Genomic DNA, 72,089 nt, shown 5'->3' with positions numbered 1-72,089 from the left:
GATCGGCATACCGATTCCGTGTCCATCCGTTTGCTTCTTAATTCATAATAGTTCTATATAAATATATAATCAGCACCCGATTATTAATTATCCCCTCGTTTCCCATTCTGGACTACCCTTGCCGGCCAGCTAACACATGGCACGCCCGTGGGACAGTACCTTGTACGTCAAATCCCACGATCCAGCCTTCATTCGTCCTCCAAAATGTCCAGAATGCTCTGATCTAAGGGTTCCAATGGTTCTTCGGGAAGTTGTTCTGTAATTTGTTGTCGTTGTTGTTCCTCCGCCTATTGTTCCTGCGGTTGTGGCTGCTCTTCTTGTCGCACCGGCTCCGACTATGGCTGCTGCTGGTTGTCTGTTGCCTACAGCTCTGTCGGTCTGACCGGCTCTGTATCCATTTCCGGCTCAACTGGTCTTACCGGCCCTTCCTCCTTTTCCGGCTCTACCGGTCTTAGCGTCTCCTGGTTCGGTTGTCCAATGTTCACTGGTTCCTGCAGATGATCTTCCTTTAGTGGCTCCTCCTGTGTACTATTTGGTCGGCTTCCCCCAGCTTTAACCAGCGTTTGTTCTGAAGATGGCTCCTCGTCACTGATGCTAATCGCCGTAGTTTTCTTGGCCACTTCTTGTCGTCGTCGTTCCCGTTCCTACTTCTCGAAACGGAGTTGGTTGTCCAACTGGTCATCATCCAATTGTGACACCAACTGGCGTACCGCCACCCTCTGCTCATCAGCCAAGGATATGAAATCATCCGTCAGTTCCTCTTTTATTGCTTCAATGCTTTCTTTATCCAAGATGTAAACTTTGTCGCCCTCTTTCCGCCGGTTCTCCGCATCTGTCCGCAGCAACTGCAGCTCTGCTGCCTGCTTAGCCCACTTTGACCACCACTGTACTTAGCTTTCTTCCACCAATTGCTTCGATCGATTCCTCCATGCCAATACGATGTCCCGGATCGGCCCCAGACCCATCTTCGACTGTTTTCCACAACCCGTTTTTCATCCTTCAATTGTTTGATCAGGCTTGTGACAGGAACACACGCTCCTGATGAACAACGCTCGGCCACAACCGAGCTTAGAATCAAAACACAGAAAAACGGGGAATGAATGCACAACACAATGGAGAGAAGAGAACACAGGATGTTAACGTGGAAAACCCAAACTAGGGAAAAAACCACGACAGCCCACAGACTGCAAACTATCACTATGTCAGAATGTACAAATGGTAAAGCACCGAAGCAACGACCTCGAGCTTTCTATCTTCGCCACAGGCGGCGGTTACAACAGAGGCAACGACCTCTTCCTCTCTCTCACTCTCTCTGTACACAATTGCGCGCTCTAATCTTGCGCCAACAAGAATGACAACAACATAATAAAAGAGTTTGCCCTAAGTCATATTTATACTAATATGACTTTTCGGCTATTTACAAATATAGCCCCAATGGACTCTCAGAAACATATTTACGAATATGTCGCTTCATCTGGTGAGCACTCCTCACCAAGCCTACATCATTCATTCGGTGAGCACTCCTCACCTGGCCTGCATCGTCCGGCGCTTGCCGAGCACATGTCATCCGGTTCTCACCGGGTCTTCCGTTGTCGGGTACTCCACATCCGGTTCTCACCGGGTCTTCCGTAGCCGGGTCTTCCACATCCGGTTTCGGCCTCGGTGCTCATCAGTACTGTTCTTCTCACTTCCCATCCGGAGGGACATGTTTCCTAACAGCTTGCGGTTGCCACTTCTTGGCTTCTGTAGTGCATGATTTGGGTCTGATATGTCGTCTGAACTCTGTTCAAAGTCATTGTAGAGCGCTCCGTTTCTACATGGTGTTGCACTTGCAAGTCCAATCTCGCTTTCGTTGCTGCCGCCAATTGTTTCGCTACTTTGGCCCCCTTCGACTACTCTTCTAGCACTGTTGTCGTCAATCGGTTAACTTTCTCCCGGAGTTCTCTGCACTTTTCCTATTGTTGGTCACTTTCGGTAGTCAATTTCTTGTGATCGGCATCCAAATGCTTATAATCCCGGTGCAGTCGGTCGAAGTCGTCGGTTTTCTATTTGAGCTTTTGATTGATAACCCGGCGAGCGCGGTCCTCACGGTGTCGTGTGAATCTTCACACACTATGTAAAAAAATAATGAAATAATTATTATAGATTAGATTAGTAGCTTACTATAGAAAGATGGATATACTCGAGAGCTTCAAAATGTATTTTACTATATACAAAATGGAGAAATACATATCAAGTTATGTGAAAATAAAGTTTGAGAAGATACGCAAAACCGGAATCGGAACCGGCAAGCAAAACCGAAACCGGAACTGGCAAGCAAACCGAAACCGTCCGGCAAGCAAAATCGGAACCGACTGGTTAGCAAAACCGGAACCGGAACCGGCCGGTAAGCAAAATCGGAATCGGAACCGGTATGCAAACCGGAAACCGGCCGGTAAGCAAAACCGGAACCGGAACCGACAAGCAAACCGGAACTGGAATCGGCAAGCAAACCGGAACCGGAACCGACCGGCAAGCAAAATGGAACCGGCCGACGAGGGATTCGGCGATCGGGCGGAACCGGCGACCGTACGAGGTTGGACACAAATCAAACAGATAAAAGGATCATGTGGCTATTTAAAGAAAGGTAAAAGAGACTAAAGTAAAGGTCAAGTGGACGGTCGCATGCAACGAAAGAAAAAGTCATGCAACTAAAAATAGATTCAACAAAAAGAAAAGCTATGCAACTAAAAGTAGAGGCCATGCAACAAAAAGTGGAGGCATATGATCAACGAGGAACTCCATATATAATTCCATTTTTTTCCCTATACTCATATGCTCTCTCCATATTATATTGTTCTTCTTTTTCCTTCGGAGCTCTCTTATCTTATCGAAGCCAAGAACCCTAAATTTCCTTACGGAAGTCATAAACCCTAATTTCCTAATCAAAGCCATATAACTCAAAAACCCTAATTTTCGAATTGAAGCTAAAAACCCTAATATTCTAATTAAATCCATATTTCATTTCTTCTAATCTATTACTCTAATCATCTCCATTAGCAAATTTTTGTAATCCCAATCTTGGGATTAATTGTAATCTTTCTTTCCCTTTATTAATGAAATTTGTGAATCTTTATCATTTCGTATTAATTGTTTAATATAATCATACGAATCTGATATCTTCCAGTCGGAGGCCCCGGGGTCCTGCCTCAAAGTTCACGTATCCTCGTCGTATTTTCGCGACAACGGTCTTTTTGTTGCCAGAGCTCTTCTTTGAGGCGCTCAATCTCCACTTCTGCCATCCTCCAGAGTTTCTCTTTTTCTTGCAGGAGTTTAGTGTGGCGAGCTCCTGTGTTGACGATTTATGAGTATCCGGGTCTGCCGCTGTCACCGGGGTTTGATCGTTATGTAGAGTTACCGGGGCCACCGGTTCCAATTGCTGTGGTCCTTCTATGACCAACTTGGCCATTTCTGTTCTGGCCTTCTCTATTTCTTCTTCCATGCACCGGATTCTTGATCGGGCCATCTCTAATTCCTCGGTTGTGGCTAGCAACTGGGCTTCCTGCGCTTTCTCTTCCGCTTCTAACTGGCAGACAACACCAGTCACTTGTTCTACTACCCATCGGAGCCATCGACTGCTTGTGCTGTGTGGTCATGGGATAGTGTTTTCACTGGTCATGAGCCTACTATTGACGGTTATGTCACATGGCCTCTCCGGTTCTGGCTATTGCAGTTGCGGCGGTGATGCCGGCAATTCAATGACCGGTTCCTAATTCACCGGTACTGCCATGTCTTGGAGCGCAGGTTCCGCGATGTCCTGCCGCCGCACTTGCTCCGTCCCTGATTCTGGTTGAGCCAGTTCTGCCGCCTTCCTAGGTTGTGGCTCCTCAAGGAGGGGTTCCTTTTTACTGTCCTCCGCTAGCCTTGACGTCCCCCCTTCGTGGCCTTTTTCACTTGTTTGGCGACGTCGTAGCAGTGTCTTGGTCGGCTTGTCGTCCTGTTGTTCTTCTTCCAAGGTCTTGTTGTTGATTAACTCCACCAAGGGGTCCTGCCCCTGCATTTTCTCCGGTTGTCGTTCCTTCACCTGGGTAGCCAGGAGTTGCTGCCGTTTGGAAGCTGCTTTGGGGGTCGATTCTGTCAGTCTTCCCCTCTTTCTTTGTTTCGTGGGCTCTACCAGTGGTGCTAACAAAGTGAGTCATTGCGCCACTGTTGTCCACATCTTTTTGCCATCTTTTATGAAGATGATGGCAGCACTCAGGCCGTTGGCAATCATCACCGGCCAATCCACCTGTACTCCCTCATAGATGGCTATGATCAAACCGGCTCTATTCCTAGGCATCGCCGGTGGTCGGGGGTATACATGGCCATACTCGTGGAGTACCCGAGCAATTTCCCGAAATAGAAGGTCTTCACCGCCTTGCGTGCGGTACGCCTTGCTGCCCAGGGAGTATTCCCAAAATACCTCGTCAGCAGATCCTGCGAAGGGTTGTCGATCGAGTTGATCCCCCCTTCCGGTAGGCCGGTATGGCTTGGATGGCTTCCTCGGTGATGACCTCTGTGTCGATGTCTTTAACGACATTTTCCGCATCTTCGTCTGGCGGTACTTCGACTATTCACAAGAATCCCTCTAGACCGTGTTGCTTCAGCCATTTCTTAGCCGCTTCTGAGAGTACCATGCATTCCATGTCGTCTTCGGAGTCGATAGGTTGTGGTAAGATGGGTGCGCCTACGTGCTCTCGGTTGATCACCCATAATCGCATGTGGACACCGAGATCTCTGTGTTTGCGAAATGAAAGGGACTTTGCGCGGCGAAGGTTTTCTTTCTCCATGCGTGGCACCTTTTCTTGATTCCCGCGCATGCACGTCCTGTACTAATATAGCAGTCAGTTGACACATGGTGCGCCTGTTTTTAAAGGCTTTAATTAGCCACCCACCACACCTTTTCAAAGTGTCTGTTCGCTCCTCGTCTCTGCATGATGACTTCTTTTTTTCTTTTCTTTTTTTAAATTGAGTTTTAGTTAGCCGGAAGCACTGAGTTTGTATCCCGGTTTTTCCCCATCTTCACGTTTGCCGGCCACCTGTTTGTCGTTATCCGGTAACGCCGGCTCTGCCTAACTGTCGGGTACTTCTTTCCTGCTTCCCACTGTTGTATCAGCCTCCGTTTGCTCGAACAGATTTTGTGCCATAGGTCCACAATATGGTTTTAGTCGAAACCCATTGACCCATTTGCCCATTAGTATCCCGGTTTTTCCCCATCTTCACGTTTGCCGGCCACCTGTTTGTCGTTATCCGGTAACGCCGGCTCTGCCTGATTGTCGGGTACTTCTTTCCTGCTTCCCACTGTTGTATCAGCCTCCGTCTGCTCGAACAGATTTTGTGGCATAGGTCCACAATATGGTTTTAGTCGAAACCCATTGACCCATTTGCCCATTATCTCACCGGCAAGCGTTCCAAGCTGGGATGACCCATTGAATTCCCGCGTTATCCAATATGGTCCGGTCCACCGGAACCGTAGCTTTCTCGGCATTTAACCCATCCGGGTCTGGAACACCAATACCGACTTGCCGATCCTGAACATCTTTTCATTGCCCTTCCGGTGTCGGTCGACAAACGCCTTCCTTCGTCATTGCTCCAGTTCCAACTGCATGAGACTTGCTATCCGATGCTCCTCGAGTTCGCATAATGCGGCTAACCGGATTTTTTCCAATTCCTTTTCACTTAGTCATTCTCTAACCTATATCCGCAAACTCGGAACCTAAAATTCGATTGTCATTACTGCTTCAAGCCCAAATGCTAACCGGAATGGTGTTGACCGGATACTTGTTTTGTATGCCGTCCGGTATGCCCATAGTGCACTCTACAGCTTGGTGTCCCAATCAGTTCGGTTTTCATTGACGATCTTTCGGAAGATGTTTTGGAGCGTTTTGTTTGTGGATTTGGCCAGTCCATTGGCCTGTGGATAATAAGGGGTACTACGCTTGTGTACCACGGCATAGAATGTTGTTAAGCTCTCCACTACTTGACCGAGAAAATGTCGGCCTTGGTCGCTAATTAACTCGATCGGGCATCCATACCGGCACCAGACGTACTCATATAAGAACTTTGTCGTTGATGCCGTAGTGTTGTCCCACAAAGCCTTGGCTTCTACCCACTTGGTGCAATAATCGGTGGCGACTATAACATATCTGTTGCCGGTTCTCATTGCGGGAGGTTTAAACGGCCCAACAAAATCCAACCCCCATTTCTGAAAGGGTTCTAAGGGTAGCACCGGCTGGTGAGGCATCCTTGCCTGTTCTGTTGGTTGGCCCATCTGCTGACACAAATCACAGACTTTCACGTACCGAACCGAGTCCTTTAGTGTCGTCGGCCACCATAGCCCACTGTGCCATATTTTTCTTGCCGTAGCCTCCCCAGCATAGTGCCCTCCGGCAACGCCACAGTGCGCTTCTCATAAGATTGTGTCCTTTTCGTCGCTTCGCACAACTCCATATGCCATCCGCGCCGTTGTGGTACAGGGTGTCCTGTAGGAGACAAAAATGTCAGCTTTGCACCGCTAACCACTTTCGCTCATCCCGATTCATCTCCTCTGGTGGGAGTCTCGTGCTTAGGAATAATGCATGTTGGTTAGCCATTTGTCTTCGTCGACTACCGTGCTATCGGCTGTCGTTTCTGTTGTTACTTTAAACAACTCGGCATCCGGAAACTCATCTGGGACTCCATCACCGGTCTCGCCAGAATCTAACCGACTCAGGTAATCAGCAACCGCATGCTGTATTCCCGGCCGGTGATATATTTCGAACTCAAACTCTTGTAGCAACAATGTCCACCGAGCCAGCTTGTTGGTGAGTGATGCCTTTGAGACCAAATGACTAGCGCTAAGTGGTCGACATGAAATGAGAATTTCTTTCCAAATAAATAGTGCCGGAACTTGGTAACACTATAAATCATCCCTAAGGCTTCTCGTTCCGTTGTTGAATAATTTCGTTCTACTTGGGATAGTTTCCGACTAGCATAATAGACCGGTCAGTACCATTTTGGTTCCGTCAATTGCATTTTTAGTGCGTTGTCGATTGCTATGTCGAACGCATCAATGAACACGTGGAATTCTTTTGACCAGTCCGGTGGTTGTACTACCGGTGCTTGTGATAGTAGTACTTTCAATGCTCGGTAAGCCTCATCCTCCGTATTTGTCCATTGGAACGGTGTTCGGTGAACCGCGGCATGCAATGGTCTAGCAAGATCGGCCAAATACCGGAGCATCCGGCTATGCCACCGGATTTGCCCTAGAAACCGACTCAAACCTTTGGTCGTGGATTGCGCCGGTGCTTCTAAGATTGCTTTCACCTTATCGGGGTCTACCGCGATCCCGTCCTTGCTAACAAGATGGCCTAGCAATGCACCACTTGTTACTCCGAACACACACTTTGCTGGATTCAGGCTTAGCCGATAACTCTTGCATTTCTCGAGACATAGCCGGAGGTGTTAGAGATGTTCTCCTTCTCGGCTATACACGGCGAAGTCATCCAGGAATACCTGCATGAATGTCGGAATGAACTCGCCAAATATTTCCATGATTATTCGTTGGAAGGTCGTTGGCGTAGTCTTGAGCCCGAACATCATTACCACTGCGACAAAGACTCCCCATTCGGTGACGAAGGCCATCTTGTCTTGGTCGTTGGGGTGCGTCCTGATTTGATTGTAGCCGCTAAAACCGTCTAGGAAGCTATACACTTCATGACCGGCTACCGCGTCCAGCACTCCATCCGTAAACGGCAGGGGAAAAACGTCGGTTACTATCGCTGCATTGAGTTTCCGGTAATCAATGCACACCCGGATCTTACCGTTCTTTTTCGGCACAACGACTATGGGACTTAACCATGTAGCTTTTTTCACTGGTCAGATAAAACCGACCCGTAGCAACTTGTCAATTTCCTCTTTGACCTTTGCCGCATAGTTAGGGTTCATCTGGTAACACCGTTGTGCTACCGGTTTGGCATCCTTGCTGAGATGTATTTGGTGTTGGTACAACTGAGGATCCAGCCCCCACATGTCTTCATATGACCAAGCGAATACGTCCTGGAATTCCTTTAATAAAGTGATCATCGTCGTCTTGTTGTCCGGTGACATTTCCTTAGCAATATGAACCGGTCTGGCGTCGTCCTCGGTCCCTAAGTTCACTTCCTCTAATTGGGATGCTTTCACGCATTGGGATACCGCCATCTCCCTCTCCAGAGCTTCTTGGGCTTGCTGTAATTCTCTGATAGCTTCCTGATCTGGTTCCTCGACGGCATCATCCGATTGCATTCTATATGGTGACACTACTTCCGCCACATCGATTTCAAATAGGGGTACAATTTTTGGGTTTTCTTCTAAGTATTGGTCGACCTCTTCATCCGCAAGCCCCTCGAGCATGTTGACACCTTCTGCATATAGCGGTGTCAGCTCCTTGCCGATACTCACTCGAGGGTGGGTAGGTACCCTTACTTTAGTCTTTCCACGTCGGAAGGTAATCATGTTTTTTCGCCAGTTTTGTTTTATATGCACCGTATTTAGCCATGGACGGCCTAGCAACAACGAGTAAGCCCCTTGCGCATTGAGCTGCAGAACCACCGCCAAAATGCGGAATGCGTGACCTCTGATAGTTACGTCTAGATCCCATATCAAACCGGTAGGTCTTACCGAACTTGTATCCTCCATCTGGAGCCAAAACAAGCAAGGCTCCCATTCTTGTATTCCTAGGGTATTACAAGTCCGTAGACTGATCACATTCACGCCATCCTCCGTCCACAATCGTCCCTGGTAGTTCTCGTCCTTTGACGATGGCGGTGATTGCCAAACTATTCGTGTCTACCATTGTTGGCCCTTCTTCCGGATTCGAGAAGAACGCAGGAGCCGGCAACGGAATTGATGTGGTCATTCCTGATTTCAACCATTCCGTAAACCAGGGCACTAACTGTAATAACTAACCCAATGGCAGCGTAATCTGACATTCTTGTAACGCTTGCCATGTTGGGTTTTCCGGCTGAATCGTGTCGGTGGCCCCTTCCGGTTTCTCCTTTTGTTGTTCAAGCTCAACCACATTTTGCTCATTTGCCTTCTTCACCCACTCGATGGCTTGCTTTCGGATTGCCTCCTGTGTTTCCCACTCCGTTTTTCCTTTTGCCCTAGTGGTGACTTGTTGTATGTCGGCGACTTCTGCTACCACCATATTTACATCAGGTCTTTTCTCGTAGCTTTTAACTAGACATTGATTACTGTAATGTCCTTGTTGTCGGCAATAGTAGCAGTACGCTTTCCGGGTGTTACTAGATTCGGCGTTCGCTCCGGTACCCGGTTGAGGTCCTATTGGTGGTCGGTTGGGTGCTTGGCCTTGGTCTGGTTGGGTACTTGGCGTGCCCTTGTCTGGCTGCCACTGGTGGTCCTCCTTTCTAGCGTTCCATTTTTTGTTGAAGCGTTTTTTGTTCCGGTAACCCTGTCGGGGCCGGTTGTCATAATTGCCTTGATCCTCCCTCCATTGGTTGTAACCCGGGGAGTGATCCCGATTGTATCGCTCATATCGTTCACCATTGTAATCCCAGTAGCTATCCTGCCGGTCTCGGTCAAGAGCATCCTTTCTGTCGTTGTTCCGGATATCTTGCATCAGCCGGTAACGCTCATCTCGCCGCCAACGTTCTTCTTCCTCCTCCCGGTTGCTCCGGGGTTCGAGTTGCCTTACTAGTGCCGCTTGCCGGTTCAGCAAGTTATATTCGCATCGGTCCATTGTGTGCGTCCTGGAATGACATAACATGCAATGTGTCCACATGGTACATTCTATTGCCAAGTGCCCGACATTAAGACAAGTCGTACATTGTATCGCTTGCTGAAAACGTAACTCGTCCTCTATCGATAATGTACACAGGAGTGCCCCCATTGTTAGCCACGAGCTTGTTTTCTCCATCTCCCTGACCCTTTCTATGACTTGGTCGATCGTGCTGGTGTGGAAATCAATCACTACGCACACCATATGCAGGGGTTCCCAGAGTGCTGCAAGGAATATTGCTTTAGCCTTTGCCTCCGGTGGTCCCGATTGATTTGACTGTACATTTGCTGGAATCGGATTACGAATTGTTGAATGGTTTCTATAGGTTCCTGCCGTATGGTGTAGAATAGGCCGACCATCTCCCGTTGATCTACCTCCTTGTTGAAGAACTGTAAAAATCTGGTTTTTAAGTCTTCAAATGTCGTGATGGTGCCGGGAGTGTGCGTCAAGCGCCATCGCGTTGCTAGTCCTTCCAAGGTCATGCCGAACTCTGCCATCTTCGAGCGTTCTGCTTTGGCGGCGGTCAAGCATTGCGACACGTGGTTTGTTTCCCATGTTTGCAGAAATGCATAGACATGAGCTTCTACGTTCGAATCATCCCGATACTTGGGATATTGGAACGGCATGTCGTCGTCCGATGTTGGAGGTCTCCCCTCCACGTCTTTCGGTGTCGGAGGTCTTTCCTCCTCTTCTTTCGGTGTCAGAGGTTTTTCTCCTCTTCTTTCGGTGTCTTACGTGGCGGTGTCAAAAGTTGGTCCGCCACTTGCCGGTCTGGGGCTTCCAGTTCCATTAACTCTAGTTCTAGTGTCGGCAAGATATCCGACTGCTCGTCCTCTGGTCCGTCTGGGGTATCGTGGCCGCTACAGTAATTTGAATGGGGCTGCATTCACCGTCTGAATCTAATTTGAAGGCCGAGAATGGTTCTGAATCGCCTCCCGTTGTCGCTAGTGCCTGCAGAATGGATTCCGCGTCCTGGACACTGCTCATGTAGCTTCCTTCGTCCGGTAGGGAATTCTGTTGCCCGCGGAGTGACTCTACGGCCACTCGCCGGATTAGTTTCGAAAATGAACGATCCGCACAGATCTCTTCTGCCACCTGTTAGAAAGCCTCTCGCTTTCGCAATCGTTCGGCAAGTCTTTTTGCTCGCTTTGTAACTAGATCGTTTGTTGGTCTAGTCATCCATGCCTACCGTTGTTCGTTGTGTTTATGTAGGAACCGTGGTCGCCAAAAACTGTGTTATCGCTAGGGCCAGACAATGGCCTAACATAGGGTGTCCCCTTGAGACACTTCACCAAAGGGTGTTGAGGTGAGATAGAGTTAGACCGACTATTAATGGAACCCTAATTGGTTACTGGCGGCAATATCGTTAGTCACAATACACGCGTAGGATAAATTACACTTAGCACAGAACAGTAATTAACAATGATTAAGATATAGAACAACAACACTCTATTAATTATCCACTCCTAATTACAATCTAACCGGGCCCTTTTTATAGGTCTCCGATTTTAGGTACAAACCGGTGCCAACTGGCAACTGGCAACCGGCTACGAACCGGTCCGGATCCGAATCGGCATACCAATTCCGTGTCCGTCCGTTCGCTTCTCAATTCATAATAATTCTATGTAAATATATAATCAGCTCCCGGTTATTAATTATCTCCTCATTTCCCATTCTGGACTACCCTTGTTGGCCGGCTAACAATGTCCTCCTTTGAAGCTACTGAGATGGTTGGTTGCGACTCGGGTTGTGTGTTCTGTTCGGCCAAAAAATTGGGCTCGTGTTCCTTATCTGGCCTCGTTGCTGGTGGTGTGGGGGCTTCCTCTTCTTGGTTTGGTGCCGGCTTCATTTTGTCTTCGTCGATCTTGTCGGGCACGGTTTCTTGGAAAGCCCGTTCCATTTCAATCAGTAACAATAGTTGGTCATCGTTGAATTCTTCAATGAGGTTTCCAATTTCCGTGGTGTGCGTTTTTGCTAAGGCTTGGAAGTCCTCGGTGAGGTCTTCTCGAACCATTGGGATGTTGTTTTCATCCATTTTGTAGAAGACCCGCCTTCTTTCTTCCTATTCTCGGCGTCAGCCCGTGATACCTGGAGTTCGACCAATTTAGTCGACCATTCCTTCCAGCCATTAGCGAGCGTCTCTTCGACCTTTTGGTTGAGCTTTTGTCGTTGTTTGTCGTACTTCGCTTAGAGCGTGGTCGCCTCTCACTTAGCTTCTTCCACCTGCAGCTTTAGTTTCGCCATGATCAATTCACACGATGTGTTGAGGGCGGCAACCCGTGCTTCCGCCTCCTGCGTGAAATGGTCGAAACGTTTGAGGAGGCGGTCCGTGTGTTCAACTGATTCCTTCCTACACTCCTTGTGATGTCATTCAAGTTCCAAAGTCGCATTTATTTTATGTTCGTGAAGGGAGTCTGCCAGTTGGCCTCGCTCCTGCTCGGTTCAGTCCAATTTTTCCAGGAACTGATTGGAGCGTTCCTGCAATTCCATGATCTCCTTGTTGAGAGAGGCAATTTGTGTGGCAAAGATGTCCGATATGGACTTAAGAGATGCTGCAGCGTTGTTTTTGGCCTCCTGGAGCTAGGTCATGCGATCGTGGAGCAATTTCTGTAGTTCGGCTTCCCTCTTTTCGACCTACTCCTTTATTTCCTCAGCCTCCTGTTTGGCTTGCTCATGGCATTCTTTAGCCTTGTCCGCAATTTTCTTCTTCATAGTTGCGGATGGTCGTGCTGATATATTCCTCGGTTTGAGTGGATACCGTCATTTGATCGCGAGGGCGGGTTGGGTTGGTTTGAGTGGCTATATCGACCAATTCGACGTAATTTGCTAATTCTATTTGAGTCGATGCTTCCTGTAGGTTGGAAGTGGGAGGAGGCAGAGTGAGCATTGCGGTCTGACCCATTGCTCGGAGTTGTTGCTCGAGTTCAGTCTTCTGGGTCTCGGAGGCCTTCCACAAGTCAGTGGCAATATTTGCTTGTTGTCGTGCTAATTTACAGTTGGCAGCCATGTCTTTTGCCACGCGTGTTGTCCTATCCAGTTCACGATATGTTTCTACAAGTTACATGTTAAGCTCAGGAAGCTCAATGTGGGTGTGTCGTTTCTTCGTGGCTCTTTTACGCCCCACCTTCTGTAATTTGTGCTCAGCATCTGAAACCAGCTCGTTATCCAATGCCCTTTCGATCAATTGTTGCTCGGCGTGTTCTTGGGCCATGCAGGCTACGGCGGCGACTTGGAGACGAGCTAAGAATTCAATGAGTTCGTACGCCGTGTCGTGCTGCAAAATGGCACCGAAATCGTATGCCTCCCCGGGAAGACCCCTGAAGGTTAGCACTTCATTTTCAAACAATCGTGATTGTTGGCCCTAATCAATTGGTCTGTTGAGGGACAACGTGGTGTCCGGATTTGTTCGGGACGACAACCAGTTGCCTATCTTTAGCCGTGCATTCCCTTGTTTGTTCGTTGTTGCGACGGTTGATTTGGTGGCGTTTCGCGGCTGGGCTCTTTGGAGTGGTAAATTCCTCGCGACTTCTTTTCATTTGGGTCCTGATGATCAAAAAGTCTCTGGATCAAGTTTCGGACTTTCTGTCTGTTTGGTCAGTCGTGGGCTAGGGGTAGATCGGGGCGAAGTCACTTTGGGCCGGGGGTGATGGGCCTATCGTAATGTAATCCATGTCTTCTGTGGTTTTCACGGCCTGTGTTAAAATGACGGTTGGGTTTGGTGCGTTCGCGGATTGTAATGTTATCCATGTCTTCTGTGTTTTTCTCAAGATGTGTTGAAATGGGGATTGGGTTTGGTGTGTCGTCGGACCATTCCTCATGTGACAAATACAAGGTGCGTTGTCGTTTGGCCTGAGTGGGGGGAGCGGGAAGCGCCAATGTTTAGCGTGGCGTCGGTGTTTGGGGAGGATAGAGCACAACGATATACTTTGCCAGTATCAGTAAGAACCTTTTTCCTGATTGGAAGGAGGCAATGGTGGCGCGGACTCCTTCTCCGGTGATGATCCCCCAATCGATGGTTCCGCCTCGATAGGCCATAATGATCAGTCTCGCCTTTTTCTTAGGCATATTGTAGGGGTTGGCATGGATACAGGCTAACTCCAAGAGGATATGGGCCATGTTCCCAAAAAACTCGTTGGGTCCTCCATGGGTGCGGTGGACTTCAGCAGAGACCGAATATTCGCCGAAATGCTACTCCAAGATGTGTTGGGGCAATGCGTCGATGTCGTGCTCAGCCCCTCACTGTAAACGACGTGTTGAGCGAATCAGGTTGTTCATAATGCAATCTGGGTGTAGTTTCTTCGCTATGGCCTGCGCTTCGGGGTAAGGAGCAGTGTTGAGGACGTTGAGATAACCTCCCAGACCGTGCCTACTGAGCCACGTGCGGAGCTCCTATGATACATTGATTGGCATGTTGGATTCGGAAGAGCAAGAAAGTGCGCAGGATTGAGATGGAGAGCGAGAAAGAGGTTGGTTGCAGAGACAGTGTGAGTGAGAGAGAGTTTGAGTAGGAGGAGTGAGAGCTTGATTGTTTTTGCAAAAGCGAGCACTCTACCTGTAGGTGCTCCTTTTATGTAGGTGCCTCGATTCGTGAGAAGTGCCCTTGTGCCCTAGATTCAGAATCTTCCTTGCCATACTAGAAGTTAAGGGCCACGCGTCGTGTGAACCGTTTCTACTTTCTTTTCTTGTGTGGCGTTCCTTGTCTTTAAATAGTGAGTGGGTCTTCTTTTTCTTTTTCTTTTTCATAATAGTATACACGTGGCAGGTAGTTAAAAAATTACCATGATTGGGGCATGATGCCCCCGAAGTCCTTGGTGTCACCTACCATGGGTTGGTCCTAGCTGTGTTGTTGTTTGACGAAGGGGTTTGGTGGTGTCGGGCCGCAGTACGATTTCAACCGAAATCCGTTGACCCAATTCTTTCCAGCTTCCCCGGCCAGTGTGTCGAGCTCAAACGTGTCGTTGTACGTGTCAATGATCCAAAACAGTCCCGTCCATCGGAACCGAAGTTTTCCCGACATTGTCCTAAGTCGTGTTTGAAACACACCAGGACAGGTTGGCCGATTACGAAGGATTGGTTGGGATCACGGCTATGCCGATCTACGAACGTTTTTCGTCTCCGTTGGCCGCGAAACTAGTGATGCGCTCTTCCCCAAGTTCGAGTAGTTGTTCCAGTCGTTGTCGTTCTGACTCGGATTCGGACAATCGTTCGGTTATTTGCACCCGAAGAGTTGGAATTTGGAACTCGATCGGCATTACGGCTTCCAAGCCAAATGCCAATCGAAAGGGTGTGGACCCAATGCTAGTCTTGAACGCAGTGCAGTAAGACCACAGTGCGTTATGCAATTTCTCGTACCAATCTGTTCGATGCTCATTCACAGTTTTCTTGAAAATGGTCTGTAAGGTTTTATTTGTGGATTCGGCCAATCCGTTGGCTTGAGGATAGTACGGAGTGCTTTTCTTATGTACCACCGCGTAATGAGAAGTTAAATCGCGAATAAGCCAATTGACGAAGTCTCCTCCTTGATCGCTCACTAGTTTGATTGGACATCCAAAGCGACACCACACATCTTCGTACATGAATTTAGTTGTTGACACGACCGTGTTGTCGCGGAGGGCTTTCGCTTCGACCCATTTTGTGCAATAATCGATCACCACGATTATGTACTTGTTACCTGTACGCGTTGCGGGTGGTTTGAATGGGCCTACGAAATCCAATCCCCATTTCTAGAAAGGTTCGAAAGGGAGGATTGGTTGGTGTGGCATTCGGTCTTGTTCTCTCGGTTGGCCCATGCGTTGACAGAGATCACAATGTTTACAAAATTCGTGAGTGTCTTTTTTCGTAGTAGGCCACCATAATCCGCTTTGCCAAATTTTCCGAGTTGTGGCATCACCCGTGTAGTGACCGTCGGCAATGCCCTGGTGTGCTTCACTTAAAATTGCATCTTTCTCGAACGTACCGTACGTCTCCAAATGCCATTTGAGTCTTTATGATACAGAGTGCCTGTAAACAGGCAAAAATTACGACTTCGGACCGCCAACCGTTTCTTGGCGTTTAATGTTAGATGTTTGGGTGGGAGGCCAGTTCTGAGGAAATGTGTCATGTCCATAATCCAGGCGTCTTCTTGATCTCCAGGCAGGGTTGTAGTGTCAACGGTGAACAAGCTGGCATCAAGTAAATCATCATATTCTGTTTCGGCTGGTTCCTCGGATTCGAGACGGCTAAGGTAATCTGCTACCGCATGTTGGACCCCTGGTCGATGTTGGATGTCAAAGTCGAATTCTTGAAGAAGGAGCATCCATCATTGTCATGAAGGATTTGCTTCACGATATAAAAATGAACGTAAATATTATATTTAGTAATAATTTAGAGACTTGAACTCATAACCTCACACACCAAGTGCGGAGTACACACCACTAAGTTAAGTTATTTGTTTCTAAGGTATTGTGAAGGACATAAAATAAAATTAAATATTGTGTTGAGTAACATTGAGAGACTTGAACCCACAACCGTACATGCCAAGTATAAAGCATATACCATTAAACTAGGTTATTTGTTTTTAGAATTATCTTTCAATGGTTGTACTTATCCAATGCCTATTTTCATACATGAAAGCTCAAATGAGCGAGATGTCTATCATGCATCACATGCATGTCTTGTACCCTCACATGCATTATGTGCATGGGGGCACCTATAAAAAGAAGGGAAAACAGGGTAATCCATCAAGAGAAAGTGAGAGAAATAATATGATCAAACAAACAAATTAGCTCATTTGGGAAGAGGCTCGTGGTTTGAAGTTGGAGTCAAAGGTTCAAATCTAGCTTTCAGCGAAAGAAAAGTAGCATCTTGTGATCGACATTGTAACTTTGGTAAAATATTGTGTTGTTAATATAAAGCTTGTTCTTATAATACATTTTCACTTCTTAAATCATACATTGTCTCTTATATCTTATCTATGCTCATATGTCTCTCGCACATTACTTCTAACTCTTGTTCATCCTATCCTTAATCTTTCTAACATTGTTGCACAAGCCTTATAAAATATATAGTCAACTCCTTTTAACCTTAGTCCCTGCGACTTCGCCGCACGAACCACAACTACCCCAACATCGTGTTAATCGACCAGTCAAGGCATGCTTGTTAACCAGGTATAGAACTGTCGAATGATCCACGTGAAATGTGAATTTTCGGCCGAGCAGGTAATGGCGAAATTTCGTAATATTGTAGATCATTCCAAGCATGTTCCATGGCGGAGTAGTTTTTTTCGGCCGTGGAGAGTCGTCGGCTAGCATAGTATACCGGACGGTACTAGTTCAGGGGTGTTTTCTGCATTAGTGCGCTTCCAATGGTGATGTTGGAAGCATCCACGAACATGTGGAAAGGCTGCGACTAATTTGATGGTTGTACGATAGGGGCGTGTGAAAGCATCACTTTGAGGGAACGATAAGCTTCGTCTTCCCGATCTATCCACCGAAATGGAATCGTGTGCACCGTGGCATGCACAGGAGTTGCGAAATCGGCCAGGTAGCGGAGCATGCTACTATGCCACCAAATCTGTCCCAAAAAGCGGCTAAGGGATTTCACTGTGGTTGGGGCTGGAGCATTCAAGGTAGTGTGCACCTTGTCAGAATCCATGGCTATGCCATCCTGACTGACAATGTGACCAAGCAAGTGTTGGGATTACGGTCCCTCCGGATGGGATGGTCGGATGTCCGGAGATGAATGACGACAAGCCCGGTTGCGGTTTCGGAACCGGATGATGAAGACCCCGGCTTCGGAGCCGGATGACGAATGTACCCGGAGAGAGATCCGGATGCGGGGACATATCTGTGAATATGTTTGCCAAGGGCCCTTGAGGCTATAGTTGTAAATAGCCCTAAAGTCATATGTGTATAAATATGACTTAGGGCAAACAGTTTTTATGTTGCTACTCATTTTTCTGTTTTTCCACTCAAGAGGAGTGAAGAGAGAGCAGCCGCGAGAGAGATAGAGCGTGAGAGAGGAAGAGGTCGACGCCTCTGTGTAATTCTGCCGCCTGTGGCGAGGACAGCGAGCTCAAGGTCGTCGCCTTGCAGCTCGCCATTGTATATTTCTCTGTGCATAGTTTTGGTTCGGAGTCTTGTACTCCCGTGGTTTTTCCCGTACAGGGTTTTCCACGTTAAATCGTGTGTCCACTTATTTACCTTTGCATTTCCCATTTTCTGCAACAACGATTCGTGTGTTTCCTTGGTTGTGGCCGAGAGGTGAAGTTTGGAAAGTGTCGATTATTTCCATCAATTTGGTATCAGAGCGAGCTGCTGCAGAAAATGGAAGGCGGCGGCAGCGGGCAGCCGGGGATGATGGTGCTGAATGCGCAGAATTACGCTGACTGGAAGATCAAGATGGAGGATCTTCTGATTGTTCGGGACCTGTACGAACCGATTGACAGGTCGGAAATACCGAAGGGGGTACTTGAGTCGGAATGGAGGCTTCTGAACCGGAAAGCCGTTGCAACCATTCGGCAATACGTCGACGTGAGCGTTCTACAACATGTGGCGAACGACATCAACGCATATGAGATGTGGCGGAAGCTGTCGGGCCTCTACGAGAGGAAGAATGCGTTGAACCGGACCTCCCTGATGAGGAAGATAGAGAACCTCAAGTACCGGGACGGCGAGAGTATGGTGGAACACGTAAGCACGTTCATGGGATTCGTGAACCAGCTTGCGGCGATCAAGTTCCCGCTGGAGGATGCAATGCAAGCCATCATTCTGATGTGTACATTGCCGGAAAGCTGGGAGAACTTGGTGGTGACTCTCAGCACCTCCTGCACGGAAGATAACTTGTCCCTACAAACGGTAAAGACAAGTATTTTGAACGAAGAAGCGCGTCGGAGAGATAAAGAACCGGCCTCCGACTCGAAGGCGCTGCTTACCGAATCGGAACGGGGAAGACAATGGAACCGGAGTCCGCAAAGACGGGAGAAGTCGGGGACCCGGTCGCAGTCAAGAGGAAGACCCACATGCTTCCACTGTGGGAAGCCGGGGCACTTCCGGAAGAATTGTCGGCATTACCGAAAGGACAACGGAGCCGACGACACCGATTCGAAGAAGTCACCGGAGAGAAACGGTGCATACCGGGGAGCCACGGACCGGAGAGGTCCGGATCGGCGAGGGCAGGACCGGAAAGGAACGACGGCACTCGCGGCAAGTGAGGAAGAAATCATGCTCATCACCGAAGAAGGTGAACTAAACATTGCCGGCGATGAGACGACCTGGGTGGTCGATTCCGGAGCATCGTTCCACCTGACCCCGGAGAGAAGATACTTCTCATCCTACACAGTCGGTGAGCATGGCTGTGTTCGGATGGGAAATGAAGGTACGTGCCGGATTGCCGGCATAGGAGACGTGTGGTTGACAACCTCGACCGGATGCAAAATGCTGCTGAAGGATGTTCGACACGTTCCGGAGGTTCGATTGAACCTGATTTCGGCCGGGAGGCTAGACGATGAAGGCTACTCAGGTAGCATCCGGAACGGCGTAATGAAGTTCAGCAAGGGGAGCCTGATAGTGGCTCGGGCCTGGAAAGTCAACACACTGTACCTTATGAATGCCTGGTTGTGTCCGGAAGAGTTGAACGTGGCAGCCGACACTGCCGGTGAGCTGTGGCACAAGAGACTGTGCCACATGAGTGAGAAGGGGATGAAGAGGCTTGCAGAAGACAACCTTATTCCAGTGAAGCATGTGCACCTGGAGAAGTGCACCGATTGCCTGGCCGGTAAGCAGAACCGAACCTCCTTCCACTCAAGGCCACCGACGAGACGTAGCGCACCATTGGAGTTGGTGCACACTGATGTGTGTCAGGTAGAAACGAAGTCACATGGCGGAGCCCAGTACTTCGTAACATTCATTGATGATCACAGCCGGAAGCTGTGGACGGCACCGTTGAAGACAAAGGACCAAGTGTTGTGCGTCTTCAAAGAACTCCACGCGAGAGTGGAAAGGGAATCCGGCAAGAAGCTGAAAGCGATACGAGCGGATAACGGAGGGGAATACCGGGGGCAGTTCCAGGAGTACTGTCGCTCGAAGGGAATCCGGCTCGAGTTTACTGTGCCGAAGACGCCGGAACTGAACGGGCTGGCCGAGAGGATGAACCGGACCATAATGGAGAGGGTCTGGAGTATGCTGGCGCATGCGGAATTACCCAAGGGGTTTTGGGCTGAGGCGATGTCAACGGCGACATACGTGATAAACAGATCACCCTCAGTACCTTTGGACGGAGACACGCCGCAGAGAGTGTGGACCGGTAGGGAAGTATCCTACCGGCATCTGAAGGTGTTCGGGTGTCTCGCATACGTGCATGTGGCAAAGGACCGGAGAGGAAAGCTAGATCCAAAGACCCGGCCATGCATATTCCTCGGTTACGGCGATGACGAGTTCGGCTACCGAGTATGGGACCCGGTCGACAAGAAGATATTCCGGAGTCGTGATATCATCTTCATGGAGAACAAGACACTCGCCGACTGGGAGTCGGAGAAGAAGATGAAGAGCTCCAAGTCGACCGGTGAGGATAAACTCTACGAGGAGCAGTCCCGACCGGCAAGGGACCGGTTAACACTCGAAGATCCGGCCGAAGACGGTGAAGAAACAGAACCGGCCGAAGAAGATGAAAATGATACCGGGACCGGCCCCGATCCCGAAATGGATTCGGATGAAGAAGAATCGGAAGAACCGGTTACCGAAGCTCCGGAACGGAGATATCCTCTGAGAGAGAGAAGGGCTCCCCGGAGATTTCCGGAACCAGAGCACGTGCTGCTAACCGACGAGGGGGAGCCGGAGAGCTTTGAAGAAGCGAAGCATAACACCCATAGCCGCAAGTGGTCAAGTGCCATGCAGGAGGAGATGGATTCCCTACATGAGAACCACACATATGAACTTGTGGAGTTGCCGAAAGGAAAACGGGCACTCCGTAACAAGTGGGTGTTCAAGCTGAAACCGGGAGATGCCGGAAACCCCCCGAGATACAAAGCCAGGATCGTGGTGAAGGGGTTTCAGCAGAAGAAGGGCGTCGACTTCGACGAGATATTTGCCCCGGTAGTGAAGATGACCTCCATCCGGACGGTGCTGAGCATAGCGGCAAGCATGGACCTCGAGATAGAACAGATGGACGTGAAGACGGCATTCCTTCACGGTGACCTCGAAGAAGAGATCTACATGCAGCAACCGGAAGGATTCGAGAAGAAAGGGAAGGAGCACCTGGTATGCCGGTTGAAGAAGAGCCTTTACGGTCTGAAGCAGGCTCCCCGGCAATGGTACCGGAAGTTCGACTCCTTCATGACAGACGAAGGGTACCACAAAACGCAGTCCGATCACTGCGTGTTTGTGAAGAAGTTCGAAGGAGGAGACTTTCTAATACTCCTCCTGTACGTGGACGACATGTTGATCGTCGGACGAGACCAGGTCAAGATACGGATGCTGAAGAAGGCTCTTCACCGAACCTTCTCAATGAAGGACCTGGGTCCGGCGAGGCAAATACTAGGGATGCACATCATCCGGGACCGGAAGAAGAAGCAGTTGTGGTTGTCACAGGAGAAGTACGTGACAAAGGTGCTTCACCGGTTCAACATGTCGGAAGCAAGACCGGTCGGGTCAACACTCCCGGCAAACTGCAAGCTGTCCAGCAAGCAGAGCCCCAAGACAAAGGCTGAGAAGGAGGACATGATGAAAGTACCATATGCCTCTGCCGTCGGGAGCTTGATGTACGCAATGGTGTGTACCCGACCGGACATAGGATATGCAGTCGGAGTGGTGAGCCGGTACATGAGCAATCCCGGCAAAGAGCATTGGAACGCGGCCAAGTGGATACTCCGATACCTGAAGGGCACGGCAAACGTGTGCCTCCGATTCGGCTCCGGTAAGCCTGAACTCGACGGCTTCACCGATTCGGATATGTCGGCTGATGCAGATACCAGCCGGTCCACATCAGGGTATGTGATGACGTATGCAGGGGGAGCTGTTTCATGGCAGTCGAGGCTGCAGAAGACGGTTGCGTTGTCAACCACGGAGGCGGAGTACATGGCGGCTGTTGAAGCCGGCAAGGAAATAATATGGATGAAGGACTTCATTAGAGAGCTCGGTATCCGGCAGGAGGAGTACCGACTCTACTGCGACAGTCAGAGTGCAATCCACCTTGCGAAGAACGCTGCCTATCACTCCCGGACGAAGCACATCCAGCGAAGATATCACTGGATCCGGGAAAGGATAGAAGACAAGGAGTTCGTGCTGACGAAGATCCACACGGACGAGAACGGGTCGGATATGCTGACCAAGGTGCTCACACCCGACAAGCTGGAAGCATGCCGAAAGAGGATCGGATTGGAGAGACATCCCATGCCGAAGTGAAGGGGGAGTTTGTTGGGATTACGGTCCCTCCGGATGGGATGGTCGGATGTCCGGAGATGAATGACGACAAGCCCGGTTGCGGTTTCGGAACCGGATGATGAAGACCCCGGCTTCGGAGCCGGATGACGAATGTACCCGGAGAGAGATCCGGATGCGGGGACATATCTGTGAATATGTTTGCCAAGGGCCCTTGAGGCTATAGTTGTAAATAGCCCTAAAGTCATATGTGTATAAATATGACTTAGGGCAAACAGTTTTTATGTTGCTACTCATTTTTCTGTTTTTCCACTCAAGAGGAGTGAAGAGAGAGCAGCCGCGAGAGAGATAGAGCATGAGAGAGGAAGAGGTCGACGCCTCTGTGTAATTCTGCCGCCTGTGGCGAGGACAGCGAGCTCAAGGTCGTCGCCTTGCAGCTCGCCATTGTATATTTCTCTGTGCATAGTTTTGGTTCGGAGTCTTGTACTCCCGTGGTTTTTCCCGTACAGGGTTTTCCACGTTAAATCGTGTGTCCACTTATTTACCTTTGCATTTCCCATTTTCTGCAACAACGATTCGTGTGTTTCCTTGGTTGTGGCCGAGAGGTGAAGTTTGGAAAGTGTCGATTATTTCCATCAGCAAGGTACCGTTCATTACGTAGAAGGCACATTTCGTTGGGTTTAAGTTGAGTCGTGCCTATCGGCATCATGTGAGACACAGGCGTAGATATTCAAGGTGTTCGATTTGTTGTCCATATACAACAAAATCATTGAGGAAGACTTGCATGAACGTTGGGATATAGTCCTCAAAAATATTGACAATTATGCATTGAAATGTGGCCGATGCCATTTTCAAGTCAAACATCACGACGACTGCGACGAACACTCCCCATTCTGTGATGAAGGTTGTTTTCTCTTGGTCGTCCGGGTGCATCCGGATCTAATTGTAGCCACTAAACCCATCTAACAAGTTGTAGCATTCGTGGCATACGACCGCATCCAGAATGCCATCCGTGAATGGAAACAGAAATGCATTCGTGATCGTGGCCGCGTTGAGTTTACGATAGTCGATATCATGATATGGCAAGACTCGAACCCATGGCCTTATGTTACATAGGTCGAGCTCTTGACCATTAGACTATATAATGTAATATGAAGGATATTATTTTCATTTAAGTTTTACTATAGAAAATTGATGTATGTTCTAGATTTCTCTAGAAACTTCAGGAGTACTCCTGAGAACACTATAAAAGGAGGCACAAGGCATATTTCGAACCAAATCGGTTCAACGCCAATCTTAAGCCTCCTAACTACTATTGTATATTCTCTTAACATAATATATATCTTTTGTTATCCTCATTCTCTCTCTCTCTCTCTCTCTCTCTCTCACTCACTCACTCTTTCCTTCCCTCGAGAGTTCTACACCTCCCTTAGTACTAATCCTTATCTTTTAGTACTAATTCCTTCTCTATCTTAGTACTGCTCCTGATAGTTTGAACCTATTTTCCTCTCCTTCCTTCTCTTCCTTTATCTTCTTACTTCTCCCTCCCTTCATACTAATCTCGTATTCCTCTTTTCTCTCATATTATGGCCATTGTTAGTGCTCAAGAATATCAATCCATTTTTTCAGAGTTCCAATGCTTGAAAGAGAGGTTTCTCGCATTGGAACAAGAAAATCAATGACTGTTGGGGGATCTTCAACAAATCTCCTTAGAGAAGCAACAAACGCAACAACAACAGCTCGAAGCAACCATAGTAGCGTTACGCGTGCAACAACTCGAAGCAACCATAGTAGCAATGCAACAACAAGGACCCAGTACACAAGGGGTTCATAAAGAACCCAAGATCGCCCTTCCCATGAAATTCAATGGAACGCGATCGCAGTTTAGAGGATTCCTTAATCAGGTACAATTATTCATTCAAATGCATCCTTCTCGATATCCCACTGATGCATCACGAGTGGTTTTAGCAGGCACGTTGTTAAGTGGCTCAGCTTTGGCATGGTTCGCTCCATTGTTAGAAAAGGAATCTCCTTTACTAAACAATTTTGAAGAGTTTTTAAGTGAGTTTAAAGCATGTTTTGGAGATACTGACAGCATAAGGACAACAATCAACAAAATCCGACGATTACGTCAAGGTGATCGTCTAGCCTCCGCATACGCTGCAGATTTCCGCCCACTCGCCTCCGATATCCCCTGGGATGACCAAGCACTTATGGAGCAATTTCGTTAAGGTCTACATAACAATGTCAAGAATTTACTCTTGACCTTCCCTGAAGAACCAAAGTCATTGATAGAAGCAATCAGTCGCACGGTGAGATGTGACAACCGTCTTTTCGAACGATGTTCGGAATGTCAATTCCAGATGCCAAGGGCAAAATCAGAGCCCACCTACGCCTCCGTGGTAGCAAAACCTTTTCCAAGGGAGTCATATAATGCGTCTCCATTGAATACTCCAACTCCAATGGAAATTGACACTACACGTCGTCGCAGACCATTATCGGAAGAACAAAAGTAGCGATGCCGAGCAAATCGACTTTGTCTTTATTGCAATGAATTGTCCCCATAGGCCAAGAAGATAGGTGAACCAAATAGTTGCTAGTTCTAATTGTACTAAACCCGAGTCTATTCCAGTAAGAATATCTTATAGTCCTAATAGTACTAATAACCCAAATCTATCGAACAAATTTGATGTCCTTAGTCTATTAGAAGAAGTGTTAAACGACTAAGTCCAGCCAAAATAGGAGCCGTTTTGTTGGACAGCCCTAGATCTATGTAGCTCATTAGTGGTTCCATTCCCTCTAAGCAAGTTAGCAATGTGTTCTTAGCCAAAGTAACCATTAGTACTAAAAGTACCTCTCTAGTACATGTCGTAGCAATCCTAGATTCCGGAGCTAATTCTTGCTTCATGGATAGGAATTTTGCCCAAGCTCATCAGATATCCCTAAGAAAACTCCCGTGTCCAGCCTCTGTAGTAGTCATTGATGGTCGCCCCATTGCTTCCGGAAATAGCATAGAAGAGTCAGAGCCCGTTAATATTGTCCTAGATAATTTAGCGTGTGTAGTATCCTTTAATATAATTAGTATCCCAGAACCCATTGATTTGGGATTACCTTCGTTCGAATTACATAACCCAAACATAGATTGGAGAACAAGAGAAATCCGGTATCGACAAACCCGAGGAAGGACGCAAGGAAGAAATGTTTCTCTTCGCAATATCAATAAAACCCTCCAACACCACTAAAGAGGAGTCCACCGTTCAACTTCCAGAGAAGTATCGTCATTATGCCGAAGTGTTCGATAAAGTACAAGCCAATACACTTCCTCACCATTGATTGTATGATTGCCCCATCGATTTAAAACCAGGAAAAGAGCCACCATGGGGACTGATCTATAATTTGTCACCAACCGAGCTAGAAGTCCTTCGAGCCTATATAGAGGAGAATTTGGCAAATGGTTTCATTCGACATTCAAAATCTCCAGCCGGTGCACCCATTTTCTTCGTCAAGAAAAAGGATGGATCACTTCGTCTTGTCGTAGATTACTGTGGCTTGAATAAGGTCACCATCAGGAATAGGTACGCACTTCCCCTTATCTCAAGTCTTTTAGAACGGATCGATGGTGCAAGGTTCTTCACAAAGATTGACTTACGAGGAGCATATAACCTCGTATGGATCTGACTAGGAGATGAATGGAAGACCGCGTTTCGCACCAGATATGGGCACTTCGAGTATACGGTCATGCCATTCGGCCTCACTAATGCGCCAGCAGTCTTCCAACACATGGCAAATGATATATTCTGAGATCTCTTGGATGTTTGTTTGATCATCTATTTGGATGATCTACTGGTTTATTCGAAGACTGAAGAAGAGCATGATTCTCATGTACTATTAGTACTAAAACGACTTCGAGAACATGGTTTTTATGCAAAGCTGGAAAAATGTAGTTTTGAGTGCAACCAGGTAGAATTTGTGGGCTATGTTATTTCCTCGGAGGGCATCTCCATGGATCCAACTAAGGTCAAAACGGTGGTAGACTGGCAAACTCCGTGTTTGTTGTGAGATGTACAATGCTTTTTAGGCTTTGCCAATTTCTACCGCAAGTTTATACAAGATTACTCAAAGCTTGTTCTGCCTCTCACACAACTCACCAGGAAGGGACAATCGTTTGTTTGGTCTGAAGAAGTAGACATGGCTTTTGAGGGTCTTAATAATGCATTTACATCAGCTCCTATTCTGGCTTATGTTGATCCGGAAAAACCATTCATCATCGAAGCAGACGTGTCGGATTTCGCATTGGGTAGCATTCTGTCACAACAAGGCGATGATGAAAAGTTCCATCCTGTGGCTTTCCACTCACGCAAGTTTGACACTGCCGAAATCAACTATGAAATTCATGATAAGGATCTATTAGCAATAGTGGACTCTTTTATGCAATGGAGGCATTTTCTAGAGGGATCTTCTCATGAAGTCACTGTATTCAGTGATCACAAAAACCTTGCCTACTTTCAGAATGCTCATGTGTTAAATCAACGTCAAGCTCGGTGGGCCCAATTCCTCACTCGTTTCGACTTCAAAATTACATATCGTCCAGGGAAGCAACAAGGGAAGGTAGATGCATTATCACAACGCTCTTATATAGCACCGCATCTTGGCGAGCAAGCTTTCGATAACCAAAAGCAAGTAATCCTAGGACCAGCACGACTGCAAGCAACACAAGTCTTCGGAATGCCCTTGGATTCCCATGTTATTGATACCATACGTGAGGACTTGAAGGTAGATGCTTTCACCCAAGCCATTCTAGCACAAATGGATCCCTCTCGAGCATCTTGTTCACAATCGCAACAACCAGGTACGGACTATCGACAATTTGAATGTCATGATGGATTGCTATTCTTTAAGAAACCCTTGTATGTTCCGAATGGTTCTTGTCACCTTCGAGTAGTCCAAAACTGTCATGACACATATACAACTGGGCATTTTGGTAGTACTAAAACATTAGATTTAGTACAACAATCAGTCTGGTGGCCCCATATGTGACAAATTGTCGAAGATTTTGTTCAGACTTGTGATACATGTTGTAGAGCAAAAATGCCAAGGCATCATCCATATGGTTTATTAGAACCATTACCAATTCCAAACAAGCCGTGGCAATCCATTGGTCTAGATTTCATCACAAATCTTCCGGTCTCTAAGGGATTTGATGCGATCTTAACAATAGTAGATCGATATACGAAGATGGCCCATTTTATGCCATGTACTAAGGAAATCTCCAATGAGGAAATCGCTAAAATTGTCATGCGTGAAGTATGTCGGCATCATGGCCTTCCCGATAGTATCATCACTGACCATGGACCCTAGTTCGTCTAGAAATTCTAGAAGCACCTCTTTAAAATGCTCAAGGTCACTTGTAACCTCTCCTCCGGCTACCACCTACAAACAGACGGCCAAGCAGAACGAACAAATCAATATGCAGACGACCTGGTCGTCACCAAACCCGACCTTGCTAAAATCAGTCGAGTAAAATCCAAGTTGTTGGACGCATTCGAGATAAAAGGCCTAGGGGACCTTCACTACTTCCTCGAGATCGAAGTGATCCACACCCCTGATGACATATTGTTATCTCAATGACATTACTTGTTGAATATGTTGTTCAAATTTGGCATGACGGATTGCCAACCGTCTCCACCCCTCTTGACAGAAACATAAAGGTACGTCCCGACTCGAGAGCAACCTGCGATGAGAAATGGTTCCGACAAATTGTAGGGAGCCTCATATATTTAACTATCACCCAAACTGACCTTAGCTATCCTGTCGGTGTGATAAGTAAGCTCATGCAGAGACTGACTGTTGAGCACCTTCAGTGCGTGACTCGAATATTGTGATATGTGAGCGGCACGAAGGATCGAGAACCATTGTACCGATACGGTATAATTGAACAATTAGTCAGCTATATTGATGCCGACTAGACCCGAGATGCCACGGATCGACGGAGGACATCAAGGTTCATGTTCTCTCTCAGGAGTGTTGCAGTAGCTTGGAGTAGCAAGAAGCACCCGACAATGGCATTATCAAGCACCGAAGTTGAGTATAGAGGCACCACCGTCGCAACTTGTGAGGCTATATGGCTTCGGCGGCTGTTGTAGGACTTGGAGGTCGAAGTTCCCACACCGATTCCGATCTACTGGGATTACATCAATAACATGTAGCTGGCCAAGAACCTTGTGTTCCATGCTCGCACGAAGCAAATTGAAGTGTATTATCACTTTATGCGCGAGCGGGTTCTAAGCGGTGAAGTCGAACTTCGGTATGTTCGAACCGATTGGAAGGTGGCCAATATCTTCACCATGGTGCTTGGGACGGACAAGTTGCAACACTTCTCGAAGATGCTTGGTATCCAACACTCGACGTGCCACACTTGAGGGGGAGAGTAGCTGACGAACCGGAGAAAGAACTAGTTGAGGACAAGAGGACAACCGAAGAAGATGCTGAATCGACTGAAGAAGTCGACACATACAGAAGAATCGGAGCAGGTGGCAAAGGCAGCAAAGTCAAGAAGGACAAAACCAACCGAAGGAAAAAGGCCAGAACCAGGACATGGGCATATGTGGTCCAGGGCCTGAAAAAGGAAGACTAATTGGAGACAACCAATTCAGACAAGAGCGGGAACAAATCGGAGACAGCCTATTCGGTCAAATGAGTTGATTCGGATGAGTCGAATCACATGAAGGCCGAGCGGACGAGAGGGCAGCCGAAGCCGACACCAAAATGAAGGCGTAGACGATCGAGGGGCGCTGATGCCACGATAACGAGGGAGTTGAGATGCGCCTCACGAGGAGGTCGAGGTGCGCGGGACCGGACGGGTCGAGGAGCATGAGCAAGGCGTGAAGACGCCAAGACGAGGCAGAAATCGAGCTTTCTGTGGTCTGCTCTCTCTTTGTCTCTCCCAAGCACTCTATATTCTCCGTGTGTTCTCCATTGATTCTCTGTGTTCTCTGTTGCTATCCGGCTAAGCCGATTGTGTCTATTCTAGCCTCTGCATGCTAATCTTCCCACAAACCATTCACAAAAACCTAACGTGGACCGAACCGAATTGAACTGTTTAAACCGTTAAGTCGTTAACCCGCGGTTTCACAATTCAGTTCGATTCAAACCAAACCGTTGCTAATTGCTAGGTCTTATGGTAACCCCATAATCAAGTAATGAGTAAGGGATATTTGATTTGGGTTTTGTAAGGGCAACCCGATATGAATTGGGTTGAGCTCTTACACCCTCAAATTGATGACGAATGGGTGTATGACAAAGTCTAAGGCATCTTGCATGCGCATCATTGTGACCATGCTTGTTTCATTATTGCATATGGCACAATTGAGGAGACAAAGGATAATAACATATGTTTTATTAAAAGAAGATGATGACCAAACCTTCCCCATAAAAATGCGAAGACGACCACCGCGATCCTAAACCTTAAAGAGGACACCATCAGAAAAAGTACATGTGTATGTGACATGTATAAGATCACATATACGTTTGCATAAAAGAATCCTAAATGAAGACAAAAACCAGTGACAATGTAATTATGATATGCAATTGAGGCCTTTGGATTCTATGCACACGCAACGCCCATATAAGTGTACACAATGCACAATTGAGGTATTTACCTCATACGCATACGATACACACATCACACACAAATAATGTATATTGAGAATTTTGAATAACGTAGCAGTGTATATAATACGTTATAGAGGTATACACCTCATACACATACACAATGCGTATATGATTTAAATGCATAAAATATGACCAACGAAACATTATTTAATAAGAATAATGAGTTCAACATGTATAACCAAGAGAGAAGAAAGAACATAACAAAAAGAAAAAGTGTTGATGAATGGAACGGAAATATTGAAGTTTATTTGTTGACATATTTCGTGGATACGGCCCTTGAATGATAGATAGATAATCATCATTAGAAAAAAAAAATCAACAAAAGAAACATTAGAAACTCGCTCGGATACCAATTGTCATGGATATATCCACCCAAAGAGAAAGAGACACATAGAGAAAGAAGGGTGTTGATCCACCCAACAAGAAACATTCGAAATTTGCTCGGATGTTCTCACCACAAGAGTTTATTCACACAAGATCACAATCTCAACATAAGTGAATGATCCCCCAATGAAGTTAGTTGGGCTTCACATTTATAGCCAAACCTAAGTTCTCCATGCAAGGTCATACTTGGCCCTTAGGGGTTCTCTCAATCCATAGGATTAAAAGTAGTCCTCCCTTCTTTATATTCTCTATTAACCCTCACACCCTTATCCCTGTGCACAAAAAACTACACAAGATAAGTTATGGTTACGCTTGTAACATTATGCACATTGATTTTGATGGTAGGTGAAATAGTTTCATGAGTAATCAATGATTCTAGGTTTCTTGATGCAATCACTGTTGCTATGATGGCTAACATGTCAAATGGAAACGGATGGGGAAGGAACACATTCTATAAACATGTTCGTGGTTTACATTCTATCATTATACTACTTGCAATTCCAAGTAAGCTCAATTAGTCATCTGCTGTGAGCGAGCCTGAGCACATTCCTCGTTGCATGACATGCCAATTCACAAGGAAATATGAAAACATTGATTCGAGAGCAATAGGAAAGCATACAAAGAGTGCAAATGTTGGTCGACATTGCGCGTTTGTCTTTGTGTGATTCAAATAGCACCCAACAAATAGTTAACGTACACCTTCCAAACCAAACTCCACAAAACATAGTTTTGGCTCACAAATTGCAAGCAATACATACATACGTACATACATACATGCATGCGTAAATACATACATACATACATAGAGGTGCGTATACATACATACATACATACATACATACATACATAATATATATATATATATATATATTACGTGGGAATGGCCTCTTATTATCGCTGGTGAAAGCGTTAAGAAGGTTGGTTACTGGCTGCAGCCGGTAACCAGTCGTCTGAAACCCTAATTCCCTTAAAGCCTCAAAGTCTTCGCAGAGAACCATCTTCCTTCCTTCCTTCCTTCCTTCCTTCTCTCTTCATCGATCGCTTCGTTTCTCCATCGCCATCTCCATGGGTAAGTAAGCTTTTTTCAGTTTCTCTTCACTTCAGCATCTCTGTTCCTCTGTTCCTCTTGTCCCTCGTTTTTTGTAACTCTTATGGACTGATTTAGCATCTCCATCTCTCTCTCTCTCAGTGAATCTTGAAGATCACAGCCTGTCCGATTGTTCTCTTGAATAATGCAACATAGAGAATTGATTGTTTTTCTTCTTCGCCTGATGAAAATTGTCAGGGTTTTCATTTTTGTACCGGCGTTTTGGTGATGCTATCCATTTCTTTGCTCATCTGGCCCTCTTCCCTCCCTCATAGTTTCTCTTCATCATGCATTTTGTTTATATCTGCTTTCAACGTAGTGATTGTTTGTATTTTCTGTTTCATCCGATGGAGGAAATCTCGTCTTCGTAAGACGGGATTTTGATAGTTTCTGTGGAAAATGACACTTTTCCTTTCTTCTTTCTTTCGCACAGCCAAGGTCAAGGTTCACGAGCTTCGGTCCAAGAGCAAGGTCGAGCTTCAAGGTCAATTGAAGGAGCTCAAGGCGGAGTTGGCACTTCTAAGAGTGGCTAAGGTTACCGGTGGTGCTCCTAACAAGCTTTCGAAGATGTAAGTAACGACCAAATGCCCTTCATTCTTCTCCTCGTATATGTAGCTCGTGTTTAGAGAGACTTAAGAACCAGGGAAAACCTTAAAATGAGTTTCAGTTTTGGAAGCATTTATCACCTTCGCTGTTTCACGGATTGCCTCGAGTCTAGGCCGGAAAAGACTTCTAATAATGGTTTTAACAATGTTTCAATGAGAAGTCTATGAATACATGTTAGTATGGCAGGGAAAAGATATTTAATTGGCCTTTTGAAGGTGGCTGTAGAGTCATTTGCTTGATGAACTGTGTTTTCCAATAACAAAGCTGAAACTTGGCTGTAGAGTCATTTACTTGATGAACTGTGTTTTCCAATAACAAAGCTGAAACTTCACCTAGTAGTGCTCAAGCAATGCTTCCTCATGTTTATAAATCATTGCCATCAATCGGTTGCTTGATGGAAACGTATGCTGGTGGATATCAATTTCTCATCTGTGAAGTTAAAACATGTAGCATCTCCAAAGTAGTGTTTGTAGACTATTCCTTCGTAATGTGCTGCTTGATGAGCAGTGTTTGCTCATGACTTCCATATCTCATTAATGAATCTAAGTGTAATACAGTTTTTATAAGCTGTGTTTGCTGATAGATCTGTATATCATGAAAATGTAGGTAAAGTGAACTTTTAGATGATTTCATTTTATAGTGCTCGTGCTTACACTACTTTCTTGCAGCAAGGTTGTGAGGCTCTCCATAGCTCAGGTTCTGACAGTGCTTTCTCAAAACCAGAAGGCAGCCCTCAGGGAAGCCTACAAGAAAGCTAAATTGCTCCCTCTAGATCTGCGTCCAAAGAAGACAAGAGCTATTAGAAGACGCTTAACCAAGCACCAGGTGAATACACTATCCCTCTTTGTCTGTCTTTCCTCTTTGTCTGTCTTTCAGTAATCTCTTCCTCCTCCTCCACTTTTTTACAATCAATTATGTATCTGTTTTATTCTTCAGGCAAGCATGAAGACTGAGAAGCAAAAGAAGAAGGATACCTATTTCCCCAAGAGGAAGTATGCACTGAAAGACTGAGTGAACCAGAAGAGATTTTTTTTTTAGTATTGAAGAATTGACTAAAAATGTTCTGGACATCGATAATTGAGTATTTATTGCAAATTTTTGTAGTGTAAGTGAAGATAATCCAGCATTTGAAAGTTCATTTTGTTGTGTTATTATAGAATGTGTTTCTGTCACAACTATTTTATGTTAATTGACTCTTGAATGTTTAGTGAGGCTGTTGTGTCCATGAATCCTTGATCAATTGGATTGTTCCAGCAAGGTTTTTGGCAATCTACTTTGTGAATTATACATCTTCATGTGATGAACAATGAAGATCATAGTGAGGCGTTTTCTCAGTGGAGCTTTGAATCAATTGCTTGAAAGGTGGATTTATATCTGCAGCCTTGAAGCATGACTTAGTATCAATAGAAAGTGTACCAAACAATTATTATACCTTGGAGATTGCAGAAAGCAGTGCCTGTGTGAAGAATACCTGTAGAGCACAATTCAGAAGAGTGATAATGGTGTCATTCTATTAGCTTGCTGAATGGCGTTCATTGGAGATTGTCAAACCCAAGATATTCTGGTAGATACTAGAGACAGGCCAGGCATGTGCAATAGGGTTTTCTGGACAACTGTTTTCAATTTGTGCAAAGCTCTCATTCAAGTTTAGGTTATTTTTCTGCTTCTTATGAAGTGATAAGCCGTTTAGTCATGTATAGAAGTGATGTTTATGTGTTTCGTGTATCTATATATCTAATCTATATATATAGATTGAGAAAGTATCCAACATAATAGAGGAAACAAGACTTTCTCCAACAATGTGGTATGGGTTTGTGTATCTGCTGTATTATGATGATTCATACAAAATGTTTGAAATGTTCTTCTGGTATTTTTAGAAACTAATCCCAAGGGTAGCACATACTAAGGTTATACATGAAATTGAGTGGTAGTCTAGTTGCAAATGACTTAATGTTCTTCTGGTATTTTTAGAAACTAATCCAAGGTTGGCACATACTAAGGTTATACATGAAATTTAGTGGTAGTCTAGTTGCAAATGACTTGGGATGATGTCTAGATTTGATAAAACATTTCTTCAATTGTTTCATCTTGGAACACTAGTTGCAACATTCCAAATACAAGAAGGAAACTTGCTAGGATTAAAGATGTAATCTATTATCTTCTTAGGAGAGAAGAAAGCAAAAAATCCGCTTTAGTCTAATGAGATCAACTAAAAAGATTATTTTTATGAGATCAAAGATCTCAAGATTCTGATAATTAATCCAAAGAAACTCTTGTTTTTTGGTGGAAACATCCAATAAAATTAAGTGGTGTCCCTCGATATGGGTAGTGGGACGTGTTGATTTGACAATAGGCAAGAAATGCTTGGACTTCATGCCTTAAATCAAACATAAAAGCGTTGTGCATACTCTAACTATGATGCAATACCCAATATCTCAAAAAGAGGAAAATGAACTCCATCACTACTGTTCGGGTTGGGTTATGTGAATGCTTATTGGCCAAATTTGAAAAAGATCACCCCAAATCCAACAAGCAATTGAACGTTATATGAAGTGATGAGGTACTATCTCCCACTTGAACAATGCAAAAGAAACTTTGCCTATTGCTAGTCCATGTTTGACTAATCCCAAAGGTAAAACCCCTTATCAACAAACAATCTCCAATTGAAGACCTTTGCTACAAGTGACAATTGAGAATGCAAACTATGTTTGAGGATTTGCAACAATTCATAATCAAAGTTATGTACCTTTTATTCTTGTTCATATTTAGAAGATAGCCATCGGGGAGACTCAATTGAGCATTGGTACAAGAGATTAATAGTCACTTTTAATTATTGAGTCTAATCTTGTAAACACCAATCTATCCATGGTTGCTCTTCAATTTATATAGGTAAACGACGTTGCATCAAGGTTATCAATTGTAGTTGCTACTGAATACACCCATAATTTGGTAGGATGCATTGTTGTTGTGGCGTGTTAACAAAATCCAAAATTTCTCTAAGATTGACCATCAACTACATCCCACTCCTTTGAACCCTAAAAAACCGCGATCCAATTGAGAGCACAATTTCTCATTTCTATGGTAACATAATTAATGAAAAGACATAGGTAACAATGCCCTTGTTTAGATGATGGCCCAAAAATCAAGGAGAGTACCTAACAACCAAGTGTTGAGCACATGAAGAATGAATTTTTTTGAGTGGAGCACTTCAATTAAGTATTTGCCACCTTAATTATTGTCCTCATATGTGTTACACCTACTTTCTTAATGAAATATTGGAGAATTGATATCCACAGTTGTGAGTGTGAAACACATCTTGCAATAATGACAAAATCTATGAGTCTTATGTGTAGATAAGTTTGATATTGTCCCCCTTCCTCCCCACCTACGGATTCCCATTTTGTCCTTGTTTCTCCATAACAAATATCGAAGAGGTTGCAAAATAGAATACAAAGCCTTCTTGGTCCATGGTCACAATGACAATAGATATAATCCAATATGGGTTCCATAATACATTATACATCTTTAAAACACACACGAAATGGCCAAGATTGTGACTTACAATACATGTATCCATCCCTCAACTTGCCAGTCGTCCATTTAATTTATTTAGCATTCTTAATATTCACTCCCAATAGATACTCCAAATCATAGTACGAAGCATACGCACCATTTGTGCATTCGCATTCGCGAACATTCTTATCATTCGCGTAAGAAAAACACCCTATAAGTATGGTAAATACCATACTTTTGCACTCATTATTTATCATAAGATAATTTTTTTATAGGGTAAGAAAGTTAAGGTAAAAAGTGTAATAAAAAAAAAAACACAAGAATGTTTTAATAACATACGCATTCGTTTGCATGCAGCATACGTATGAAAACGAATGTTTGGGCTAATGAACACGAATATTACGTACTATGCTCCAAATATAAAAAAAGTAGAACCTTTTCCAACCATAGATTCCTACTATCCTAGACATTTTAAATCTCTCTCAATACAAGAGATGAGGTGAGACTTCCTCCAATTACTATGTCATCCAAATGCTAAGACAAATTTGTTCCACATATGCCCCTCATGTCAAAATTCTCACACTATCGTGTAATATGGCATGTACGAAGGGAAAAATGTAGCTAAATCTCATGTTTTGCTGTAAATTAGGACTTTGATTGAAGTGACGATCAACTGAAAAAGTCAAGATTAAGTTTACAATGTTAAGGACAATGAGGGAAAATGACATGTGACAAATGCACAAGAAATGACGATGAACCAAGGGAGAAATATGAGCACATCATCAAAAAAATTGCTACCATAAGGTGTCCATGCATGGATAAGATCAAGCATGTGCTAAAAGAAAAAGTAGTCATGGGCACTAAAAGAGATGCCACTATTTTTATCTGATGCGGAGCTAGAAAATTATGTCGTTTTCATTGTTTTCAGAATTCAAATGCATGGGTGTGAACATTAATTATTCAACTCACAAGATAACAAATTGTGAGGACAAATAGGAGTACAATGACGATCAAAGCAATTTGTTGTCAATTGTAGACTCACCATGCCAAAACTCAAGGATATCCTCCCCTTATTTTTATCTTAATGTCTAACACTCAATGTAACATGTTTAACTATTTGTAAAAATTTGGTCTTATTTCCCTAAAATTTTAGAGAGTGGAATTACTACAAGAAAGAAAGTTATGCAAAAAAATACCCATTTGTCCTTTGTTTGGACCTACGAACCTCATAATTGTCCCTAGGGATCTTCAATTGTCCCTAGGTTCTTTGTTCATACCTAGGTGTTCCGCCATTTTGTTCATAGGTCCATTGTTCATACCTATGGTGTTCATTAGGGGGTGGCTGATGCTTATCTATGGCTCGACAAAGGTCAACAAAGAAGATGGAGTAGAGTAACTTGCCAATTGCTCCCCATATGATACAACAAGTGTTGCCACCATCACATTAGTTCAACGTCGGGAACTGGCACGCAATGCCAAACCTAAAACTTGTGGTCATGACCCTAGGGCCTACTCTCGTGTGTGGGGGAGGGGAGCTTTATGTTCCCCAAATACCCCTCAATTTCCAATGAATTATGCCATCAAATTTAAGCCTAAAGTAACACCCCCCTTTCGTTGTTTATAAAAATTACACAAACACATATAACTATATTAAAACTCATATTTAAAGCATACAATTACACATAAACACATGCACACATAATTTCTTTTACACGCAATTGCAGATATACACTCACATACATACAATTACATATAAAACATGTGCGCACATACACGTAAAACACAACAACACTGGCACATTCCCATGCATACATAGGATGTCACATAAAGTTACACATTAGCACACACATTTACAAGCACAACTATGAATGTACTCAAATGCATGTGGGTGCATTAAAACACAAACACACATATACATATTAATGTGAAAAACACATGCACTAACTCATTTATTCACATAATAATAGTTAGTTTACACATTCACACACTTACACACGAGTGTGATTGTGTAATCTCATATACATTTTCATATTCCACTATGCATATTCCCCACTGATTTGGACCATATTACAACTTTAAGAAGACCAACGACGTATCTCATCACAACTATCATCTCCCACAACTCTTCATCAATAACGGCAACAACCAAGTCATCTTGCTTGGTTCATGTCCGTTTTTTATGGCCTTGCTTAACATTCATATACAAACGTATTTCCACCATGTCTTTGTTGAACTTGACCAAAATAGAATAGATATTTTATCGTCCATGATGATGCCAAATTTAACCTATGGAACCAAATCAACATCTCATCTTGTACATGACTCCTTCCTAACATGGGGGTTACTACTTTGTTGTAAAATTTCTCGATATGCAAATAATGCAAGCACAAATGTGGTGACCCTTATTGGTGGAAATTTGAGTACAACACTCTCACATTATCGTGCCTGTCTAACAAGTCATCATATTTCTCACAAATTACCTTATACATTGAGCATATAGTAAGTAAGTGATATTCATCTCACTAGGTTTTCATTGCGTACATTGCATATCTTCATATTTGGGTGATGAGGCCACGATGCTACCTCAACATCTAACTTGTGTGAGCGAAGGCTCGTGGGGGTAGTGAGATTTGATTGGATAAGTTTTGGCATTTTTTCTCCTTGTATCGGGGCCAATATTGGGGGGTTAATATTTGCAATGAAAGAGTGGTCGGGGAGGATGGTGATGCACAACGAACATTTTGCAATGATGATAAAAAAAAAATGAAGCATATGATGCAAGAAAGAAATAATGGATGTGGTGCAACACATGATAGAGAAAATGGTCGAGATATTTGGTCGATTCCAAGATGAAAATATCTCAAAATTTTTAAAACATGCAATGTTGAAATGCCTCAAGAAGGCATGAATGAGTTAAGAAAACATAATTTCTTTAATCCAATGGGGGCAATGTCATTGCACAAGAGTGTTGCGAACGGTTTAGGGTTATCTCTTAAACCCTCAACTATACACTAATTAGTGTATCTTAATCATTCCTCCTTTTGTATGTGTGTTGGGAAAGGGGTTGACATTAACACATACATTGTTTGCCTTTACTTATATGTGTGTATATGTACTTTTTAAGCTTAATTCATCATTCAACCTATAGTAACTGGCCTTTAAAATAGGATTCTCATCAATGTGTTTGTTGTGAATCAAACTCAACTTCCCTTGTGTGGGAACACACTCTAGGATGCTCAAGTGTGTGAACATCCCAGCTCCTTGTATAGTAACTAGTGTGTCATAGAAGTTAACGCCTTATGACACATATTCTGTTGTAGTGAAAGACTCCACCTCTTTCCCAAGAGATGGTTCTAGTGAGAGAACTTAGAGAGAAGGTGACTACATAAGCACCTTCTCCTTCTCTTTGTAATTGTTGGTTCATTCTTGCTTCTTGTTAATACAATTTTCTTGTTTTCTATATACACAATGTTCTCTCTCTCTCACACACACACACACACACACACACACACACACACACACACACACACACACACACACACACACACACACACACACACACACACACACACACCTCTTCCGCTACATAGAATCACTCACTCACTTCTTTACATGGTATCATAGTGATTGGTAGCTTGATCGAAACCCATCTACATGTGTTGTGCCAAAGCCCACGTTCATGAAGAACCGGCCGATCACTATAGCAACAACCTGCACAATTTGCATCACAGAGAAGAAGAAGAAGTTCAACATGAATACTTAGATGAGAAGTGCTCTTCCTACCGAGAAATTCGACAGAAACAACTTTGCATCTTGGGAGTACAAGATGCACCAATACCTTGTTGGCCAAGGCTATTGGAGTTACATCAAAGGAGCACAAGAAAATCAACCCAACCTAGCACATGTCGGCCACCTAGCTTGGGAGCAAGCAGCGAGTCGCGTGCTCTATTGCCTTGCATCATGCGTCCATGATCACATGTTTGACTACATCCGAGAGGCCAAAACGCCAAAAGGTGCGTGGGGGAACCTCAAAAAGGTATTTGCGACCAACACAACCACACGAAAGCTTCAACTCCAACAAGAATTGAACAACATACAATAGAGGGATATGTCTTGAGGGATATGTCTTGAGTGAGCAAGCTCAACATGGGCCGGATCGGCTGAACAAGCCGAGAGCCGGATCCACGCGTGAGTCGGTAGGCCATTAGAAGTCTACGATCCTAGACTACTAGGTAGTTATATTCCTAGCAGTTAGTGTCAGTAGCTCAGCTATGAGCATTGAATTACTTGTCAGTACTTCTGACCGTCCTTCATGGACTTGTATAAAAGTGCTCAGTGAGCACATTTGTATATACATAGAGTATTATTTTTGAAATTGAGTTTTTTGTTGGGAAATAGGTCCCTTCGGATGGGAAGAGTATGAGCCAAATCGAATAGAGAGTAGATAGGAAATTCGGCCAAGGCCGAAAATCGACAAATCGAATGATCGATTTAATAGCCGATTTGGGAGACTAATTTTGTAAATAGTCTTAATGTAAATAGCCTAGAAAGTTAAATTTAGTATAAATACAACTAGGGAAAACTTTATGGAGTTGAGTTGAATCATTTTGTAGTTAATCATAGTTGTATAGTTATTGACGAGGTCATTGCCTCTATAACTGTGTGTGTGAGAGAGTGAGAGTTAGTGAATATCTACTTTGTAACCGTCTATCTGTCAGACGAAGAAGATCTCGAGGTCGTTGCTTTAGAGTTTCTTATTGTACTTCCTCTCGACATAGTGATTTAGTTTGGAGTTTGAGGTTTTTCCCATTCAGGTTTTCCACATTAAATATCTTGTACTTCTGTTTTCTGTTTGTCCTTCTGTCTGAGCATTGTCTTACTCGTTTCTTTGCACCCGAATACGTATACGAGAAACCGGTTGTGGCTGATCATGATCCTAACATTTTTGTGTTATGCTCTCTATCTCTCTCGCATACTGTGTGTTCTCTCTCCATTGTTTTCTTTGGGTTTTCTGTTGTTGTCCGGCAAAGCCGGTTGTGTCTGTTCAAGCTTTCGCATTGTAATCTTTACATGGTATCAGAGTGCGAGGGTTGAGAATCCTTTGATGCCAACAAGAGTTGAAACACAGACAAACCCTAACACCCGGTAAGAACAAACAGAAGAAGAAAATGGACAGGAGCATGGCAAACCCACTTCCAACCGAAAAGCTCTACGGGGCAACTACGCATCTTGGTCCTACAAGATGCACCAGTACCTGGTTGGGCACAATTACTGGAGCAATGTGGAAGGGTTAAACAAAGTAGCACCGGATTCGGCGCACAAGGATTTTCCGGCCTGGGAACAGGTGGCGAGCAGAGTTTTGTACTACTTTGCATCTTTTGTGCACGACCAAATGCTATTCGAGATGCAAAGACGTCGAAGGAGTCCTAGGAAAATCTGAAGAATATTTTCGTTATGAGTACCATGGCCCGGAAGTTGCAGCTCTGGGAGGAGCTCAACAATATTAGACAAAAGGATATGACGATGATCGACTACACTACAAAGATCAAGGGGATCTGCGACGCCCTAGGGTCCGTCAACGTGACGGTGGATGAGGACGAGATGGTGCAGATCTACCTCGGTGGTCTAACGCAAAGGTACGAGCTGATCCAGACAGCTATTTGCACATGAGAGAAGTCACTGTCATTTTTCGACCTATAATTAATGCTTTTGGTCGAAGAAAACCACATGGGTGCATCAAGGACACAATCCGACAATCGAATGTTGTACACAGGAAGATTGGCCCCGTGGTCGTGGCGGACGAGGTGGATTGGCATGCAATGGTGGTAGTTGACAAGAGCAAAGTCAAGCGACACCGGAAACCGGCAAGCAAAGCTGAAACAAAATGTTGGTACTGTGGCCAGAAGGGCCACCGAGAGAACGAGTGCTAGAAGAAGAGTGCGATTCGAACAAATCCAGATCCAGTAGAGCCGAACATGGAAATCAACAGCATTCGCACTACGCCGAAGGGTCGGAAGGACCCAAAACTGGAAAGGGCCCAACCTTTGTGATGAAGCACAAGGCAAACTTGGTGAAGAAGAGCACCATGAAATCGAACGAGGTGTGGTATGTCGACTATGGAGCATCAAATCACATGACGAGCCATGAAGAGTGGTTCTCATACTTGGAGAAACTAGAACAATCAGGAGTTGTCGAAATCGGAGACAACACCTTCGCATCCGATCGAACATGTCGACGATGTTTCCCTAAGTCACGTTGGACAGAAGGGGAGACTTATGAATGTGTTGCACGTCTCGATGATCACAAAGGACTTGGTGTTTGTTGGCCAGATCGTCGACCAAGGGATGCAAGTCCAGTTCACCCACCTTGGGTGCTTCATCGAAGAAGAGGGTCAGATCATTGCGCAAGGGCGCCGGGAAGGGAGGATGTTAATCCTCGACACAAATGACGTTGGCACCGCTCTGTTCACCAAAGGACAAAAAGTCGAGTTAGACATCGACTTATGGCATAAGCGGATTGGCCATGTCAAATATCAAAGACTTCAAGAACTTCAATCGAAACAAGTAGTGTTCGGATTGCCGAAGTTTAGTGGTTAGAAGGCCCAAGTATGTGAAGCTAGCCAGCTAGGGAAGCAACACCAACTTCCATTCCCCAATGAGTGAAATTGGAGACGAAATAAGCTCGACTTAATACATTCAAATGTATGGGGACCGACACAGAATTTGAGCCTAGGCGGGAGTCGATACTTCGTCTCCTTCATTAATGACTATAGTTGACATAGTTGGATCTACTTGATAGAAAAGAAGAGTGGAGTCTTCGACTGTTTCCGGTGTCGTAAAGATTTTCGCCAACTTGGTGAAAATTGAATGGAATACAGTACAAAATCGAGTGTGGTTCTTCACACACAACATAAAACAATAATAGTGAAGATACTATTTTATACTAGTTTAATATCTTGGTACAAAAAGATGGAGGTCTTCAAGAGCTTTCGAATACACTTTACCACATAAGAAACGAACAACTAAGTGGCAAGTTATGTGGGTATGAAGTTTGCGAAGAAGAAGAGCAAAACAAAACTACGAGATATCCCACATAGACAGGATAAATAAGGATCCTAGATTAAATAACTAGGGCCAAAATCTATTAGTTTGTGTCTATGAGTGGATCATAGAATGTTCAAGGTGACTTGAGCTAAACTAATTGGATGAATGGGTGTGGTCTAACTACTTGTAAAGGTTTTGGCCGACCAGACGGAGCCGGCGAGACGACGATGGCGACAGACAGGATCGGATCGGATCGGATTGAATCGGTCGGTTGATCGTGGTGCATGGTGTTTTGAAGATTTTCAGTTTAAATACAAGACCAAAAGCCTAGTACTATTTTGTGTTTTAAAAGGGATGTGAGCAAGGCTTGAACCTTGCACCTCCAAGTTGAAAGTCAATATGCTTACCACTAAGCCAAGTCATATCTTCAAAAGCTTTGCTTTGATCATTTTACATGTAAATTCTCATACATGAGAGCTTGAATGAGTGACATGGTTATCTGGGCAAACAACATCGATAACCGTTCCCAAAGGACAAGAATGTGAGTAAGGAACCGTTGATGTGATACATTCAGATGTGTCGAAACCAACCCAGACGACAACATTTTGTGATTGCCGGTATTATGTGACGTTCATCGACAACTTCTCCAGGCACACCGGGATATTCCGTATGCGCCAAAATTCAAAAACGAAGTCGAGAAGGCAACCGGTTGACACATCTAATGCCTACGATCAGATGTGGCAAAGAGTACTTCTCCAACACCTTCACAACATACCTTCGACAAGAAGGAATCCGGTAGGAGTTTACTTGTCAACACATACCTCAACAGAACGGAGTAGCCGAACAAAAGAACCGACACATACTCGAGGTGGCAAGGGCGATGATGAATGAGAAACATCTGCCAAAATCATATTGGGTTGAAGTAGCTAACACAACCGTCTATCTAATGAATTAGTGCACAACATCCAGGGTGAACAATATTACCCCCCACAAGAAGTTCTATGGAAAGAAGCCGAACCCATCCCACGTCAGGATATTAAGCTCTATCGCATTCGTACATATTCCTAACGAAAAGTGGCAAAAGCTTGATTCCAAGTCGGAGAAATGTATCCTCCTAGGGTACTCACTCGAACAAAAGGGGTATAAGTGTTTCAACCCCTCCACCAGGAAGGTAAGAGTGATTTGGGATGTAGTATTCAACGAATCAGCATCTTGGTACACAATCGACTTAGCCCCATCCGATCCAATCAAAACTGATCTTGCTATAATAGACTCAGAGGAGGATGGTCGACTACAGCTCACGCTAGAGGAGAGTCCAATCTCAACCAAATTGAGTGGACCACATGAGCCATTGAGTGACCACCACATGTCGCGACCAAGTCCGAAATCGGACAAAGGAAATGCCAAAATGCCTGAGTATGAAGACTCGGATGGAAATGAATCGGCTCACTCACTCGACAGTGAGTACGGTCGATTGGATGTTCCTATCATGAGGACACCAGGAGCCAAGAAAGTGTTCATGAAGACAAGTGAACCACCACGTCGCTCCACCCGAGAAAAGAATGCAATTAGCCGATTCGTCTACAACGACTACATGGCATATCACTATGTCTTTATGATGAAGGTGGCGATAGTTTGGGAATTGGAAAACTTCTTTGTAGCCGCGAAGGACTTGCGGTGGGTCGAAGTGATGAATGAGGAGATGCAAGCACTCTCTAAGAACGAGACATGGGATCTTGTCCCCTCTTCACACCACCAAAAGGCAATTAGATGTCAGTGGATATTCAAAGTGAAGCACAACGCCGATGGCACCGTCAATCGGTATAAGGCCCGACTAGTGGCAAAGGGCTATGCTCAGACACACGGTGTCAACTATGAGGAGACCTTTGCCCCGATGGTAAAGATGACTACCATTCGAACCATGATAGCGCTCGTAGCATCCAAAGGGTGGCACCTCCACCAAATGGACGTTAAGAATGCCTTTCTCCAAGGCGAAGTAGAGGAGGAGGTGTACATAGTACAACCACCTAGTTCAAGTCGAGCACACACCCACAAGCGGTATGCCGACTCAAAAAGCTTCTCTACAGCCTCAGACAGGCACCTAGAGCATGTCATTCAAAGATAACCCAATATCTTCACCAAATTGGCTTCAAAATCTCCAAGTCCGGCAACTCTATGTTCATCCGGAGCAACTCTAGAGGACAATTATTTATCATAATATATGTGGACGATTTGGTCATTGGAGAAGAGCACTTAGCATATATAAGTCATATCAAAAAGCTACTCTCCGGCCGATTTGAAATGAAAGACATGAAGGAGCTCCATTAATTTCTAGGGATGACAAAGTGTAAGCCAGTCACTACCCCTCTCGATCGAAACCTAAAGCTAGATACCGAGTCTAGCACAGAAGAGTGTGAGCCAACTCACTATCGACAGCTAGTTGGAAGCCTAATCTATCTAACCATCACCCGACCTGTTACGAGCATGACCATATAATATCCCGTGGTGAGAATTTACCGTAGTATTCTATACATGTGGATAAGTGTGAGGGTTAAACGAGAGTGTAAAGAAGGGGAGGATTACTTTTAATCCTCGGGATTGAGACAACCCATTGGGTCAAGTGTGAACTTGCCTGGGGGCCTTGGGTCTCGCTATAAATATGAGGCCCAACTACCCTCATTTCATCATCTCTTGAATACGTCGAGACTCTGTTTCGTGGTGGGTCAACTCTTGTAGCAAGCGCGCCAGAACTAGGTACAACTTGACGCCGCAACGGTGGTATGGGACGCCGATTGAGGCTTGAGTCCGTAATCCCTTCGCTCGGGGATGGTTAGGTTGATCGGCATCCTTCTTTCTCTCTCTCCTTTCTATCTATCTATGTTTTTATCCTTATCATATGCTTACATTAGACCATTGCTCTAACAGTTGGTATTAGTGCTTATGTTTCTAATGTGTTGGTTTTTGTTGTCTTCTTGATGGATGGTGATCGATCGACGTGCGGTCGGCCTTGATCTAGATAGCGATCAACAAAGGAACTTCGGTAACTCTTTCTTGTTGTTTTTTTCTACTGTTTCTTCTCCCAATCTATTCATGTATAGTCAATATGTTTTTTTTGTTTATTGATTCAATGATGTTGTAGTGGTAATTAATTGATTGTATAAAACATTTACATATGTGTATGAGGTCAATACCTGATTTGACATATATTTGATATGTGATTCGTGTCGTATGCGTAGGAGGTTAATACCTCAATTGCGTATTACGTTCACATACAAATGTTATGTATGCGTATTTCTAAGTAAATGATATGCGTTTGGTGTCGCGTAAGAGGTCAATACCTCAATTGTGTATTACGATTAACCCTTATTTTTGGATGTTTTGTGTGCGTAGAGGCTATATGCCTCGATTACGTATCTCGATTACATCATTGTTGGCTATTTGATGTTACGATTTTTTTTAATATACGCATATGTGGTCACATGTATACATATTTGATCGTATATATGTGATAAATATACATATGTGTATGTTAGTTATAACGTGATTTCTATATCGAATGTTGTCCTTTTCGGGGAAAGGATCTTGGTGGCCGTCCTCACATTTTTGTGAGAATGGCGTAGTCATCATCCTTTTTTCAACATTTTTTTTGTTGACATCCCCGTTGGTCACTTCGATTTTGTTACGTAATGAAACGATCATAGCCACAATGATGTTGAGAACGTAGGGCTTGACCCACTTCATGTGAGGTCGCTCCTATGACATACATATCCAATATCCCTCCCTCATTACATGGACACGATGCCACCATGAGATCATTCTTACGAAAGGCATTCGTAATGACGTAACCATGTGATGGGCCACGTGGGCCTACTACGAAAAGAGGGCTCATTTGGCTTGACCATTTGGTTGCACTTTGGGCATATGCCATCGTAATTATGAGACTTGAGGTTAGGTAATGTACCAACATAGTTTGTGGTAAACAAGAGGGAAATAAGGACTCTTAACATATATGTTTCTTTTAAAAAAACATGGGCAAATGCCTCGCATATCTCTTATACGCATAAAACATTAAACATTCAACACGAGCAACTTATTTGGTTAGGTCAAGTGTTTAATACATTTGTTCTCGAGGTCTCGAGTTCAAATATGACCAAGACCATACATCATTGTTGATACATATGACTATAATACATGTTTAGACTTTAGGTCTAAGTGCACTTCGGGGTCCTTGTAATAGGACTTAAAGAGCCGAAACCACATACGTGAGCACAAAAACATAGTTTATTGTTAACATTTTTTTCGTGTATAAACAATTCATGACGCAAACATACATGGTTGAGCCTCGGGGAGCCGCCATGAAAAAATCTATATAGAGATCAGGGAAAGACATTCATTTGTCACCCCCATGGTTTTTAAAACACCTTTGTGTTACCATAGTAACCTGGTCTTGAACCTCATCTCATATGTCTAGAGGGATATTGACGTGAGATCATGATATCGATTAATATTGGCCCATGATATGTTTACATCACGACATGATGTTATGACTATTTGTCGGACCTTATCCTCTTTCTTTGCCAGAAATTATCATTCAATGGCTCAGAATAACGACCTGATGTCATCCGCTCAAGCGGAAGGAACTCAAGGAAATCCTCCTAGACCAATCTCCATTGAGTCGTATTTCTTACAAATACAAAATTTCCTTAGTTCAACCGCTCATCAGATGTTTGAACTTCGGCAATCTCAAAGTGCTCTCGAGGCACGTGTCATTAGTTTACAACGTGACACTAATAGATCCGATGAGCGTCAGGGTGAACCATCATTTGTCGTAAAGCCATTTATGGGAGAAAAAAAGGAAAGAATCGTAGAAACAATCTACACGTGGTTGGGCCGATGGGAGTCTGATTTTGAGCTATCCCTATCATCATATGTCAAGATTCGAACCCATGACCTTATGTTACATGAGTCGAGCCTTTGCCATTAGACTATACATTATAATACAAAAAATATTATTTTCATTTATTATTTAACTATAGAAAATTGATGTATATTCCAGATTTCTTTGGAACATTCTAGAAACTTCAGGAGTACTCCTGAAAACACTATAAAAGGAGGCACAAGGCATTAATTCGAACCAAACCAGTTCAACACCAATCTTAAGCCTCCTAGCTATTCTTGTATATTCTTTCTACATAATATATCTTTTGCCATCATCTCTCTCTCTCTCTCTCATGCTCTACACCCTCTTTTCCTCTTAGTACTAATCTTCATCTCTTAGTACTAATCTCCTCTTTGTCTTAGTACTATTCTTGACAGTTTGAACCGATTTTTCTCCTTCCTCCTCTTCCTTTTATCTTCTTACTTCTCCCTCCCTTCATAATAATCTCTTATTCCTCTTTTCTCTCAAACTATGGCCACTATTAGCGCTCAAGAATATCAATCCGTTTTCTCGGAGTTGCAATGCTTGAAAGAGAAGTTTCTCATTTTGGAACAAGAAAATCAACGACCGTTGGGGGATCTTCAACAAATCTCCTTAGAAAAGCAGCAGACACAACAACAACATGGGGAACTAGCGTTACGCGTGCAACAACTTGAAGTGACCATTGTAGCGTTCAACAACAAGGACTAAGTACGCAAGGGATTTATAAAGAACCCAAAAACGGCCTTCCTATTGAATTTGATGGAACACGATCACAATTTAGAGGATTCCTTAATCAGGTATGATTAGTCATTCAAATCCATACGCTGTAGATTTCCGTCTACTCGCCTCCGATATCCCCTAGGATGACCAAGCATTAATGGATCAATTTCGTTATGGCCTACGTAACGATGTCAAGGATTTACTCTTGACCTTCCCCAAATAACCAAAGTCATTGACAGAAGCAATCAGTCGCACAATACGATGCAATAATCGCCTCTTCGAACGACGTTTGGAATGTTAGTTTCAAATTCTGAGGAGCCCACCTACGCTTCAGTTGTAGCAAAGCCTTTCCCAAGGGAGTCATTTAATACGTCTCCAACAAATACTCTGAATCCAATGGAAATTGACACGACATGTTGTTGCGGACCACTAATGGAAGAAGAAAAGCAGCGACGCTGGGCAAATCGATTATGTCTTTATTGTGGTGGACGGGGGCATATTGTAGTGAACTGTCCCCATCGGCCAAGAAGGCAGGTAAATCAAATAACCGCTAGTACTAATAGTACGAAACCCGAGTCTATTTCTCTAGGTGTGTCTGATAGTCCTAATAGCCCAAGCCTTTCAAACAAATTTGAAATACTTAGTTAACTAGAAGAAGAGTTAAATGATTAAGTCCAGCCAAAATAGGAGCCGTTTGGTTGGACAACCCTAGATCTGTGTAGCCCATTAGTGGTTCCATTTCCTCTAAGCAAGTTAGCAATGTATTCTTAGCTCAAGTAATGGTTAGCACTAAAAATACTCCTCCAGTACATGTCTTAGGACTCTTAGATTCCGGAGCCCAATCTTGCTTCATGGATAGGAATTTTGCCCAAGCTCATCATATATCCCTAAGAAAACTTTCTTGCCCAACATTTGTAGTAGTTATTGATGTTCGTCCCATTACTTCCGGAAAAATCATAGAGGAGTCAGAGCCGATTCAAGTTGTCCTAGATAACTTGGTGTGTGTAGTATCATTTAATATAATTAGTAGTCTAGATCATCCAATTGTCTTGGGGTTACCGTGATTCGAATTACATAACCCAGATATAGATTGGAGAACAAGAGAAATCCGGTATCGACAAATCCGAGGATCTACTCATAAGATTGCAACAATTTCGCTACAACAATTGTGTGAGGAAGGACGCAAGGAAGCAATGTTTGTCTTCACGGTATCAGTAAAACCTTCCAACACTACTAAAGAGGAATCCACAGTTCAACTTCCAGAGAAGTATTGTCAGTATGTTGATGTGTTCGATAAGGTACAAGCCAATACACTTCCTCACCACCGACCGTATGATTGCCGCATCGATTTACAACCGGGAAAAGAGCCACCATGGGGACCGATCTACAATTTGTCACCAACTGAGCTAGAAATCCTTCGAGCCTATATAGAGGAGAATTTGGCGAACGGTTTCATTCGACATTCGAAATCTCCAGCCGTCACACCCATTTTCTTCTTTAAGAAAAAGATGAATCACTTCGTCTCATCGTAGACTACCGCGGCTTGAATAGGTCACCATCAAGAATAGGTATACACTTCCCCTTATCTCAAGTCTCTTAGAACGGATAAATGGTGCAAGGTTTTTTACAAAGATTGACTTATGGGGAGCATATAACCTCGTATGGATCCGACCAGGAGATGAATGGAAGACCACGTTTCGCACTAGATATGGGCACTTCAAGTACACAGTCATGCCATTCGGTCTCTCTAATGACCAATAGTCTTCCAACACATGGCAAATGATATATTCTGAGATCTCTTGGATGTTTGTTTGATCATCTATTTGGATGATCTACCGGTTTATTCGAAGACCCAAGAAGAGCATGATTCTCATGTATTGTTAGTATTAAAATGGCTTCGAGAACATGGTCTTTATGCAAAACAAGAAAAATGTAGCTTCGAGTGCAACCCGGTGGAATTTCTAGGCTATATCATCTCCTCGGAAGGCATCTCTATAGATCCAGCTAAGGTCAAAACTGTGGTAGAGTGGCAGACTCCACGTTCGTTGTGAGATGTGCAATGCTTTTTAGGCTTTGCGAATTTCTACCGCAAGTTTATACAGGATTACTCAAAGCTTATTCTGCCTCTCACACAACTTACCAAGAAGGGTGAGTCGTTTGTTTGGTCTAAAGAAGCGGACATGGATTTTGAGAGGCTTAAGAAGGCATTTACATCAGCTCCTATTCTAGCTCATGTTGATCCGGCAAAACCATTCATCATTGAGGCAGACGCGTCGGATTTCGCGTTGGGTAGCATTCTTTCACAACAAGGCAATGATGAAAAGCTACATCCTGTGGCTTTCCAGCCACGCAAGTTTAACGCCGCCAAAATCAACTATGAAATTCACGATAAAGAGCTATTAGCAATGGTGGACTCTTTTACGCAATGGAGGCATTTTCTAGAGGGATCTTCTCATCAAGTCACCGTATTCAGTGATCACAAAAATCTTGCCTACTTCCAGAATGCTCGTGTATTAAATCGACTTCAATTCCTCACTCATTTCGACTTCAAAATTACATATCGTCCTGGAAAGCAGCAAGGAAAGCAGATGCATTATCGTGACACTTGTATCTAGCACTGCGTGCTAGTGAGCCATCATTCGATAACCGAAAGCAAGTAATCCTGGGACCAACACGACTACAAGCAACATGGGTTTTCGATATGCCATTGGATTCCCACATTATTGATACCATACGTGAGGACTTGAAGACAAATGCTTTCGTTGAAGTCATTCTAGCACAAATTGACCCTTATTGGGCATCTTGTTCACAGTCGCAACAACCAGGTACGGACTATTGACACTTCGAATGTCATGATGGATTACTAGTCTTTAAGAGGCCCTTGTATGTTCCTAATGATTCTTGTCGCCTTCGAGTAGTCCAAAATTTTCATGACACATATACAACTAAGCATTTTGGTAGTACTAAAACATTAGATTTAGTACAATGATCATTCTGGTGGCCCCATATGCGCTGATTTGTCGAAGATTATGTTCGGACATGTGATACATGTTGCAGAGCAAAGATGCCAAAACATCATCCATATGGTTTATTGGAACCATTACCAATTCCAAGCCACCCGTGGCAATCCATTGCTCTAGATTTCATCACAGATCTTCCAGTTTCTAAGGGATTCGATGCGATCTTAATAGTAGTAGATCGATATATGAAGATGGCCCATTTCCTGCCATGTACTAAGGAAATCACTAGTGAAGAAACCGCCGAAACTGTCATGGGTAAGGTATGTCGGCATCATGGTCTCCCTGATAGTATCATCAGCGACTGCAGACCTCAGTTTGTCTTGAAATTCTGGAAACACCTCTTCAAAATGCTGAAGGTCACTTGTAACCTCTCCTCTAGTTACCATCCGCAAACAAACGGAGAAGAAAAACAAACAAATCAAACAATATCTTCGGTGTTTCCCAAGCTATCACCAAGATGACTGGGCGGATATTCTCCACTTCGCCGAATTTGCATATAATAACTCTGTCCACTCATCAACTAAGGTTACACCATTTTATGCTTACATGGGCTATCATCCCTGGTGGTGTGTATTCGAAACTCTGGAGTTACCCACAAATCCTTGTGCAGAGGATCGTTTGGGGCAGCTACACAAGATACAAGCGGATTTATCTACTCATTTACAACAAGCTCAACAAACACACAAGGATTATGCGGATCGTCATCGGCTTCCATCCAGTTTTAACATTGAGATCAAGTATGGCTATTATGAAGACACATCAAGACTACTCGCCCATACGATAAATTAGATCCTACGATTAGGTCCTTTCCGTATTATCAGAAAAATTAATGATGTCGCTTTTCATCTCGACCTACCATCGCAACTACGAATACATCCGGTATTTCATAGTTCTCTTCTAGAACCCTATCAGGACAACACTATCCCAGGTTGTATCAAACCACTTCCACCCTCGATCGAACTTGAAGATGGACCCGAGTATGAGGTTTCCACCATCCTTGATTCCAAGATTGTTCGCAACAAGCTCTACTATTTGGTCGATTGGCTAGGATATAGTCCCAACGAGCATACTTGGGAACCAATAGAGAATGTGACCAATGCTTGTGCTCTTCTTGAAGACTTACATCGTCAATATCCAGACAAACCGGGTCCCCAATCCAAAATGACTCGTAACACTCATCGTTTTAAAGGGGGGATAGTGTTATGATATGGCATGATTCAAACCCATGACCTTATGTTACATGGGTCGAGCCCTTGCCATTAGACTATACATTGTAATATGAAAAATATTATTTTCATTTATTATTTCATTATAGAAAATTGATGTATATTCCAGATTTCTCTGGAACATTCTAGAAACTTCAGGAGTACTCTTGAAAACACTATATAAGGAGGCACAAGGCATTATTTCAAACCAAATTGGTTCAACACCAGTCTTAAGCCTCCTAGCTATTCTTGTATACTCTTTCTACATAATATATCTTTTGTCATCATCACTCTCACTCTCACTCTCACTCTCTCTCTCTACACCCTCTTTTCCTCTTAGTAGTAATCTTCATCTCTTAGTACTAATCTCCTCTCTGTCTCAGTACTATTCTGGTCAATCCCACACCATATAGTACGAAGATTGCATATGTCAGCTGAGAACTAGGGGGTAAGGCCGCCACCCGGTTGCTCTGAGCTTTGGGGAAATTGCCCGATACCTGGACAGATTTTGTCACAGCTTTCAAGGGCCAATTTTTGCAACCTCCATCTCGAACCGAGGCAGCACAAGCATTAATGAACCTCTCTAGCCGGAAATTTTCTTCGCTAGAAGATTATGTCCACCATGCTAGAACCCAAATCCAAAAATTGGGTCTAGAAGGGGACAATTGGTTGATAGCTTGTTTTGTCAATGGCATCCCCAATTCGGACTATCATTGGATAGTGCACGATAAGGACCCAAAATCCTTCGAAGAGGCCGTTGAAATAGTTCTTCGCTATCAATGCACTTCGAAGAAGGACCATAACAAACCCAACGAAGTGCTCGGGACTAAGCAGTCGCAACTCGCTGGGAAATGCAAGACACCCAACGAATTCATGGATCGCAATTGTAAGCGACAACATCCTTTCTGCGTATTCTACAAAAAGAAGGGTTATACAAAAGAACATCCTTTCGACCTACCCGCCGACCGTTCATTTCAAGTGGATGGTAAACTTAGTGACGATGCTTATGGGGATAGGGCAGATGCGGTACCTGGTGCTTGCGCAAGAGGACTTGACAAATCAGGTGGAGGGTCGCGCCCTACAGAACAAGACGACGACGGCCGTGTGCCGGTTCCTGATCGAAGAGGTAGTATGCTGATATGGGTGCGTAGGAAAGATAGTAGCCGACCGGGGAGAGTTGGATGCGCAGGAAGCCTAAGAGTTGTTTGACCGATTAGGGGTTAAGCTCTCCCTCACTACGACGTACAATCCGGAGGCTAACGGGAAGGTAGAGCGTGGGCACGGGCCGATCGTTAAGGCATTAGTACGCGCGTGTGAAGGTAAAGTTGGGAATTGGTTGCGGCTCCTACCTTACGCACTATGGGCGGACCGAACTACGCGCAATTCGGTGACCGGGTTCATGCTGGCGGAGCTGATGTACGGGCAGAAGTTGATCATGCCGGTGGAGTGGACGATTTCTTCTTGGGCCACGGTGGACTGGAAGGACGAGATGAGCTGGGAGGAGCTGTTGGCAGCATGGATTCGACAACTCGAGCGAAGACTGGAGGACGTGGAACGGGCTAAGGCGAAGCTGCACGCGGCAAGGGCGAGGAATAAGGGCCGGTTCGACCGAACACACCGGCTATGATCGAAGAAGATCGAGGATGGCGACTGGGTGCTGGTTTACGATAGCAACCTCAACAATCAGCACAAGGCGACGTAGAAGTTTGCGAGGAGGTGGTTCGGGCTCTACATCGTAACGAGCGCAAACGACAACGGTAATTACCACCTTGCGGAGCTCGACGGGATGCGGATAGCGGTATCGGTAACCGGGAAGAGGATCAAGGCTTTCAAGAAGCGGCATGACAACGAGCTGGATCCAGGAAGTGAGGACGTCGATGACAACCAGTTCGGAACGGGTGAAGTTTCGGAGAGCGACGGGTGAATACGAGCCAGGTTTCTCTAGCACTTGTCCCTCTCTGGCACATGTTGGAGGATGCGTGGTTTGGTGGGGGTCGATGTCATGGAGGAAACCGGGCTTAGGTGGAATCATGGAATTCGGCGTGTGAAATGGCACTTACACGTGCACTCAAACCAACACACTATACATAACTAGGAATAGGCCAACGTGATGTGGATATCCTAGCAAGTATATATTAATAGGCTGGTAAATCGAAGCGGATCTCTGTCCGAAGGGACAGAGAATAAAAGTGATGTGACCAGGATGTAATGGTCCCTTCCTTGACGGCCTATAAAAGGAAAGGGGAGACAGTTGAAAAAGGTATTGCCTTTTAGGGAGGATGAGGTGTTGTCGGACTGGGAACCAAGCTCTCTCCTCCTTTGTCGTCGTTTTCTGTAGGTTTTCTAGGTTGGTGGCCTCTGCTTCGAGGAAAGCCCGTGTGCTTCCGACAAAGGCTCTACTGCGTGGGTGCGTGGGTGCGTGATTGTGTGTGTTGGGTTTGTCGCCGGCTAACTGGCTGTAATCTTGCAAACAGTGTAACCTTTACTGTTATTGGAATCGAATCTCTTGTTTTTCCTCTCTCTGCATTTCTATGAGTCTCTCTTTTACATGAATGTGCATCTTGTTCCGATACGCATAGTGGTTCATTCAACCGGCCAGCGCAGTCAGCTGCAAACGGGCCTAACCGGCCTACGCTTGCACTCTTCTCCCGCTCCGCCTCCTTCTCTCTCTCTTGCTCCTCGGTTCAAGGCCCCCGCGGTCCCACCTTATTTCTTACGCGAAAGCGGAAAAACATGACAACGGTTTTGTGGACCTTTTCAAGTCCTCAAACGCATTGGTTCATTAGCGTATCGTCTCGATCTTCCTGATGGTGTTGAAATTCATCCAGTCTTTCATGTAAGTCATTTAAAAGAACTTCTAGGTTCAAGCGACAATACAGTTACAACTAAAACTCTGGTTACTTCTGAAGAATTATCTTCTAAACCACATGTACCAAAAATATTCTCGTTATTAAAACAAAAAATCTGTGTACTAAAATAATCCGAGAATATAAAATTAAATGGATAGATAAATCTATCAAAGAGCCACATGGGAACACGAAAATACTCTTAGAAGTAACTTCCCTAACTTTCCATTGCAATAGTGCAATGTTTTAAAGAGGGGGGGGGTATGTTACGGGCATGACCATATAATATCCGGTGGTGAGAATTTACCGTAGTATTCTATACACGTGGATAAGTGTGAGGGGGGTTAAACGAGAGTGTAAAGAAGGGGAGGATTACTTTTAATCCTCGGGATTGAGACAACCCATTGGGCCAAGTGTGAACTTGCATGGGGGCCTTGGGGTCTCGTTATAAATATGAGGCCTAGCTACCCTCATTTCATCATCTATTGACGACGTCGAGACTCTGTTTCATGGTGGGTCAACTCTTGTATCGAGCACGCCAGCACCAAGTACGACTCGATGCCATGACGGTGGTATGGGACGCTGATCGAGGCTCAAGTCCGTCTCGATCCCTTTGCTTGGGGTGGTCGGGTGAATCGGCACCCTTCTTTCCCTCTCTCCATTCTATCTATCTATGTTTTTATCCTTATCATATGCTTACGTTAGACCATCGCTCTAACACACACACACACACCCCTCCCCTAGTGGATTAGTATTAAGCACTTTACGCTTAGCCTTGCACTAACTAATCACTCGTATGAAGCTTGTAACTCTTGACTAAATGTAAACATGGATTTTTGAAAGTGTGCCTTTAAATTGCTCATGGTTTTATTTAATTAAGAAAGCATCTATGTTAGTAGGTATCATGTCATTGATTAAGTGAGAGTAGTTTGTCTTGAAAGTTAACTTAGTTGTAATAGGCATTAGGAGTCCTTGAGTATCATTTCTATCCTCATCTTTACACTAGGGTTGACTACTATTTGATCTCATGTTATGATCATAGTGAGGAGGTATAACTGCGATCAAGGCTAAGTCATGCACCCATTTTTACACACATGGAGTCGACATAGCCTCTTAGATTTCCTTATTTTCTCTTGTGATTAAAAACACTTCAATATCGTGTTACTTGTAACAAGTTTTCAAGTAATCCACAAATAAGCTTATACTCAAGTTATTTGTGTACTTCCATCATTGATGTACTTTTACTCATAGCTCTACGTAACCAAGGAATCATTAAGATTTATGATGCCAATAGGTGCATGGTCTCTATCTATGTATCTATGTATGTATGTATCTAGGAACTCCAGAGGAGGCATGTGGAGGTGGACATCAAACATCAGACAATTGCAAGCATGGAACCCAAGATAAGGAATGGCCAAGGTTCCAGAGGTGATTATGCATCGAAGAGTGGGCATATATTGCTCTCTCTAATGAGGTGAGAAAATGAATCTAGCTTCAAATTTAGGAGCACTAGATGGGCAAGCCGGCCTTCATGCAACGATAAATGAGTCCTTCGTGTCGATAAGGCCAAGCCTGTGCTATGGGTTGGGTCGGGTCGGGTCGGATGGGTACACACATTTTTGCGAGAGGCAGAGACATGTTTTGGTCGATTCAGTTTGAGGGATTCTATGTACCCCCCCCACCCTATACCCTACCCTACCCTTCTGAGCGAGCCTTCAAGAGGAGAAGAAGAAAGAAGAAGAAGAAGTCGAGTTAAGGAAGTAAAAAGCTTTATTAATTAATAATTAATAATTACTTATTAATAATTAATAATTAATAATTATTAAAAGGAGGCCTCCCCGTCTCTTCCTTATAAATACCACACATGGCCCTCTGCATATCATTCCTTCTGCTTCTGCTTCTGCTTCTGCTTCTGCTTCCATCGCCAATCGATCGCTTCACAATCCTCCTCTCAACAGGTATTATTCCCCCCCCTCCTCTCCTTTTCTTCTGGAAATCATCGCACTCTGCTTGAAATTTCATTTCCTGTATCCCCCCCCCCCCCCATTTTTTGTTTTTGCTTCCATTGCCCCAATTCTCTCTCGCTTTCCTCTTTTTTTTGATTCTCTTCCTTCCTATTCTATTGCTCTAAGATATGCCCCCCTTTCTCTCTTAATCTCCAGAAGGCTCCTTACTTCCTTGGACATGGATGGAAACCCCTGCTTATTTACGATAGTTAGGGTTTTTCTTGTTCCAGATCTTTCTAAGGGTAAATATCATTCATCGCTTCTCCGTTTCCTTTCCCTCATCGCCTTGCAAACTCATAGTTTCTGCCCTTTCTGCCCTCGTTTTTATTTTGAGATACTGTGGAAATTCCTTCATTTCTTTGTACTTTTGCCCAAATTTCCAGTTTACTTTGTGTTTTCAAGGTGCCATATTCCCAGGTTTAGTTTCAATTCTTCTCATTTCTGTTCTATTATAGCTTCCGCTGTTCTTCTTTTGAGAAGGCCTCTGGACACGGATTCTTCTGACGGTTAGGGTTTCTGGTTCCCCAATCGCTCTATGGGTATTTATTTCTTCTTTCCCAGTTCATTGCCTCCAGAACGGTTAGGGTTTCTGGTTCCCCAATCGCTCTATGGGTATTTATTTCTTCTTTCCCAGTTCATTGCCTCCAGAAATGATGTTTCGTGGTTGAATTCTTTGTTGGATCTGTGTTTGTGTGCGGAAATTGCTGGCTTTTCATTTCAATTTCTATAAATTCCTGCAGACCAAAGGAACTGGTTGTTTTGACAGTTAGTTTTCCTGGTTCCCCAATCATCGTACATGTAGTTGTTTTCCTTTCTATGGTTGTTCATCCCATGTTTTCCGTTTGCACTTCACAGTTTATGTGCATTTCCATGTTGAAATTTCTATTGTCTATTTATTGGGTTCACATGCTCTTTGTTCTTCTTTCCTATAAACCAGTCAAAATGTGTACTTCTGACAGTTACGGTTTCCTGATTCCCAGGTCATTCTACTGGGATCTTCCTGCAAACCAGAGGAAAGGGCGTCTTCTGCTAGTTAGGATTTTCTGCCTCCTAATTGATCTACAGGTAGTTTTATTCTCCCTTTTTGTATACATTGCCTCAAGAAATTTTGTTTGAATTTTGCATTTACATCACACCTCTATGGTAAAACTTCGTGTCTTCCATTTCTAATTATGCCTTTTCTGTTGCTCCATTTTAGGTTCACCTGTGCTGCTTTCGATAAACTTGATTGATTTACAGGAAAACAACTTTCCTAACAATTTGGTTTCCCTTGTTCTTCTCTTAACCTGGGGGGAACACAGTTGTTGGCAAGCACGTGTTCTGTCCAATGATGGTGTTTCTAGAACTTCTGTGAAGAGCGTCATTTGTTAATCAGGTTCTCCCTACGCAGTCTCCATGGCACGAGTATCTTTGGCTTTGCAGCCTGGAGGAAGTGCTGAACCTTCATATTCGTCTCGAGGAAGTGGTCATAATGCTCCATCTTCCTCCAGATCTGTAACTGAAACCATCAATGGATCACACCACTTCAAAATTGCAGGTTATTCTTTAGTTAAAGGTATGGGTGTTGGAAAATATATTGCCAGTGAGACCTTTACTGTTGGGGGCTATCAGTGGGCTGTTTACTTCTATCCCGATGGAAAGAATGTAGAAGATAATTCGGTTTATGTTTCCGTCTTCATTGCATTGGCGAGTGAGGGGACTGATGTTCGTGCACTCTTTGAGCTTACCTTACTTGATCAGAGTGGAAAAGGCAAACACAAAGTCCACAGCCATTTCGATCGGGCACTGGAAAGTGGTCCTTACACCTTAAAGTATCGAGGCAGCATGTGGTATGCATCCATTCTTTTGGCTTATAACCCCGTCTTTATGTAATTCATGTGTATATCTGTAAATTTCTATGGTAAATCTATATTTTTCTTTGGTATTTTGGTGAAAATTTCATAACAATGCTTTTGGAATTATGAATTATTCACTTTCATCTCCAAGTTAACATACACATTTGAGACTCATGTTTATTATGTTATTCATGAGATGAGCTTTGACAATGCTTGTGACATTACAAATAGTTCAATTACATCTCTTGAGTTTGTGACGTGAGTGCATGTTGATATATTTAATAAAGCTATATTAATCGCATCAGGTGTATATTTTGGACATATAGTGCCGGAAGATTTAATGAAGATTAGTAATGTGTAGCAATAACAGCAAACTAAAATTTATTGAAATAGAGACATGTCCATATTGGTCTAAGAACTAATTGATAAATCTATTCGTCCTTAAAAATACCTTGATAATCTCCATGAATTGTGGATAGCACTCAACCTCTTTGTTCAAAACTATATATAATCCACACATCCATATGAGTGGTTTACTTGTAAATGCAATGTTGCTTTGATTATCTTTACATCTTCCTTTGTCATCAATAATCCTGTGATTAGCTTATATAATTTACATATTGCTATAGTGTGTTTATATTGTAAATAATAATGCTGTTAGTGCTAATCAGTATCCTCATGAGAAATATAGTCCAAGGGCATTCTTCATATGGCGATTAGTGAGTGATCAATGCTTCAAATGTCATTTTATATGTTTCTATATTGTAAATAATACTTTTTTTAACAATTATTAAAGTATCAAATGTCTTATTGCTGAATGGGATCCCTCGTCAAAATATAGTAATACATATAGTATGTCTCATTAGTGAGTGATCAATGCTTCAAATGTCATTTTATATGTTTCTATATTGTAAATAATACTTTTTTTAACAATTATTAAAGTATCAAATGTCTTATTGCTGAATGGGATCCCTCGTCAAAATATAGTAATACATATAGTATGTCTCACCCACAAACCACCTATAGGTTAGGTGGTGGTTGTCTATCAGCTTGTGCAATTCCTGTCATTTTCTGCTCATTCGCATAATGCTTCTTTCACCATAGAAGCAGTATGGAATAAGGAAATGGCCTTCGTTGGCTCATCTCTTAGCTTTCCATTCTAAATAGTAATTTGTCTTAACGACAGCAACTCCTCATGTTACAGGGGCTACAAGAGGTTTTATAGGAGAGCTGTGCTTGAGACATCAGATTACATCAAAGATGATACCATTGAAATAGCTTGTACTGTTGGTGTGGTGGTCTCATCTACACAAGGACCAAAGATATTTTCAATTGCAGTACCTGAATCCACTCTTGGTCTTCATTTTGGTGGCCTTTTAGATAGTGGTTTGAACAGTGATATTACATTTGAAGTAGATGGTGAATTGTTTCCCGCTCACAAGTTGGTTCTTGCTGCAAGGTCACCTGTGTTTAAAGCGCAGTTGTATGGGCCCATGCGTGAGAGAAATTCCAATCCTATACATGTAGAGGACATTGAAGCGCCCGTTTTTAAGGTATATCTGGCCTTTGAATTATTCACCTTTTTATGTTTAGAAACAGTGTAGAATTCTCTCAAGTCATAAGCAAACATGATTAAAGAAACAAATAGAAATGGATGACATGATGAATATGGTGGTTTCAGGTAATGCTGCACTTCATATACAGAGATTCTCTCCCAGAGGAGACTGAGCTATTAGTTTTGTCATCACCATCTGTGAGCACATTGATGGCACAGCATTTGTTAGCGGCAGCTGATAGATATGGATTAGACCGTTTGAGGATACTCTGTGAGGCAAAGTTATGTGAAGAGGTTAATGTGGATACTGTTGCTACAACGCTGGCCTTAGCTGAACAACATCATTCATCACAATTGAAAGCAGTATGCTTAAAATTCATCGCTGCGAATCTTGCAGGTCCATTCTCAGCATTTTTGTTATGTGTTTCATACTGTTTCTAATGCATAATTGATCATAGATTCATTCTTGTTATCATGATGTAATTGTTCTTTACTTTGTTGGGATTGTAGTCTTCTTTCATAAACTCCTTCTGGATTTAATCACTTCTTTATTCTTTGTTACCTCGATGTGATTGCTTATAAATTCTTTCCTGATGTAGTCTCTCCTGTTGACTTGATGTAACTGCAGTTGTTCTTTGTTACCGTCTTACCCTGATTCTATCACTCTTGATTCGTTGTTACCTTTTTGTAATCTCTCTTTAATTTTGATATTAAAATTTACAAACTCTTGGTATGGCAGCTGTGCTACAGTCAGATGGGTATGAATACTTACGGGAAAGCTGTCCTTCGTTACAATGTGAACTTCTGAAAGCTGTTGCTGGTATTGATATGAACAGAGGAATTGAGGAAACTTTCATTGATTGCAAGGCAATAACTGATGCGAATAGCCTGGATGGATCAGATGAGAATGGTAGACGGGTAAGACAGAGAGTGTAGAAGAGGTCTAGACAGAAGAGGTTTGCGGATGGATGCAGGATTATATCTTTCGATGAAGAAGTAAAAGCTTTGCTCGAGTAAAAGGCTCTATCGCAATAGCTTTATTTCTTGAGGTACTTTTCATAGAATGGTCCACTTTTCTAACTATTTAGAGGAAGGATTTGTCTCATGTATTATGCAGAACGCCCCCTTGGGGAGCTCTGTCGATAAAAGATGTGTTTCAGTCCTCCTTTAGGCTACTTCAAGTGGTCTTCTTGGAAAACTTGTAAGACGGGAGAATTCTCTTTATTATTTGAAGGAAATAGACTCAGATTGTAGATTCTCATTGCTCACCAATGTGCCATGTTGTCTTCATTTTTCTTTACAATTCCAGAGCTGGATTGTGAAAACGATCAAATGTGGTAACAAATTGATCTTATTATTGTATGTTGATTATTGAAATCATTGGCAGAAAATATGTGTGGGTTTGAGGTATAGCCTGAATCAGTGGCTTGTTGAAAATCCTTATTGCAAATTTGTGGTTTTTCTGATTCAGTTTAATCCTTGAGTGCTTATGTAGTGTTTTTTTTTTTGTTATCACATATTTGGCACTAAATGGTTGCTTTCTTTTCTATTTCGTTTGTAGTAAGATTGTCAAACATGCCCTTGCTCATGTTGTGTACATTCTTTTCTATTTGGTCATAATGAGACCACCAAACATAGCCATGTTCATGTTGGCTACTTTGTCTTCTTTTTGGATTGTATTAACTGTTGTCCTTTGAGACCCCATTGTTCGCATGGTGTCCGATAGCAGTTTCTCAAGATTTAACAGGAATCAAGCATGACCTTTCTTGTCTAGTTTTGTCACTTGAAGCTTCTCATCAAACATTTCTGGGATTCATGGGCTTTCTTTGTCAATAAGTACTTCCAATGCCGCTTGTTAAAGCCATCTATGCAGTTAGTCATAAGTACTTCAAACCTTATTAATAGTTCCCAACCAAGGGAGAAATACAACCGCTATGAGGATAACTAATTAGGTGGTCACAATTATCCAACACATCTGGGATAGATTTGTGGATCATGTAGGTAATTTATACTTCTAGAATGACATCAAGATTCAAGACCTAGGGAATCAACTAGTTGCAAAGTAGAGGGCAGGAGGACGTATTTTTCTTTTTCATCCAATTGCATCAAGATTGAAGACCTAGAGAGTCAATTTCTCCCGATGGTCCAATGCATCATAAACATCATACTTTATCATGACATTAACTACGAAACATGGTAGTTTCTCTTCAACATAGAGGTTGGGAAGAGATGAGTCTACAACTAAAGCCGTAAAGCCTTAATCATCCGCTTCATGGATGTGGAGAAGAAAAAACATTTCCTAGCCAAAAGAAGGGCAATCAAGGGTGACAAACTATATTTGGATGATGATCTCACTCTAGCTTAAGTAGCACATCGCAAAGAAACATGCCATGATTGCTCAATGTAAGAAAGGAAGGAAAATGGTTACATATAGAGATGGTAAAGTCATTATTACAGAGAAGAGACTTGCATGACAATGTATGGTTGATGGAATTACAATTTCTGCCCAAGGATAGATGCCGAGAATTTTAAAGATACCTTCAAGAACACAAACATTGTTGTCTATAAAGAGACCCATCAATGTGTGGCTAGTAAGCTCCCTGATGTACAAGGATATAATTGAGAGTCAATATGTCATCCCCAACCATGAACACTGAGAAGTACTAGAGGCTCTGGAGGAGTGGTTATGGTGTACAAAAAGCATGTAGATGTCGTGGATACGAATGAAAAGAGGGAAGCGCATATGGATTGTCACAATATCCCAAATTAGATGCTTTGATATGTTCGAGCTCAATGCAAAAACCAAGGATGAAAAAACGTGAAGTTAGTCTAAAGTGACAAGCTCAAGATATTAGTGATGTAACAAAATAAGGCGAACACTTTCTAGCCACATGGATTTGTGATATATAATGGATTCTCATAATGGCCCAAATTAGATGCTTTGACATGTTGGAACCCAAATGAGGTACAAGCATAGTCGATTACCTGATGGGATCTACATCTCTTATAGCTGAACTCTATATCTGGTAGACCTATTGGCTTGGCAATAGTTCTTGCCTATCTATGCTTTGAGGTGAAGGTTGGATTCGCAAGGGATGTATATTCTAAGAAGGGGAGTGGGTTGGCTAAATACCAATTTTCTTAGGAGACAATTGATGTGATAGTTGTGGACTATATAATTGCATCCTAAATTTCAATCCTTTCGCACTCCTAGATGAAGTTACACAAAGATTGTCAAAGTCACTGCATAGAGCAACCACAAATGCCTATCTCCACATAACCGGGTTTACACAAACAAGCAAGAGCAACCTTTCACGCCTTGTGAGGAAGAAGAAAAGACCATGTTTAGCTAAATTTGAAAATCGTGTGTATAGCTTGTTCCTAGGACAAGAGAGTAAAAGAGCATAGAAAATGTTAAATGAAACACAAACTACCATACAAATAACCTTACTCAAGTGTCACTTGAATATGCAAATGTACTACATATATGCCCACATGAATCCAACTTTTTGACTCCAAAAAATGTAAGAAATGTCATCGATCGGTTACAATTTGGGACAACCCAAGATCATCATGGATTGGTTGGAGAGCACTTTATCTATGCCCATGACACACATTGCTCCCATTACAATCCTCAAGAATGGAGACGCCATGAACCCAAGCAATTATAGGACAATTATGATTGGCCATTACTTAGCTAAACTACATAGGAGAGCAAAATGGTTGCCGTTCAACAGGACAAGCAAGTTTTTGGAACTACGTCACAACTTCTGATTAGAGCCCTTTGATGCCCTTAGAAATGCCTTAAAAAGTATTTGTACACACGGGTTGATTTGTCGCTATACATGGATAAAACTAAGTGATGGTGTTTAACAACACTCAAGCCTAGGTAACAAGATTAGAACCAAATTTCTTCTTGGGAGAGGAGAAGGCTTGTAGACACATGCTCTTCTACACATACCTTAGGATTGACATTTACAGGGTTTAGGCTGTCCTTATAGGAAGCTGCTTGTGTTCAACTTTCTTGAATATGCAGACCTTGGGGCTCTTGAAAGACCATGTGCACATCTATAATTCAAAGAGCCATGAAGTAAACTATGGCTATTTTATACACTTGTGACACCGTCTCTTCTCTATGTAGTAGAACGCGGGGTTTGAATCTTAGCAAGTTAAATAACTTGAAAGATTTAGAGAGACATGGAATACCAATGATTTCCTGCATGATAAGGAGCAAAGCATTAGTTCCCCATGTCACTCCCCCACATTAGTTATAGAGTCAACTACACACTATAACTTTTATAATAGGGTACATGTGGGATCTCCATTTCACTCTTTTGGAGACGTTCCTCCGCTACCTTTAGAGCCGACTCTACTTGTTGTAAACTGGCCATTAATTCTTCATGAGTTGTTTTGACTATCGCCTATGTTGGGAACTGAGACCGTCAATGCGGAAACATCAACTACACCTTGAGATGAAGATCACCAAGTATGCGAGAAAAGGCAAGATCAATGCACAAAAAGACACACAATATGTAACTTCTCTTATTCAAAAAAATGGTTACAACAATGTAGGCAACAACTCTCTTACAATGGCAACAACCTTATGAGCTAGGTTACAAAGCCTTTTATATACTAAGTGGGCTAGGGCAATTGCCCTTTGACATATTTACAAAGATGTCCTAAACCCAGACAATCCAAAGGGACAATGTGAATAGAGCCATTAGAGACCCATATTCGACACTCCCCCGTAATGGGAGTATACACCAAACAATCTATAAAAAGAATAAATAAGAATTACAGATTATACAAAGTTATCGAACATATCAATTTTGTTCGAATCGGCAAAATCTGAGAACATATGGCCGAGTCGAGTGGGGTCGGAAGAACCGAAGCTGAGCTTCGAATTGTCGATATCGATTGTCTGAGAACGTCTTGAATGTCCGACTCAATCGGACTGATTCTTATCTATGCCCATCTGGTGCCGAAGGGATCGGAATCGATCCGCCGAAAGACACTTGGTCATCCCATCTGCAATATTATTGGTTGTAGATATCTTCTCGAGGACGATTTTCCCTAAAATGATGCAATCCTGAACAAAGTGATACCTTAGGTCGATATGGTTCAAGGCATTGTGCTGAACCGGGTTTTTCGACAGAGCTACAACACCCTGACTATCGCTGTAGACAACTGGAGCCAAGCCGGATTCAACTTGTCGAAATGTGCAAGCCAGCCGACCGAGCCATAAGGCCTCTTTCGCCACGTCGAATGCGGTGACGTATTCAGCTTCGGTCGTTGATGTGGTAGTGCACTCTTGTAGTTTCAATTTCCACGAAATCGCTCCATTGCCGAATTTGAATTAGTATCCGGTTGTCGATTTTTGATTGTCCATACCGCCGGCAAAGTCTAAGTCGGTGTATCCGACTACGCTTGAAGTGTCATTCAGGTTGAATAGGATGCCATAGTCTTTTGTGCCTACTACGTTCCAATGCAATGGGCCAGGATTGTGCATAAATCTGATGACGACTCCGACGAGATGAGCAATGTCATGCCGTGTCGCGACCATCGCGTACATCAAGGAGCCGACTGCTAGTGCATACGGTACCGATTTCATATCTTCCCCCTCCGGACCAGATGTCGGGCAGTCTCGTTGAGATAGCCGAAGGTGAATGAGGAGTGGGCTCGAAGCAGATTTGACCGATTGCATGTTAAAGCATTCTAAGACACATCCAATATAGTAGAATTGAGACAAAACCAATTGTCGTCGATTCCTGTTTATGGGTGGGGGGTGGAGTCAAGATCAACTCCATCCCCCTCCCAAGGGGGTTCGAATGTGAGAGAAGAGAGAGAGATGCACAGAGAATGAGAAGAATGAGAGAGAGAGAGAGGAAGAGTCGAGACACAGTTGAGGGGGTAATGTCAATATAATTTTTCTTTTTTCATGCCCCACGAGTGAGGATTTATATAGTAAAAGATCTAATCATTACAAAAAGCTGAATGGACGTAGGTACACCTACTTACCCCACCTAACAATCACACATTCACATTTCATATTACACTTTACACATTACACCTAACCCTCTTGTACACCTATACGGGTAACAATTCAGATTACGACTTATCTTCATCTCGAGAATGTGTCGTGCCGGACCGAGATCCTTCATGGCAAACTTCAACCGTAGTTGCCAAACAAGTTCGGCTCCGGCATGCCGGTCGGAGAGTAGCATGTTGTCCACGTAAATAATGAGGAAGATGGGTGACCCATCTTGAGCTATTTTGGTGAAGAGGCAGTGGTCTGAAGAGAAATGCAGGGAATATCACTCGGCCACAACCAAGTAGTAAATCACCTCTCAAAAGAATCAAACACAGAAATGGGAAGTGGAGAGTACACAAGAAAATGACACAAGATGTTTACGTGGAAAACCCTAATAGGGAAAAACCATGAGAGCCTACAGACTCCGAACTATCACTATGAAGAGAAGAGGTACAATCAAAGACTCGGAGGAAATGACCTCGAGCTCTGTTTCTTCGCACAGTGGCGGTTACAACAGAGTATCACTCTGTATCTCTCTCTCTCTCTCTCTCTCTCTGTACAACAATAGCAGCAATATGACAACAACACAATCACCACTTAAAGTGATTGCCCTAAGTCATATTTATAGCTATATGAACTTAGGGCTATTTACAAATACAACCTCAATGGGCTTATTCAAGACATATTTACAAATCTGTCTTCTCTTTTGGCTCTCATTGGGTCCACCGATCCAGTTTCCGGATCTCTTTCGGTTATCACCGGGTCCTCTTTATTCATCACCGGATCCCATCCGGAGAGACTGATTTCCCAACAATCTCCCCCTTCACTCCGGTATGGGATGTCTTGTAAGTCCGATCCGCTTTCGGCATGCGTCCAACTTGTCGGTTGTCAGCACCTTGGTTAGCATATCCGACCTGTTCTCCTCCGTGTGGATCTTCATCAGCACGAACTCTCGATCTTCAACTCGCTCCTGGATCTAGTGGTACCTACGCTGGATGTGCTTCGTTCTGGAATGGTATGCCACATTCTTTGCAAGGTGGATGGCACTTTGACTGTCGCAGTAGAGCCGGTATTCCTCTTGTCGGATCCCTAGCACTCCGATGAATTCCTTCATCCATAATATTTCCTTGTTGGCTTCCACGACTGCCATGTACTCCGCCTCCATGGTTGACAACGCAACCGTCTTCTGCAACCTTGACTGCCACGAAATGGCTCCCCCTGCATAGGTCATGACATATCCGGAAGTTGGCTGGCTGGTGCCCACATCAGCCGACATATCCGAATTGGTAAATCCTTCCATGAGGGGTTTACCGGGGCCAAATCGAAGGCACATACTCAAAGTGCCCTTCAAGTACTGGAGTATCCATTTTACCGCATTCCAGTGCTCTTTTCCGGGGTTGTTCATGAACCGACTCACCACTTCGACTGCGTTGATGACTTTTATACATTTTGACCGAACTGACCGGAATCATCCGGTCTTCACTTAGATCCTCTTCGACTACCTTCTTGATCTCTCCGAGAGTATCGTCGAACGAGACCGCCTCCACAGCACCACTGATCTCATTGTCGGCGCCCAAGGCCCCACATGCCTTCAAGCCCTTTTCGATCCTTCTTTTCTCCCGGCTACCGATGCCAGGTATGGTACAACATCCGTTTTCAAATAACCAAAATTTCCTATCTATAATACAAGTGTGGGGATTTTTCCAGATGTCCAGACTATCACGGCCCACACCTTGATAGACCTCTTTAAAAATCCTTCTGACACTCGGTGCCGAGGGAGTCCTGGTTTCGCTCGTGGTTTGGCAGGACTTTTAAGAACTGGACGGAGTGCCGACCATCCTAGCTTTTCACGCGCACGTATGTTAAACTATTGTCCAACACTTTCATCTCGATCTAGGCCGCCATGATGTAGGTCTCGCCGAGAATTACCGGATGCGATAACATCTCTTGTGCAAAGAAGTGTTGGTCTATCTCCACGTCACGGACCCTCACCTTGACGTTCGGGCATGCTCCATGAAGCTCTTCTGTCACGCGGGTCGCCGCGCGTATCTTCGAGCTGTGCTTTGTGTTGATTGGCCACCGGCCCTTCTTGTAGAAGACCATCGACATCAGATTTATCTCCGATCTGTGGTCGATCAATGTCACCACCAACTCCTGCACATCACCGATCCGGACCAGTGTCTCCATCATAGCCCTTGCCCAGTGTAGTTTCATGTAGTGATTTCCGGTATGTTCTTCCTCCATCGATATGGGCCACTTTTACCTCGATCGGCTTCTCTAGCTCCGGCTTCGACGAAAGTCACTTTCTTTTCACGAGGTCAACGATAGAATCGTGGAACTCCTTCCTGGCAATCCCAAGCACCTCTCTCAAAGTGAGTACCACCCAGTTGTCGAGGATTCGTTCCTCCAAGTCCTTCGATCTCTCTATCTCTGAGCTCAGCCGGAAGCTCGGAATCTTAGCCTTCTCCAGTGAGCTGGCATGGCCCCCATCATTTTACCTAAAACCGCTTGGGGTCTCGTACCAGTTGGAGGGAATAGCCCCTCCGGCTTTTTCGGCCCGTTTGTCTTCAACTAGAACTTTGTAGTTCTGGTATGCAGCTTCTACAAAGCCGGTTTTCTCCTCCACTGGATCGTTCCATCCTGTGAACTCCTGGACCCACCTCTCTGTGTGGTCCGCCTCTTCCTTCCTTTACCTCACTCCGGATAGGACCTCAAGTATTAGTGGCCAGAATCTAATGTCTGTTCTAGGGTCGGTGCCCTTCTCTCCGCCTACGCAGATTCCTGCCGATGTCGAGTAGTGAATAACCTCGGTGTTCCGGGTCGTGGCTTCCTCCATTAATCTTTTCATTCTCTCTCGGTCGGTGTTCAACTCTAGGGTTTTCCAAGTCTCGCACACATGCACCCGTCCGTTCAATAGGTACACTACATTGCTTCTAAGCGCATTGGCGAAGTCGACGCAATCTCTCCTGAAATGGCCGACAACATCACACCACATGCACCTCTGGTCTACTGGTGGGTGCCGATCACGTAATTGGTTGCAGCCTTCCCTCCGAGCTGGAGCGATCTGGAGGTCTCTCACCATCTTCGTTAACTCCTCCAGAGTTGCGCCCCCGGATGGGCCCTTAACCTCATCGGTAGGAAAAGCGCCCGACTCAAGCCACCTTCGTGCTTCTTCCGACCATGTCGGAATCGGTTCCACCGGCTTCTTCCTGGTAGCCGGGCCTACCGCCGACGGCCCCGCGTCATTCCATTCACCCCTTTTGTTGAAACGGCTACAAACCCTCTTTACCACAGCCCAATTGGCCATGATCCCTTCATCTTTCTCCAATAAGAGACCTACATTTTCCCGATCAAGCAAATCAACTGATTTGATAAACAACAAGACCTTGCTTGTATCAAGCACGGTCCTGTCCAATGCCGAAAGGCGCGCAAACCATTTGTCGAACTCCTGGAGGAGCACCGTGGTATTCCTCCCCTTTCCGAGACTCTCGACCCATTCCATGAACTCCCATTTCGACAACCGGAGCACGTCGTCGAAACCAAACCTCTCGAGGAGTGGACCCTTGAACTCCGACCAATTCCAGCAAATGGCTTGGATCTCGAGCACCTCCGCGTGGATGCTAGGTGTCACAACTCGCGGGAATCCGGACAACCGTCTGTCCTTCGAGATATCCCTCATTATCATTTTGGCTTGGTAGGCCTCCAGATAGCTCGTCACGTCCTTCCCATTAAATCAGCCTATCATGCCGACTATCCTCTCTATGGCCCTATCGAGGCCACCTGCACTCTCCCGCGCATTGACTATCCGATCGACGGCCACCGCCATCGCCTCCGCAAGTTCGCTTCCTCTCATCGTCGAACTCCTATACCACCCCTTTCATGTCGGGTTCACCAAATATGTCGCGGATTTCCGCGTGGATGTGTTGGAACGAGGCGGGACCACTGAGGTCTTGGACCAAGCTGCCGGTAAGGGAAGAAGTGTTCACCGGATCGGTGTCCGGATATCTCTCGCCGTAGCACTATTTTGGAGTCGGTAAGGAAAGGGGATTATGCTGATCATTTTCCAGGTAACTTCACCGGAGCGCGGTCCAGACAAGTATCCACTCCGAATGCTTAACGGTAAGCACACGGGCTCGGCACGCATTATCGGTTCTGGAGCTGCACCGAACAACGAGCAATGGGCTCATGGGCTCACACATTGGGGGGGGCACACAAGAAAACAAGAATAAAACAGAGATGAGATCACAAGCTACGGAAGCGACAAACACACGACAAAGTGAAAACGGCTACGGATCCCTTCCTCTGTCTCCTCTCCCTCCTTTTATAGTTGAAGGAGGGTGAGCCATTACATCAGGCTATTAAGACAACCACTTTCTATCCTTTATCCTCTCATTGATTTTCTCACATCATATCCTCTTTATTCCTCTCCATCCATGGGACATTAAAGTACCCATCGAGTCACACTCTATGTCCAAGTGGTTCAATACTATTCCTTTAAGATCCTAAGATGTTGATTAAGTACTAATAGTACTTATTCCATTGTATTCCTGTTAGGAAACAAATCCCTCTGGATGGGATAGGAGTACCCGGCAACGGAAGACCCGGTGAGAACCGGATGACGAGTGCCCGGCAAGAGCCAGATGATGCAGGCCCGGTGAGGAATGCTCACCGGATGAAGGCACATATTCGTAAATATGTTTCTGAGAGTCCATTGGGGCTATATTTGTAAATGTACGAAAAGTCATATTAGTATAAATATGACTTAGGGCAGATTTAGAGTGTTGTTGTTGGTGTAACCTCAGTACAGTGCGTAAGAGAGAGAGAGAGAGAGAGAGAGAGAGAGAGAGAGAGAGAGACATACATAGAGTGTGTCTCTGTTGTAACCGCCGCGAGGTGAAAATTGTGAGCAAGAGGTCGTTGCCTCTGTGCTCCCTATTGTATTACTTTACATAGTGATAGTTTGGAGTCTGTGGACTCCCGTGGTTTTTCCCTCTCAGGGTTTTCCACGTTAATATCTTGTGCATTCTCTTTTGTTTGTTCATGCACTTACCTCCATTCCCATTTCTTCTGTGTTCGATTGTATCGAGTGATTTTCCCTTCGGTTGTTGCCGGAGATTATTCCGTGTATTTCTCGACAAAGTGGTATCAGAGCGAAAACGATACAGAAAAATGGACGATTTGTTAGGAGGCATGTTTAAGCTCACCGGCTCCAACTATTCAGTGTGGAAGTCGAAGATGAGGGACATGCTTGTGGTTAAAGATCTTTGGTTGCCGGTTCAGTTCGGGGACAAGAGACCGGACAAAATCGATGCCACGATATGGGAGGTGATGCACATGAAGACAACGGTGTACATACAGTGCTTCATTGACATGAGTCTATACAACAACTTCAATGAAGAGAGCAAGGCTCATGAGCTCTGGGAGAAGATCAACATTATGTTTCAGAACAAAAATGTTGTTTATCAGGTTTCGGTATTTTGGAAGCTAGTAAGACTTCGGTACCAAGATGGCTCCA

The 72,089-nt window shown here is 44.1% G+C and overlaps 2 protein-coding genes across 2 annotated transcripts; both read left to right on the top strand.

Moving 5' to 3' along the window:
- Positions 1–31,140: 31,140 nt before the first annotated feature.
- Positions 31,141–33,102, top strand: LOC147860256 (large ribosomal subunit protein uL29y-like; the record flags this gene model as incomplete). The annotated part of the gene is made up of 4 exons (XM_087324099.1): positions 31,141–31,247; positions 31,705–31,842; positions 32,548–32,704; positions 32,816–33,102. Coding segments are annotated over 4 exons (477 nt in total), but the record flags the coding sequence as incomplete, so codon positions are not given.
- A 25,031-nt stretch (positions 33,103–58,133) lies between these two features.
- LOC147860255 (BTB/POZ and MATH domain-containing protein 2-like) lies at positions 58,134–61,811 on the top strand. The gene is made up of 5 exons (XM_087324288.1): positions 58,134–58,218; positions 58,352–58,982; positions 60,193–60,541; positions 60,670–60,940; positions 61,283–61,811. The coding sequence occupies exons 2-5, from the start codon at positions 58,549–58,551 to the stop codon at positions 61,477–61,479; spliced, it is 1,251 nt and encodes a 416-aa protein (XP_087180414.1). The 5' UTR covers positions 58,134–58,218; positions 58,352–58,548; the 3' UTR covers positions 61,480–61,811.
- The last annotated feature ends 10,278 nt before the right edge of the window (positions 61,812–72,089 follow it).

Source organism: Azolla caroliniana, unplaced genomic scaffold, assembly GCF_043228905.1.
Source record: "Azolla caroliniana isolate FFs.n. ecotype wild unplaced genomic scaffold, voAzoCaro1.0.p SCAF_9, whole genome shotgun sequence".
NCBI classification, from domain to species: Eukaryota; Viridiplantae; Streptophyta; class Polypodiopsida; order Salviniales; family Salviniaceae; genus Azolla; species Azolla caroliniana.
Note: the sequence above shows the minus strand (reverse complement) of the source record. Positions and strands in the feature narration are given on the sequence as shown.

Bases quoted from the DNA above. Each gene is read 5' to 3' on its own strand.
- LOC147860255 (XM_087324288.1), top strand. From the start codon at position 58,549: ATGGCACGAGTATCTTTGGCTTTGCAGCCTGGAGGAAGTGCTGAACCT. The intron at 60,542-60,669 runs GTATATCTGGCC...TGGTGGTTTCAG, and splicing joins TTGAAGCGCCCGTTTTTAAG to GTAATGCTGCACTTCATATA. The intron at 60,941-61,282 runs GTCCATTCTCAG...TTGGTATGGCAG, and splicing joins CATCGCTGCGAATCTTGCAG to CTGTGCTACAGTCAGATGGG.